Here is a 72,089-nt window from a genome sequence, read left to right as displayed (position 1 = left end):
AGGAAACACTGCATGAAGCCAGAAGTCAAAAAAGGAAGGCTACATATCCAACGCCTTAGGAGGAGGAGCTGGACCAAGAAATAAGGGACCTCGAAGCCATCCATCACCAGGTCCAGAGGAAGAAGGAGAAGATGCTTCGTCTCTCCAATTTACAGAAGATCGATGAAGCTGCTGAGGAAATGTGTCATCTCACTCAAGATGACCAAGACCGAAGACCTCAACGCAGAGAGCTTCGTTAGGACAATTCTTACGATGATGATGAATGGTATGATGATTTCCATCATGGAAATTTTTCTTTTGATGATGCTTCTCCTCTGTCAGCAGAAATGCAGGCTACCCCATGGCCGCCATCATACAAGACACCCCAGCTCCCCATGTATGATGGGCACTCAGATCCGAAACAGTTTCTGATGAGCTACGAAGCAACCATATCTTCATATGGGGGGCAATATTGCAGTCATGGCGAAGTCCTTCGTCATGGTAGTCAAGAATGTTGAACAAACCTAGTACTTCTCTCTTCGGCCAGGAACAATCACATCATGGCAGAAGCTGAAAGACATGCTGATCACCAGTTTCCAAGGGTTCCAGACGAAGCCAGTTACTGCTCAAGTGTTGTTCTAGAGCATGCAAGACCACGAGGAATACCTCTAGTCGTATGTTCGAAGGTTCTTGCGTCTGAGAGCACAAGCGCCCATGGTGCCCAATGAAATCTTCATTGTGGCCATGATCAAATGGCTTCGGTCAGGACCTACGGCTCAATACTTCACCAGGAAACCCCCTCAGACCCTGGAGAAGTTGCTTCAGAAGATGGATGAGTACATCCGGGCCGATAATGATTTCCGCCAGAGGAGGGAAGAAGCTTATAGGTTTTTTGAGATGACTAGGGGCTTCGGAGGAAGACTCCACCCTAGGCATGTCAGATCAATCCATAATTCCACTGAAAGTGATGACAGAGGAAGCCAGATTCAGAGGCCACAACATAGCTCACATTCTTTAGGGCAACAACAAAGCTCTTTGAGGCCACCATCTCCAAGGGGCAGAGGCAGCAGGGGCTTCAGAGAAAGATATGGGGATCAACCCAGAAAACTCTATTGCTTATTCTGTGGTGAAGACAAGGGCCACACTAGAAGAACATGCCAGGTCACCATTCAGAAGCAAAAAGAGATTGACGAAGCAGAAGCGCGGCAGAATCAGCCGAAGCAGGTTTTACATACTGCTTCGCGCTACTCTCCCTACATACCAGAATATGTGGGCAAACAACCTGCAGCTTTTGTTGCTTCGGAAAGTCATTCACAAGCTTCCTGGCCTCAACTCCCACTTTCACCACCATTGCCACCTACTCATACCCGAAGCCAACAGCCAGAAGGGCACCAGCACGCCCAACAGTCGCGCGACTTCAGGGAGGAGTCCAAAGCTCGTACAGTCAACAACACTGTACCAGAGTCGAAGCATATATACTGAGGAATATCTTACCTTTGATGTACTTTTATGTTTTATGCCATTTTATTTTCTGTGTGAGAAACAAGTAATGAAAATTTTAATTTCAATTTCTTGTAATAATTGTGCCTACACCAGAGTGAAATATATCTTCCTCATAGATTTACGAAGCTCGAAAAGACGTCTCTAAGGGAACGAAATAAATTTCGAAGCTCAAAAGTCGTTCCTAAGGGAATGCAGAGCCAAAATTTATGATCTGAAGCTTCAAAAGTCGTTCCTAAGAGAGCGCAGTGTAAGTTTTCTGCTCAAAAGTCGTTCCTAAGAGAATACAGAGCCAAAAATTACAATCTGAAGCTGCAAAAGTCGTTCCTAAGAGAGCGCAACGTAATTTTTCTGCTCAAAAGTCGTTCCTAAGGAGATGGAGAGCCAAATACTACCGAAATATAAGGTGAAGAAGCTCAAAAGACGTTCCTAAGGGGATGCAGAGCTTAAATGCCACCGAAATACAAGGTGAAGAAGCTCAAAAGTCGTTCCTAAGGGGATGCAGAGCTTAAAGACTCAAAAGACGTTCCTAAGGGGATGCAGAGTCTTGTGTATTCAAGTGTGGGCGCGTGGGTATGTGTCTTTGGCATCCTCATCATTTTGCATCATATCATCATATCATTTCGCATAACATTACATCATACATCATACATCATATTGCATTGATGGCACAAAAAATGAATGCGAAGCAAATCTTCGGCAAATGCTTCGTCAAAATGAAAATGTGCTGAGGCACGCAGTAAGCTTCGGGAAATATAGTTTTATCAGACTTGCTAATAGAATGGATTTCCTTCTTTACAAAGCATGAAAAGAAGGGAAGGTGTTTTTTGCCGAAGGCTCAAAAACGGTATGTGTGCAAATTTCACGCATCGTAAAGAAATATATTACAATAATTTACATGTCTCGTCAATTGTTCCATACACCAAATGTTACAAAGTATTTTTACAATAAAGTTACAAAGTATTATTACAACAAAGTCTATTCTTCTCTAAGGATCTTTTCTGTGGCTTCGTTTAATAATTTTCGACAACTTCGTCGATAATAGAATTTTCAAGGCTCATAACGTCCAGTGCTTCCTTCATCTCCGGATCGGCCAGGGGATTGTACGGCTCCGACAGTGGTAATAGCTCAACTGTAATAGATAAACTATTAGTTTGAAGCCATAAAGCAAGTACCAAAGTTAAAATTCAAAAAACAATACCTATGCGCCTTTCGCGCTCAGCAGCCTCTTTAGTTCGCCTAGCTTCTTCTCGGGCGTCGTGGGTGTCTTTTTCATTCTTTTTTATAATTTCATGGGACAATTCTCGGCCACCGTTCACCCAGACATCAGAATAAAATTTTCCGCCCATCAAAGTCACTTCGGCTGAAGGATCTTTTGTATCATCTATGGAGAAGACAGCTTCGGCATTGGCTGTAGTTTTGACGTGATCACATCTAGCCTTCTCCAAGATAGCCGCAATCCCCCAGGCGCCGGAGAAAGCACAGATATCTCCACGATCGTTCAGAATTTCCTCAAAAGCTTCGGCTTCCCTGCTTATCCACTCAATAACGCCCTCGAGGTCGCCTCGAATGAAGTTCTCCTCAGAGGAGTAGGCACCAACTTTTGCAAAGTTGTTCTTCAAATTTTTCACGCAGTCCAAGGATTTTTCAAAGTATCTTTCCTTGGATTCACGGAGCTCCTCAATATTTTTCTCCAGCCTGGCCTTCCACCATTCACTTATCTCTTGGTTGGCCTTCACGACTTCACAATTTTCTTTGGCTTCGGCTAGTTGTTTCCGAAGGTCTTCAACATCGGCTTTATGGGCTTCGGCCTGAGCATTGTACTTAGCTTCATCTTCTTTTATTGTATTCACCAATGAAATTAAAATCTTGTCTTTCTCCAAACCTTCATTTCTCATCTCAATTACCTCTGAGCGAAGGTTGATGAGAGCTATTGTGAAACCTTCGTCTTCGACACTCTTTTGTGCCCTCAAGGCATTGCTAAGAATTAAGCCCTGCAAGAAAAAGAAAGAATTAAGCATAACAATGAAATACTTCATTTCCAACTTTAAAGTTAACTTCTATACCTTTATACTGTTGTACACAAGGCTGTCAGCAAGATCATCCTTCGACATGGCCGAAAGGCCTTCCTCAAGCTTCGGAAATCCCATACTTTTAGCTATCTCCCGGCAAACGGATATTTCTTTGTTGTCCGGGAGACCGTACAGGAAATCATCTTCGTTAGTGCCATTGAACACTAAGGCCCCCTTCGGATATTTTAGTTTCTGGGCGTAGTGTCTGACTTCTAAGATTTTTTCGTTGGATAATTTTTTCCCCGAAGCATGTCAAATAATGTAATCAACATCTTCGCCCGGAGCTTCGGGGGCAGGAGATTTTGCTTTTTCCATCATATCTTGCTCCGCTGCCATGCCAGTATCTGAAGTTTGTTGCTCAGCTTTATCTTCAGGCACAGCAGCCTTTGTTTTAATGAGCATTGTAGGCCTAGCTTCGGCTTCGGCCTGGACCTTGGCAACTTCGGCAACTTTCTTAATATGAGCAGGGGTCAAGGCTTTTGTAGTCTCCATGACAGCATCTAGCATGCTGGTCATCCTCCTCCTCTTAGGAGTTGTGGCAGGAGCCTTTGTCATCTTCAGCAATTCTGCCTCTGTCGGTGGGCTCAAAACTTTTGGCATCATCATTGTTTTCTCCAATTCTGGCTCTCTGGCCGTATCATCCTTGGCTTCGGCTGGCCCGACTGTAGCCACCTTTGGCACTACAATCGATTCTTCAGCGCTCTGCATGACGGGAGCAGCTTGTTTTGCTTCGGCAGTTGAAGAAGTCCCTTCGCCAAATTTAGGCACTACGGCCGGTTCAATATATCGCGGCCGGTGGGCCAGAACCTTTATTTTCTTGCCCTTCGGCACATCAGTGGTGGCTGAAGCGGCAATTTTTCTCTTCTTTCCTTGCCTTCGAAGTGGGTAGTGATAATCAGGGTATACGAAGCCAATTGCATCAAATGCCCTATTCAATCTTTTCTTCCCCCGACCCCCGAAAGCTGCGGACAAGGCATCATCTTCAGCCTTGGAATATGTCCCAAGCAGCTCATCGCTGGTAGCTTCAATGCATTTCAACCAGTCATCATTTGGTTCGTCAAACTTCTCTCTAAATCTGAAGGTATATTTCAATCGAACTAGGCCACCTTCACTGGATTTGGCAGTAGTCTCCTTCGGCATATCCCAGCTCTCCATAAGTGGCCACACTTTGTACGCTATGTGCTCTTGAATTATATCTCTTGTGCCAATGAAGGCGCAAACATTGCTAAAGGCCTTCTGACATGCTTCGATGTCACTTTCAATAGCTACCTTCGGCCTTCGGAGGCCGAAGCAAGACCAGATGGGGCGCTGGATAATTTCCTTGATGTCTTCTCTTTTAATCAGATCATTTTTAACATAAAACCATTCCTCCATCTAGGCCCCGGGCCATCTTTTCTAGTATGTCGGCACCAGGTAGCTTGCATTGGGGCGAGCAATAAATCCATAACAACCAAAGTTGTTGTGGTACTGTTCTTTCCCAGTAGCCTTCGTCTCGTATAATAGCTTGTGCATATTGTAGAAGCACTTTGCACTCGGCTCCAGCCCCTGGCTTCTTACAGCCCAAACAAGCATCCCCATCCTAATTCTAGCTTCGGGGGTAATCTGATGAAGAAAGATCTGGAATATCTTTAACATTTCAACTACAAATCTGCTCAACAGGAACTGAAGGCCTGCCTTCAAGAAGCTTCAGTAGATAACAACTTCATTTTCCTCAAGAGCAGGAGCAGTTATGTCTCCTCCAACCCTAACAATAGACATGTCGCGAAAATATCTCCTTCTCGTGGTGTCAATATGACTTTGTTTGATGGTCGATTTTCCAAAGATGGTATGGCTTGGCCGCCAGGGCCGGTCCTCAGAATCTTTGTCTCCACTTTCCACATCATAACTATCACTGTCATCAGAATCTTCAGACAAACCCTCCATTATTGTAACACCCCAGGTGTTACCAATGCCCTACTTGTACCCCTGACTTGTTATCACATATGTTAAGTAGAGGAGAGGGAGCCCCAAAACCTTGGAAACCCTTGGATTAACTAAGAATGTTAATGACAAAGGCATTACCCAAGCATTATGCAATTACCACCTTGGGCAAGAGAAGATTAAACCCTAGACCCTTCTTGAGCCCTTAACTCCCCAAAACCCTGGTTTAAGGGAAATGTTAAGCAAATGTGCAAATCATAAGCTAACCCTTAACCAAAGTTTAAGTAACATTATAATCTACAAAATGCAGAGGAGAAACATTGCAAAAAGGCCCCTCAAAGACCCCAAATCCACCCCTTAAGTAGAGAGCACACTAGAGCTCTCTAATCTTTTCTAAGTCAAAATTTAACCCTAATCTAAAGATCAGACGTGTTCACTTAGTAAATGGCGCCAAAACCACTTGGTCTGAATACCAAAAAGGTGCCAAACTACCTAAGGAAACCACTGGAAAAATTTGAACCCGAGCCAAAACCATTTGACATGATTTGACATCCCTTTTGTCTCAGGGTGGTCAGTGAGACAACCCAGATTTGGCGTCCGCAAATCTTCTAACCTAGGGCTTATCTCCCCTTGGAACTCACATACAAGAGATAGCCATAGGTGCCAGAAAGAGGACTCCGCCAGATTTTTGCCAAGATTCACATGTTTGCGATCTCAGCAAGCTTTTGAACATGGGCAGAAGAACACCTCCACGTGTTTGACGCGCCCTGAACGCGCCAGAGCACGCCCAGCGCCCAAACCCGCGCGCCCCACGCCGCGCCAAGCCACGCTCGTATCCCCTGCCTGCGCCCGCGTCTATAAAGCCAGCCAAGGCTTCAGCCGTACGCCCCCGCGCGCTCTCGACCTCACCGGAGTACGAGATCGCCGGAGTTTGCCCTGCACACGGCGTGCCAGCGGCCGCCCGAGCACCTGCCACCGTAGACCGGCCAACCGAGCCATCCCCCTCCCTGTCCAACCCTCGAGAGAGACTCTAAGTGCCTCGGTGAAGCTCCCAGAGCGAGGAATCGAGCTCTGCCTCGCCGGAGACACCAGATCAAGGTCACCGGACTTGACTCGACGGCGAACGTAGACCGAGCTCCACGGTGAGTTATTCTTCGATTCATTGCACGGGTCGACTCATTATCACCCCGTGAAGCTCCACGTGCCCTTGGATTGACCTATATCGCTGTGGATAGGCCGGAGCACTCACCGCCGACGAGCTCGCCCGCTTGCGCACGTGGACCGGCCGATTTCGACCATCACCGACGTCGAGTCGTTCCTCGTCGTGACCGCAAGGACCTCCCGAAGCCAACCCCACCCTTCACCGGACCTCCCTCGCCGCCGGTAAGCCGCACCGCCCTATTTCCTTCCGCGGGTACTGTTCAAAAGGGGGGAGGGACCTCAGGGAAGAAGGAATAGAAGTCAGGGGTTTTTTTTTGAATTGTCAGTGACTCAGATGAATAGTTGCGCAGAGGTATAAGTTAAAGAACCAGTTTAGGAAAAGCCCAGGGTCCTCGGTGTAAACCAGTTTTTCCAGAAAACCTTTTAAACATTTCTAAATTTAATACAAACAGAGCTTGTAAAATTCATAACTTCAGTTTTATTCAACCAATTTGAGTCAAACCAACTTTGCTAGGTTCTGAATAATGTAAACTACTTAGGAAAAATACAAAACCCCCTAAGTATTGCAGAAGAATTTAAAGTTTGGAATTAAATAGTGTTCTGACCAAAAACTAAATAAAAGAAGGAAAGAAAATTACACTGTTAAACTGAGGTTAAGAAAAACCAGGGAAGTACTTAATCACTCCCTAATCTGTTTAAAAATAGTAAACCCCTCAGTACACCAAATTAAGGTAGGGTTTCCCATTTAAATCATTTTTAGCCTAAAGTTAAAGAAAAGAGAAAAGGGAGTTTAAAATAAGAACCAGGGAGCAACCACATTTTTGTTAGCTCACTCATTTAATATAGTTCACTGGAAAATTTTATTAAACCTTTGTTTAGTACAAAAGAAATGAGATACCTTTTACTTTATGCAAACAATGAAAACTTAGGAAAATCTTAAAAAAATAATCCTAAGAAGAAAACACCCCAAACCTTGGGGTAACTAATATTTTGTTATTATGAACATAGGAAAAATATGAGTTCTGTTGTTTGATATTTTTCAAATAATAAGTTAGTTATAAGTACCTTTTTGGCATTAAACTTTATAAAATCACAACTAAATATCTAGTAGGTCTTTTTTGTGATTTTTAACACAGAGGCCTAATATCACCTATGAATTTGGACAAAAATAAAAATTGATACAGAAACCTCACTTAAATCATAGCTATAGTGTAAAATGCCCTTTTACACTTGTTTTTGTTAATTTTGCACAAGTAGTATATGAATTAATCTCCACCTCAAATTTTTAGGAGAACCCACAAATGTCAATATTTACCCACTGTAATTTCTATAACTTTTTTGGAAAATGTTAACTAACCCTGATAGTTCAAAAATGCTTAATAAGAAGCAATAGAAAGAAAAAGGGAAACTTTGGGGAGAAATAGATAAAAATACAAAGCCCTTAAGTATATCCAAAAAGAAACCCTAGAGAAACACTAAACTTAATACTGTTTGACTATGCATAACCTTTACAAATGTTCATATCATTTTTATGCATATATCTTATACATTGCATTCGATAGACTGTAATCTCGCCGACGGGGAATACATCCTCATTCCGGAGCACAAAGCTGCTCAGGAGGTAGCCCAGGATCCAGCACCTGAGCCTGCCATCGAGGATCTGCCTGCCCCAGCTTTGGAAGGCAAGCCCCAGTTTTATGCATAACCGTTTATATATGCTATTTTACTGCACTTAATGGTTGTAGGTTTGTACTGTGCACTTAAGTGTAGGAGTTGACTGAAAACTTAGTTGCATGAACTTAGGAGTTCCTTTGTGATGGATACTAGTATTGTCGGGGACCATAATTAGGGGTACCCTCAAGACTCCTAATTCTCAGCTGGTAACCCCCATCAGCACAAAGTTGCAAAGGCCTGATGGGTGCGACTAAGTCAAGGATCGGTCCATTCGAGGGACTCGATCACGCCTCGCCCGAGCCCAGCCTCGGGCAAGAGCAGCCGACCCCGGAGGATCTACGTCTCGCCCGAGGCCCCCTCCAGCAACGGACATACTTTCGGCTCGCCCGAGGCCCAGCCTTCACCAAGAAGCAACCTTGGCCAAATCGCCACGCCAACCGACTAAATCGCAGGGGCATTTAATGCAAAGGTGGCCTGACACCTTTATTCTGACGCACGCCCTCCAGTTGGCAGAGCCGAAGTGACCGTAGTCACTTCGCCGCTCCACTGACCGGTCTGACAAGAGGACAGCGCCGCCTGCGCTGCTCCGACTGCTGTGCCACTCGACAGAGTGAGGCTGACAGCAGCCAGGTCCGGCCTCAGGCGCCATAGGAAACTCTGCTCCGCCCGACCCAAGGGCTCGGACTCGGGCTCAGCCCCGGAAGACGACGGACTCCGCTCCGCCCGACCCCAGGGCTCGGACTCGGGCTCAGCCCCGGAAGACGACGGACTCCGCTTCGCCCGACCCCAGGGCTCGGACTAGGGCTCAGCCCCGGAAGACGACGAACTCCGCTCCGCCCGACCCCAGGGCTCAGACTCGGGCTCAGCCCCAGAAGACGACGAACTCCGCTCTGCCCGAGCCCAGGGCTCGGACTCAGGCTCGGCCCCGGAAGACGACGAATTCCGCTTCACCCGACCCCAGGGCTCGGACTCGGGCTCAGCCCCGGAAGACGACGAACTCCGCCTCGCCCGACCCCAGGGCTCGGACTCAGCCCTGGCCTCAACCGACGGTCTCCGCCTCGCCCGACCCAGGGGCTCGGACTCGACCTCAGCCTCCACATCGCCCAACCCAGGGCACGGACCGACCACATCAACAGGAGGTGCCATCATTACCCTACCCCAAGCTGACTCAGGCTACGGGGAACAAGACCGGCATCCCATCTGGCTTGCTCCACCAGACAAGTAATGATGGTGCCCCGCACACTCTATGACGACGGCGGCTCTCAGCCCCCTTACGGAAGCAGGAGGACGTCAGCAAGGACTCGACAGCCCCGACAGCTGTCCTTCCGCCAGGCTCCAGCGCTCCTCCGACGGCCACGACACCACACGAACCGGGTGCCAAAACCTCTCTGGCTGCCACAATGGCATGTACTTAGGGCGCTAGCTCTCCTCCGCTAGACACGTTAGCACACTACTACACCCCCCATTGTACACCTGGATCCTCTCCTTGCGCCTATAAAAGGAAGGACCAGGGCCCTCTTACAGAGGGTGGGCCGCGCGGGGAAGGACAGGACGGCGCTCGCGTGAGGCCGCTCGCTCCCTCCCGCGTGGACGCTTGTAACCCCCTACTGCAAGCGCACCCGACCTGGGCGCGGGACAAACACGAAGGCCGAGAGATTCCACCTCTCACACCCGTCTCCCTCCGGCTGCCTCCCCCCTTCGCGCTCCGTCTCGCGCCGACCCATCTGGGCTGGGGCACGCGACGAAAATTTACTCGTCGGTCCAGGGACCCCCGGGTCTCAAAACGCCGACAGTTGGCGCGCCAGGTAGGGGCCTGCTGCGTGTTGACGAACAGCTTCCCGTCAAGCTCCAGATGGGCAGTCTCCAGCAACCTTTCCAGCCCGGGATGGTGCTCCGTTTCGGGAGTCTTGAGTTCATGTCCCTTGACGGCAGCTACGACATGATACTCCTTCCCCCGCTGTGCGACAGCGATAATGGCGGCCGACAGCCCGCCCGCCGACGGCGGAATCGACGATGTCTTCCCCGCGTGGTGGAAGAACAACATTCGAGCTCACCCCATCCCCTCCCCCGCCGACGGAGGAGGAGGCGGGGCAACCAAGGCCAAGCAGGAGGCGGCACCTCGTCGGCTGTCGAGCGAGTCGACGGCGCCGACGCCCCAACGGGGGGCACGTCGGGCATCGACCTCGCGTCTGAGACGAAGACGGGCGCCGTCTCCCCGCAACACGCCAACCCCAAGCAAACGGACGACGCCAGCACGCTCGCGAAGGACTTACTGGGCGTCACCCTCGTACCTGAGACGATGGTGCAGTCAGTCCCTGACGTGACTTCGTCACCGCCCGTCGACCAAGAGGTACCAACCGATTCCCATATCACGCCTTTTAGATTCAGCCTCGACCCGCCAAGCGGCTTCGCTTTGGCGGGCGCTCTCGTAGAGGCGAGTCCAAACCCTCTGGGGTATCGTATGCGGTCACCTTGGGACCGGCTGACGGACGTATCGACCTATGGGCCCTCGGGGTCCGAGGAAGATGACGCGCCCGACTTTTGTTGGGATTTCTCCGGACTTGGTAACCCCAGTGCCATGCAGGACTTCATGACCGCATGCGACTACTGCCTTTCCGACTGTTCCGACGGTAGCCGCAGCCTCGGCGACGAGGACTGCGGCCCAAGTCGTGAATGTTTCCACGTCGATCTAGGGGGTCCCTCTGAAGGCAACCATCTTGGTATGCTGGAGAACGGTGATCTCCCTAGGCCTGTGCCTCGCGTTGACATCCTACTTGAGCTAGCTGTGGTCCCCGTTCCGGCGGGGGGTCATGACCCACAGCTCGAGCAAATCCGCGGGGTGCAGGCCAGGCTCGACGAGGGAGCAGGAACACTTGAGCCGATCCGCCAGGACGTCGGGCAGGAATGGGCGGGCCAACCTCTGGCCGGATAAGTGCGTCATCTACCCCAGGGTATCCAGCACCGCATCACCGATGATGTCAGGGTAAGGCCGCCACCCACTTCCAGTGGAGTCGGCCAGAACCTGGCTGCAACGGCAATGCTTCTCCGCGCGATGCCGGAGCCATCAACCACCGAGGGGCGGCGAATTCAGGAAGAGCTCAAGAATCTCCTGGAGGACGCCGCGGTCCGACGGGCCGAAAGCTCCGCCTCTCGAAGGCAGGGGTACCCCTCAGAACATCGCGCCGCGACTTCCCGATTCATGCGGGAAGCCTCGGTCCACACCGGGCGCACGCGCAACACAGCGCCTGCGGCCCCGGGTCACCTCGGCAACGAGCACCATCACCGCAACCGTCGGGCCCACCTCGACGAGAGGGTGCGCCGAGGCTACCACCCCAGGCGTGGGGGACGCTACGACAGCGGGGAGGATCGGAGCCACTCGCCAGAACCACCCGGTCCGCAGGCTTTCAGCCGCGCCATACGACAGGCGCCGTTCCCGACCCGGTTCCGAACCCCGACTACTATCACAAAGTACTCGGGGGAGACGAGACCGGAACTGTGGCTCGCGGACTACCGGCTGGCCTGCCAACTGGGTGGAACGGACGATGACGACCTCATCATCCGCAACCTCCCCCTGTTCCTCTCCGACACCGCTCGCGCCTGGTTGGAGCACCTGCCTCCGGGGTAGATCTCCAACTGGGACGACCTGGTACAAGCCTTCGCCGACAATTTCCAGGGCACGTACGTGCGCCCTGGGAACTCCTGGGATCTCCGAAGCTGCCGACAGCAGCCAGGAGAGTATCTCTGGGACTACATCCAACGATTCTCGAAGCAGCGCACCGAGCTGCCCAACATCACCGATTCAGATGTCATCGGCGCGTTCCTCGCCGGCACCACCTGCCACGACCTGGTGAGCAAGCTGGGTCGAAAGACCCCCACCAGAGCGACCGAGCTGATGGACATCGCCACCAAGTTCGCCTCTGGCCAGGAGGCGGTTGAGGCCATCTTCTGGAAGGACAAGCAGCCCCAGGGCCGCCCACCGGAAGATGTCCCCGAGGCGTCAACTCAGCGCGGCGCCAAGAAGAAAGGCAAGAAGAAGTCGCAAGCGAAACGCGACGCCGCCGACGCGGACCTTGTCGCCGCCGCCGAGTACAAGAACCCTCGGAAACCTCCCGGAGGTGCCAACCTCTTCGACAAGATGCTCAAGGAGCCGTGCCCCTATCATCAGGGGCCCGTCAAGCACACCCTTGAGGAGTGCGCCATGCTTCGGCGCCACTTCCACAAGGCCGGGCCACCCGCGGAGGGTGGCAGGGCTCGCGACGACGATAAGAAGGAAGATCACCAGGCAGGAGAGTTCCCCGAGGTCCACGACTGCTTCATGATCTACGGTGGGCAAGCGGCGAACGCCTCGGCTCGGCACCGCAAGCAAGAGCGTCGAGAGGTCTGTTCGGTAAAGGTGGCGGCGTCAGTCTACCTAGACTGGTCCGACAAGCCCATCACCTTCGACCAAGCCGACCACCCCGACCGCGTGCCGAGCCCGGGTAAATACCCGCTCGTTGTCGACCCCGTCATCGGCGACGTCAGGCTCACCAAGGTCCTCATGGACGGAGGCAGCAGCCTCAACATCATCTACGCCGAGACCCTCGGGCTCCTGCGTGTTGATCTGTCCTCGGTCCAGGCAGGCGCTGCGCCTTTCCACGGGATCATTCCCGGGAAGCGCGTCCAGCCCCTCGGACAACTCGATCTTCCCGTCTGCTTTGGGACGCCCTCCATCTTCCGAAGAGAGACCCTCACGTTCGAGGTGATCGGGTTCCGAGGAACCTACCACGCAGTACTGGGGAGGCCATGCTACGCGAAGTTCATGGTCGTCCCCAACTACACCTACCTCAAGCTCAAGATATCGGGCCCCAACGGGGTCATCACCGTCGGCCCTACGTACCGACACGCGTTTGAATGCGACGTGGAGTGCATGGAGTACGCCGAGGCCCTCGCCGAATCCGAGGCCCTCATCGCCGACCTGGAGAGCCTCTCTAAGGAGGCACCAGACGTGAAGCGCCACGTCGGCAACTTCGAGCCAGCGGAGACGGTTAAGTCTGTCCCCCTCGACCCCAGCAGCGACGCCTCCAAGCAGATCCGGATCGGCTCCGAGCTCGATCCCAAATAGGAAGCAGTGCTCATTGACTTTCTCCGCGCGAAAGCCGACGTTTTCGCGTGGAGTCCCTCGGACATGCCCGGCATACCGAGGGATGTCGCCGAGCACTCGCTGGATATCCGAGCTGGAGCCCGACCCGTGAAGCAGCCTCTGCGCCGATTCGACGAAGAAAAGCGCAGAGTCATAGGCGAGGAGATCCACAAGCTAATGGCGGCAGGGTTCATCAAAGAGGTATTCCATCCCGAATGGCTTGCCAACCCTGTGCTTGTGAGAAAGAAAGGAGGGAAATGGCGGATGTGTGTAGACTACACTGGTCTAAACAAAGCATGTCCGAAGGTTCCCTACCCTCTACCTCGCATCGACCAAATTGTGGACTCCACTGCTGGGTGCGAAACCCTGTCTTTCCTCGATGCCTACTCAGGGTATCACCAAATCAGGATGAAAGAGTCCGACCAGCTCGCGACTTCTTTCATCACACCCTTCGGCATGTACTGCTATGTCACCATGCCGTTCGGCTTGAGGAATGCAGGTGCAACGTACCAACGGTGCATGAACCATGTGTTCAGCGAACACATTGCCCGAACGGTCGAGGCCTACGTCGATGACATCATAGTCAAGACGAGGAAAGCCTCCGACCTCCTTTCCGACCTTGAAGTGACATTCCGATGTCTCAAGGCGAAAGGTGTGAAGCTCAATCCCAAGAAGTGTGTCTTCGGGGTTCCCCGAGGCATGCTCTTGGGGTTCATCATCTCCGAGCGGGGCATCGAGGCCAACCCGGAGAAGATCGCGGCCATCACCAGCATGGGGTCCATCAAGGACTTGAAAGGCGTACAGAGAGTCACGGGATGCCTTGCGGCTCTGAGCCGCTTCATCTCGCGCCTCGGTGAAAGAGGCCTGCCTCTGTACCGCCTCTTAAGGAAGGCCGAATGCTTCACTTGGACCCCTGAGGCCGAGGAAGCCCTCGGGAACCTAAAGGCGCTCCTCACGAACGCGCCCATCTTGGTACCCTCGGCTCGGCCCAAGGCACCCTCGGCCCAACCCGAGGCACCCTCGGCTCAGCCCGAGGCACCCTCGGCCCAGCCCGAGGTACCCTCGGTTCGGCCCGAGGTACCCTCGGCCCCCGAGGGTGAGGCACTACGCATCGAGGAGGAGCGAATCGGGGTCACGCCTAATCGAAACTGGCAGACCCCGTACCTGCAATATCTCCACCGAGGAGAGCTACCCCTCGACCGAGCCGAAGCTCGGCGGTTGGTGCGGCGCGCCGAGTCGTTTGTCTTGATGGGGGACGAGAAGGAACTCTACCACCGTAGCCCCTCAGGTATCCTCCAGCGATGCATTTCCATCGCCGAAGGCCAGGAGCTCCTACAAGAGATACACTCGGGGGCTTGCGGCCATCACGCAGCACCTCGAGCCCTTGTTGGAAACGCCTTCCGACAAGGTTTCTACTGGCCGACGGCGGTGGCCGACGCCACTAGAACTGTCCGCACCTGCGAAGGGTGTCAGTTCTACGCAAGGCAGACCCACCTGCCCGCTCAGGCCCTGTAGACGATACCCATCACCTGGCCTTTTGCTGTGTGGGGTCTGGACCTCGTCGGCCCCTTGCAAAAGGCACCCGGGGGCTATACGCACCTGTTGGTCGCCATCGACAAATTCTCCAAGTGGATCGAGGTCCGACCCCTAAACAGCATCAGGTCCGAACAGGCGGTGGCGTTCTTCACCAACATCATCCATCGCTTTGGGGTCCCAAACTCCATCATCACCGACAATGGCACCCAGTTCACCGGCAGAAAGTTCCTGGACTTCTGCGAGGATCACCACATCCGGGTGGACTGGGCCGCCGTGGCTCACCCCATGACTAATGGGCAAGTAGAGCGTGCCAACGGCATGATTCTACAAGGACTCAAGCCTCGGATCTACAACGACCTCAACAAGTTCGGCAAGCGATGGATGAAGGAACTCCCCTCGGTGGTCTGGACTCTGAGGACAACGCCGAGCCGAGCCACGAGCTTCACGCCGTTCTTTCTAGTCTATGGGGCCGAGGCCATCTTGCCCACAGACTTAGAATTCGGTTCCCCGAGGACGAGGGCCTATGCCGACCAAAGCAACCAAGCTAATCGAGAAGACTCGCTGGACCAGCTGAAAGAGGCTCGGGACATGGCCTTACTACACTCGGCGCGGTACCAGCAGTCCCTGCGACGCTACCACACCCGAGGGGTTCGGTCCCGAGACCTCCAGGTGGGCGACCTGGTGCTTCAGCTGCGACAAGACGCCCGAGGGCAACACAAGCTCACACCTCCCTGGGAAGGGCCATTCGTCATCGCCAAAGTTCTGAAGCCCGGAACATACAAGCTGGCCAACAGTCAAGGCAAGGTCTATAGCAACGCTTGGAACATCCAACAGCTACGTCGCTTCTACCCTTAAGATGCTTTCAAGTTGTTCGTATGCCTCGTTCCCACGCAAAGTTTAGTCATCAAGGAAGGGTCAGCCTTGCCTCGGCAAAGCCCGACCCTCCCTCGGGGGCTAAAAGGGGGGAACCCCCTCTGCGTCGAAATTTTCCTCGAAAAAAGATCTTTTCTGCCAAAATGTCTTTCGTGCTTTTCGACTACTTTGAAAGTTGATCCTGAAAACGACGGAGTACACGTAAGCAGCCAACGCTGACCGAGCCTAGGGACTCCTACGCCTCCGGGATACGGATACCTCACTCATCACCTTCTGCGATAAGTAACTCGCGTTCGGATAGGTGATTCCGCAAACCGAGCAAGTCTTCACGCTCGAAAGCTCCTCTGCCGAAACAATTCTTCGGGCCTTCTCGACTGCGTCGGTGACAGAACCCTATGGACGGGTAAGAGTGCGCGTAAGCGGCAAGGCCGACCGAGCCAAGGGATTCCTACGCCTCCGGGATACGGATACCTCACTCATCGCCTTCCGTGAAAAGCAACTCTCGCTCGCACAAACAATTCTGTTACCGACAAACAAGTCCAGATACTCGAAACAAGAGGAAAAGAAACGCAGCTTTACAACACGACGATGGTGTGTTTGGGCCTCGGCGGCCACAGAAAACATACACACACTACAAGATAATCCGGTCCTGCAGGCTCGGATCTTGACAGTTGAAGGGAGCAGCAGCACCCTCGGCGTCAACTACACCTTCAGCAAGGTCCGACCTAGCCTCGGACGGCGAAGCAGTCGGAGAATCTCCACTCTGAAGGACGACATCATCACCACGCCCGGGCCATCGCCGCCAGGGTCTTCTCCAGGAATCCGGCTCGAGCAGACGGCTCGGCCGGTCACCCCGAGGCCTTGGCCAGCTGTCCCCCGATGACATCAGCCCGGCCCGAGGCCTCGTCAACTCAATTCCGGCGTCGGTCCCGCCAGTGGACGACCCGGCCAGGCTCTAGCCAACCAAGTCTTCTTTTCGAGCCAACTCTACCTCTGTTCGAGCTGACACCGCTACCCCTGGCTTCGGCTCACCGAAGATTGGCCGAGGGGTTCTTTTAACTAAGCAAGAGAAGCCTCAGACAGCAAGGCCGACCGAGCCGAGGGACTCCTACGCCTCCGGGATACGGATACCTCACTCGTCACCTTTGCACGGGGCGACTCACGCTTGGTGAAGCGGTTCTGTTAGCGGACAGACGAGTCTTAGTGCTCGAAATGAGGAAAAAATACGGCTCTGTGCCAAAAATACACACATGTTCAGGCCCCGACAGCCACAATGAACAAAAAGACCGGCATTCAAGGTGCCATTACAAACGGAACTCCGGTTCCGTCCCCGCGGGTATGAACAACCTCCACACCGGGGAGCCTGCGGAGCGACAAGTTCCAGGCGACTCGCCAGCGACCTCTACAGCAGCAGCTATGGTCCCAGGACGGACGCGGCCACCGGAAGGCTCTCGTTCGTGTCCCCGCTCAAGGGACGCGAACCAGACATCAAAGCCAAAGAGCCGGAGGCCGGCCCGTAGGCGGCACTGACGACCTCGACGGTGGGGAAGCTTCCCCTGGCTGCCACCACGTCAGCACCGACAACAGCGTCCGCCTCTCCACCAACGCCGCACTGGCGAACGCGGGCCGCTCCAAAGCGCACCGGCAGGTCCTCGCTCCCGTCCTCGCCACGAAAACGAGGAAGAGGGCGGAATGTTGCATCCTAGCTGGGCAGCAACAGTTCGCCTTCCCCGGCATGGCTGGAGGACGCCTCCTCCGCAGAGCTGGGGGATGGTTTCCACCACCAAAAGCTGGAAGAGGAGGTGGCCAGCCGACCCGTGCGGGAGGTAGAGCTCCGGCTCGCCTCGCTCTCCGCCCCAGCAAGGATGGTAAGCATCCTTGAAGCTGAGGGAGGGGCGGGGGCCGCAGCCCGGCTTGCTTCTCCCCATCCAGGGGCTGGTGGTCACCGTCTTAGGTGACCACCGGCGAGGGGGTGCAGCCGGGCCGCGTGATGAAAATCCTTGAAGCCGAACGATGGCTGAAAGGTACCAACTTCCACGAAGTTGTGTTCCTCCAACGACAAGGCGAAAGGATTGCGGGTGTCCCCCATCTGGGGGCTCGGAAGGTGGAAAGACACGGTGCATAAGGGAGCGCGAAGACATGGTCGCCTTTCAAGGGGGTCACCCTCCTTTTAAAGGCGACTCTCCCTACTTGCGTCCCCAGCCGTCGTGGGCTGAGTCTTCTCCAACACGCTCCAAGTTCCTCCCCCTATGGCGTGGGGGCTGGGTCCCACGCGTCATGCAAGCTGGCCCAGGGCAGAAGAAGCCAAACCGACGCGCGCGGTGCATGCAACCGCCCAGCGGTTACAAGCATTCCTCCACTTTCGCCCAGACCAGTGGGTGAAAGGGCGGACAGCCATGCAGGCGGCATGCAACCGCGCCAAGTGGGCGCGCCCCTCCGACTTCCAACGCACCCAGCATGGAGGCCCAGGCCCACGCGTCATGCAACCGGCGCGGCGGTTGCTACGTGCGAGCAACTGCACCGCCACCCGCACCACTACCACGCCTCCTCGACTGCGGAACCAGTACCGTGACTCGAGGCAACCCTGCGTACGACCCAGCAGTGCCAGCCAGGCGCGACGGTCAATACGGCCAAAAATGGGCCGGCAGTCATGGCGGTGGCAGGCGGGCAGGAGCAGCGGTCACGTCGTCAGCCAAGCTCACGTCACCTCATGGGACAGCGAGAGAACCCTCTCTCACAGCGTGAAGACGGCGCGCCCGTGTTCCGTTCCTCGAACGGCTCGCGCACGCGCAACGGCCGCCTCGCGAACCACTCGCCCTGTCGCATTAACTCTGCGGCAGGACAGGCGGCGCCTCAGGCAGGCGAAGCGAGCGACGCTTCGCCTTCGCCATAATGACTGCGTCAAAAAAGGTACGCCACGTCATTCGATTTCGTATCCTTTTCCTTTTCCTCTTTCTCTCTCTTACAACAGGGATTGGAAAAGGGGGATACCCCGAAAAGGATCCTTCTCCGTGAAGGAAACAGGCCCCGAGCCTCACTACTGATCAGAGGTTCGAAGGCTGGCCCCTCGAAGGGGTTCAACAGCCGCCTCAGAGCGCTTGGGTTCTGCGCCCACTACTGGTCAGAGGTTCGAAGGCCGGCCCCTCGGAAGGGTTCAACGGCCGCCTCAGGCCACTCGGGCTCCGCGCCCACTACTGATCAGGGGTTCGTAGGCTGGCCCTCGAAGGGTTCATAGCCGCCTCAGACACAGAGCGAGGGATGACCCTGGGTACGTTCGATACATAACCAAGGCTCGGGCTACGCTCCCGAGGTACCCTAGGACATTTCCGAGACCAGTGGGAACAATCTTGTAACGAAATCCCATCAGAGGGAGGCATCGAGCCCTCGGACCCCGTCGAAAGGGGACCGGGTCCGGCAGATCACCCGCAGGTACTTTTGGGCGCGCCTCCGGGCCTCTAGCCGACCCCTAACAAATGGGGCACGGGCGTCCACTCGGATTACCCGCCAGCAGCTCACCGGAGACACCATGTTCCACGCCCTCCGAGGGCAACATGGCGCTTCCCCCCCTCCTCCTTGCGGAAAGGCGACGCAGTGGCGTATGTAAAAAAGTCGAGTCTGTCCTTGACCGTCCTCTTGCCCTGTGCAGAGGCTCGAGGGCTGCTCTCGCAAACCCGGCTCCGGCCAGACCGTTGACAGCGTCAACATACCAGCCCGAGAACATGGGACCCGACCGTGCACCCGAGCTACGGCCAGCTCGCATGAGGGAACGACCAGACCAGCCGAAGCATTGCGCGAGGCATTAAGACCTCAGAGGAGTCAAACCACTCCTCCGAGGCCTCGGGGGCTACACCCACTAGAAAAAAACGCAACCGAGAAAGGCTAGTCCCCTTGCAAAAAAGTGCGACAAAAGCCTCCAAGCGAGTATTAACACTCCCTTCGAGGCTCGGGGGCTACTGTCGGGGACCATAATGAGGGGTACCCTCAAGACTCCTAATTCTCAGCTGGTAACCCCCATCAGCACAAAGCTGCAAAGGCCTGATGGGTGCGACTAAGTCAAGGATCGGTCCATTCGAGGGACTCGATCACGCCTCGCCCGAGCCCAGCCTCGGGCAAGGGCAGCCGACCCCGGAGGATCTACGTCTCGCCCGAGGCCCCCTCCAGCAACGGACATACTTTCGGCTCGCCCGAGGCCCAGCCTTCACCAAGAAGCAACCTTGGCCAAATCGCCACGCCAACCGACCAAATCGCAGGGGCATTTAATGCAAAGGTGGCCTGACACCTTTATCCAGACGCACGCCCTCCAGTTGGCAGAGCCGAAGTGACCGTAGTCACTTCGCCGCTCCACTGACCGGTCTGACAAGAGGACAGCGCCGCGTGCGCCACTCCGACTGTTGTGCCACTCGACAGAGTGAGGCTGACAGCAGCCAGGTCCGACCTCAGGCGCCATAGGAAACTCCGCTCCGCCCGACCCCAGGGCTCGGACTCGGGCTCAGCCCCGGAAGACGACGGACTCCGCTCCGCCCGACCCCAGGGCTCGGACTCGGGCTCAACCCCGGAAGACGACGGACTCCGCTTCGCCCGAACCCAGGGCTCGGACTCGGGCTCGGCCCCGGAAGACGACGAACTCCGCTCTGCCCGACCCCAGGGCTCGGACTCGGGCTCAGCCCCGGAAGACGACGAACTCCGCTCCGCCCGACCCCAGGGCTCGGACTCGGGCTCGGCCCCGGAAGACAACGAACTCCGCTTCGCCCGACCCCAGGGCTCGGACTCGGGCTCAGCCCCGGAAGACGACGAACTCCGCCTCGCCCAACCCCAGGGCTTGGACTCAGCCCTGGCCTCAGCCGACGGTCTCCGCCTCGGCCGACCCAGGGGCTCAGACTAAACCTCGGCCTCGGAAGACAGACTCGACCTCGACCTCGGAGGAGCCTCCACATCGCCCAACCCAGGGCACGGACCGACCACGTCAACAGGAGGCGCCATCATTACCCTACCCCAAGCTGACTCAGGCTACGGGGAACAAGACCGGCGTCCCATCTGGCTCGCTCCGCCAGACAAGTAATGATGGCGCCCTGCACGCTCTATGACGACGGCGGCTCTCAGCCCCCTTACGGAAGCAGGAGGACGTCAGCAAGGACTCGACAGCCCCGACAGCTGTCCTTCCGCCAGGCTCCAGCGCTCCTCCGACGGCCACGACACCACACGAACCGGGTGCCAAAACCTCTCCGGCTGCCACAATGGCATGTACTTAGGGCGCTAGCTCTCCTTCGCTAGACACGTTAGCACACTGCTACACCCCCCATTGTACACCTGGATCCTCTCCTTGCGCCTATAAAAGGAAGGACCAGGGCCCTCTTACAGAGGGTGGGCCGCGCGGGGAAGGACGGGACGGCGCTCGCGTGAGGCCGCTCGCTCCCTCCCGCGTGGACGCTTGTAACCCCCTACTGCAAGCGCACCCGACCTGGGCGCGGGACAAACACGAAGGCCGCGGGATTCCACCTCTCACGCCCATCTCCCTCCGGCAGCCTCCCCCCTTCGCGCTCCGTCTCGCGCCGACCCATCTGGGCTGGGGCACGCGGCGACAATTTACTCGTCGGTCCAGGGACCCTCGGGTCTCGAAACGCCGACAAGTATGCTAGGTCGAGTAGCTGCTTTACTAATTAGGGATCTCGGTAGAAGTCGAGTGATTTTTCTAGCACTCGCGCGAGGTCAAGAATTGGTAGTACCCACTTTCATATCATAATGATGTTGGTCTTTGGGCAACAATCCATGGGGATTGGTTGTCTACGAGATGGAAATTGGAATAAGGATTAAGGTGTGGTACCGTGTGTCAATCGTTTGAACGTACTAAACATATGCCGAGAAATATGGTAAATCGGTAAGCCTAGTACCTGAGTGAACCTGCCTGCAGACTTTACCCCTCACGCAACCTGAGACGTGGTCTCCTATTCCGGTTATGGTGGGTACAAGTGCGGTCACTGCACGACGGCAGTCGGGGTCAGTGAGGCATTGTACGCCAAGGCGGTGAGCCCTGATCTGTTGCCAGGGAATCGATGGGGACAGTTGATGTGTGGGGGGACGGTTGATGTGTTTAGGTTTACCTTGCAAGGTTTAAAAACTCGATTCGAATCGTCTGCTTCTTGCAGCTAATGAGACTGCTTGATCCATGCTGCTACATTGAGTAACAAGTGGAAATGTGATGAATTGGCAAAAGTTGTTGATTGCTAAAAATGTTTGCTACCATGTATGATTAGAGAGGTGCACATTTAGTCTTAAGAGAGTCACACTAAAACTTGAAAAAGCTAAAACTTGATTTTAGACTCAGCTACTGCTTTTGGCAAAGCAAACCCCTCAGCCAAACAGCTGCATGTCTAGAGGTAGAGGAGTATACTCCTCACACCGGGTAAGTCTAGCTGAGTATTAGTATACTCAGCCTTGCTTGTGGCATAATTTTACAGGTTCTCTGGAGGACATGGTTGCTGGAGTGACTTGGTCGTCCATCTTGCCACCGGGTTGGACAGTCGAGTGGGACCCTACCTCGGCTGAGGAGGAGCATGAGGAGTGATGGGATAGGCTTCCCCATCCCCCCGTTTAATTATCGTCAGTTTTATTCCGCTGCAATCTGAACAATGAGCACTACTTTTATTAAACCCCAATGATGATGTAATAACTTAATTACTCCTTAATGTTTGGTTTTATGCTTTATTGTATTTGCTTCGTGCCTCACCATCGAGTGAGTACGTGGTACTTGATCCTGTTAGTGGCCTCGTCGGACTGGATCCGAGGGACTGACGTTTTATTCCTATTTAAGTGTGGTCTAGCCTTTAAGGTGGGGCTTAGACACTTAAGTTGGAATAATTCGGGCGGTTCCGCCACAGCTGGTATCGGAGCTTGTACCACCACAGAGGAATCAATAAACTATAAATACCATCCTTTTTCAAAAAGTAAAACTTGTTAGAAACAAATGTTGGATAGGTCGTCAGGACGATAAGGATAGACCTAGGACGTGAAGCCTTAGGATAACAGAGGAGTAGCTAGGTGGCTAATTGAGTAAGCCCTATAGGCTACTATAAGGAATGGGAATTTTTTCCCTATTCCCTATAAGTTGATGTGAGGTCGTTTAGGACGAGCATGCATGCATCATTTAATCAAACTACTTGGTAATTAGTCAAGAGCTTTAAAATGCTATGAGACATGACAACAAAAGATTAAGTACACTCCAGGACCTCAACACAACCTTAGAAAAGCCAGGCACTGATTCCTTTTTATATTTATAATTCTTTTTCTTTTTCGCTTACGCTTACCCTTACACAGATGACCTCTCACGGTTCCTCGGAAGGAGGGAACACACATTCCCACACGGACGGACTTGCACGAGAGGGTTTTCCCCGTATCTTGTGGGAGGTACTTCAGGGAGCAGGTTACACGACGCCTCCCCAGTACACGGTGCAGCTGTTCGAGAAGCACCGGGTGCCCCGCTGTAGGGTGAGGATGACCCTGGAGCCTCATCCCCTACAGTCGGGCTGGCGTTTGTTGGACTCTGAGTCTTTTGGATACCGAGCTGAGGACACTATCGAGGCCATTGCTCTCCACGGGCTAACCACCTTCTGTGGTTTTCACCCCTTAGAGTTGTCCACTCACCCCGTTGGTTTGTTCCCCGCGGAGAAGGAGGACGACCCAATGTGGAAGGACCGAGTGGAACATGCCAAGGATGTGTGGGCTCTATACCTAGGGCAGACTGCTCACCTCACAGTGCGATGCATGAATGCCCTGTATCGTCTGCAAGTGATGCGAGGAGAGGCAATGTCTCAGCTAATGGCATTGTTGGAGGCTACCAAGATCACCCTAGACAACAGAGAGGAACTGGTGGTAGACCTATCCACTGAGATGGTGGAAAAGGACCTGCAGGTGGAACAGATGGCCAATCAGATCCAGGAGCTTGAGGAGCTAGTGGGAGCCAGGGAGAACACCATTGAGGTTCTCGAGGATCAGCTAATCAACACTAAGCAGCAACTTGAGGAAGCTAACCAACATTTAGATATGCACCACAAGGAGATCCAGGACATGGAGGCCAACGAGGATGTCGACATTGAGGGAGGAGAGGAGCCGGAGCCTGCATCCAGCTTGGACACTGCTGGCTCAAGGAGACCACCTTCCCCCGACTCGAGCGTTGCCTCGTTCGCTCATTAGGCTGCAGGGATAGGGTTAGAAGTGTGTGGCGGTGGAACTCCTCGAAGCTAGCTTAGCTTTTGCACCCTTGGGGTACTAGGCTAGGCAGAGTTGAGTCTTTTGGGTCACTGATTTAATCATAACAAACTATTTTGGAAGTATGGATGATGAGTGATGTCAGCTTTAAATTATGAAGAAAAGTTTTATGCCACATAGTATCTTTTATGAATTATGCAAGAAAATATTGGTTTTACCCTTTCAAATCTTTCACCACGTATGAACCCTGACATCAGAAGTATGATATTGAGAGCATCCTTAATTTTTTAGATGGCAGGAAGAGCGTGTCGTGGACAGAATGAACGCATTCCTCCACCACCGCCACCGCCTCCTACCATGCAAGAGTTGATGGCTCAGCAGAATGAGATTCTGCGATAGTTGGCTCAGCGTCAGCCGCCACCTTAGCACTATGGTGGTGGTGACCACCATCAGTGTCCCCCAGGAGCAGCCACTTATCAGGAGTTCCTCAGCATGCAGCCGCCATTGTTCACTCGGGCAGAGGATTCGCTTGATGCTGATGTATGGCTCAGGGTAGTGGAATCCAAATTCCCACTACTCAATGGTGTTTGTTCAGATGTGGCTAAGGTCAGGTTCGCCACCCAGCAGCTTCGCGGACCCATGCGGACATGGTGGGATCATTTCCTCGCTATGCAGCCCGTTGACCACATGGTGGAATGGAGAGAGTTCAAGGCAGCTTTCAGAGGGCATCATATACCAGCAGGCATCATGGATCAAAAGCTTAATGAGTTTCTAGCACTTACTCAGGGGAATCGGATAGTGTTGCAGTATGCTCAGGCCTTCAATGACCTGTGTCAGTATGCAGGCTATCATGCAGACACTGATGAGAAGAAGAGGGACAGGTTCAGGAGGGGCCTCAGTTCTAAGCTCCGCGACCGTCTCAACACAGTCAGGGCAAACAACTACAATGAGTTAGTCAACATGGCCATTTCTCAGGAGGACTGCATCACAGCCCGTCAGGTAGAAAAGAAGAGGAAGATCCTTGTGGCAGGATCATAAGCTCAGCCTTAGCGCTTCAGAATTGTATCTGACACTCAGAACAGGGGACCTCAGCAGAAGCAAGGACGTTGTGTGATCCGACCGCAGCAGCAGCAGACACCCAACCGCTCTCAGCTCCCAGTTCAGAGGAACAACAATCAGCCGCAGCAGCAGTACCGTCAGGCCAATGACAACAGGTGTTTCACTTGTGACAGCACTGGACACTACGTCAAGAATTGCCCCAAGAACCAGCAGAGGCAGGGACAGAATTCCAACCAGAACCAAGGCAAGAGGCAGAAGGTGCAAGTGAGGCAAGGCAGGCTGAACTTCACCACCATGGCTGACATTCCAGAGGGAGCACCCGTCATGACTGGTATCTTTTTCGTTTTGAATTATCCTACCATCATTCTTTTTGATTCTGGTGCATCACACAGTTTTATCAGTGCAAAATTTAGTGCCAAATGTCGGTTACATTTCCATCACACCAATGGGGGTATTACAATTTCCACACCAGGAGGCAGGGTTGCCACCTATCAAATCAACAGGCATGTGCCTATAAAGTTTGGTAGTCTGATAATTAAAACCACCCTCCTCATTTTGGGACTAGATAGTGTGGATATCATTTTAGGAACTGACTGGTTAACAAGACATCAGGCAGTAATTGATATTGCAGCAAGGGCCATTGAGATACATTCACCTATTTGTGGCGAGACTACATTATATTTGCCTAATCAGGGTTGTACCCGTTCCTGTGCCTTCACTATGATAGAGTCACCTGTTGAGAGAATCCCAGTGGTCTATGACTACCCATATGTTTTTCCGAATGAATTACTAGGGATGCCGCCCGACAGGAACATAGAGTTCGCGATTGAGTTGCAACCCGGAACTGCTCCTATATCCAAGAGACCCTATAGGATGCCCCCAGCAGAGTTGGCGGAATTGAAAAAGCAGTTACAAGAGTTGTTGGACAAGGGATTTATTCGCCCAAGTACTTCACCATGGGGATGTCCCGCCTTATTTGTGAAGAAGAAAGACGAGAGTCTGAGATTGTGTGTGGACTACCGCCCTCTCAATGCGGTAACAATCAAGAATAAGTATCCATTGCCCCGCATTGATGTATTGTTTGATCAGTTGGTGGGAGCCCAGGTATTTTCAAAGATAGACCTTCGTTCCGGCTACCATCAGATCAAGATCAGGGCCAGTGATATTCCCAAGACGGCCTTCTCTACCAGATATGGGCTTTATGAATACCTGGTGATGTCTTTCGGACTGACCAATGCACCGGCTTATTTCATGTATTTGATGAACTCAGTATTTATGCCAGAGCTAGACAAGTTTGTGGTGGTCTTCATCGATGATATCTTGGTTTATTACAAGAATGAAGCCGAGCACACTAAGCATTTGCATACCGTACTTCAGAGACTGTGCGACCATCAGATGTATGCTAAATTGTCCAAATGTGAATTCTGGCTGAGGGAAATCAAGTTCTTGGGCCACACCATTTCTCAGAATGGGGTATCTGTTGATCCTAAGAAAGTACAAGAAGTGATGAATTGGAAACCTCCTACCACTGTACGGCAGATTCGAAGTTTTCTGGGATTGGCAGGGTATTATTGGCGATTTATTCCGGATTTCTCCAGGATTGCCAAGCCAATGACTGAATTGTTGAAGAAAGGAGTCAAGTATGAGTGGAGCCAGAAATGTGAGGATGCCTTTCATATGCTAAGGCAACATTTGACAACAGCATCCGTGCTAGCTCAGCCTGACAACACCAAACCCTTTGAGGTTTATTGCGATGCTTCTGGTACTAGATTGGGATGTGTCTTGATGCAAGACAACAGAGTCATTGCTTATGCCTCCCAAGCACTCAGACCCCATGAGCAAAACTACCCCACACATGATCTGGAGTTAGCAGTCATAGTTCATGCTCTCAAGATTTGGAGACATTACTTGATGGGAGCGCATTGTAATATCTACACTGATCATAAGAGTCTCAAATATATCTTCACTCAGGTTGATCTTAATATGAGGCAGAGAAGATGGTTGGAACTCATCAAGGACTATGATTTGGAAGTACATTACCATCCTGGCAAAGCCAATGTTGTGGCAGATGCCTTAAGTCGGAAGGCCTAGTGCAACTGCGTGAGTATGGATGCAAAGATCGCCACTCTGTGTGACAAGTTATGCAAATTGAACCTAGAAGTCATTCCCTCAGGTACCTTGAGTTATATCTCAGTGGAGCCCACCCTACATGAGCAAATAGTCATGGCACAGATTGGTGACAAGGGTGTTCAAGTCATTAAGGAAATGATCAAACAAAAGGTGGACAAATACAAATGCTTCCGTCGGGACAGCAAAGGAATTCTATGGTTTGGAGACCGGTTGGTTGTTCCTAAGAACCCTGAGCTCAGAAAGAAAATATTGGATGAAGCTCACCTTTCCAAATTCTCCATGCACCCCGGCAGTAACAAGATGTATCATGATCTCATATCCTTGTACTGGTGGACCAGGATGAAGAGGGAAATTGCTAAGTATATATCTGAATGCGACACTTGCCAAAGAGTCAAGGCCAGTCATTTGAAGGTGGCAGGCACCTTACAGCCCCTTCCCATACCCTCTTGGAAATGGGAAGAGATTTGCATGGATTTTATTGTGGGATTGCCCAGCACTTCCCGGCGCCACGATTCTATTTGGGTCATTGTGGATATGTTGACCAAGACAGCTCATTTCTTGCTAGTACATACCGCCCACATGGCAGAGAAGTATGCATAAATTTATATTGACCAGATAGTTCGTTTGCATGGAATACCAAGGACTATTGTGTCTGACAGAGGAGCACCATTTGTAGCACGTTTCTGGGAGCAATTGCAAGAATCACTTGGGACCCATGTAATAAGAAGCTCAGCATACCACCCTCAAACAGATGGTCAGACAGAAAGGGTGAATCAGATTTTGGAAGACATGTTGAGGGCATGTGTGCTACACTATGGTAAGGATTGGGACAAGTGTCTTTCGTTGGCAGAGTTCTCTTATAATAACAGCTACCAGTCCAGCCTAAAGATGGCACCTTTTGAGGCCTTGTATGGGAGAAGGTGTAGGACACCGCTAAATTGGTCACAAGCTGGAGAGAGGGAAATATTTGGACCTGACTTGGTACTAGAAGCAGAGGAGAAAGTCAGAGTCATTAAGAGGAATTTAGAGGCTGCTCAGGCCAGGCAAAAGAGCTATCATGACAAGAGGAGGAAGCCTCTATAGTTTGAAGTGGGAGATCATGTTTATCTTAAGGTGTCACCCACCAAAGGTGTTCAGAGATTTGGAATCAAGAGCAAGTTAACTCCTCGCTACATTGGGCCCTATGAGATCATAGAAACTTGTGGGCCTGTGGCATATCAATTGAAGTTGCCACCCCATATGTCAACAGTTCATGATGTGTTCCATGTATCTCAGCTACGAAAGTGTGTCCGCTTACCCACGGAAGTGCTACCGGAACCAGAAATTGAGATAGAACTAGACTTGTCCTATCAAGAGCACCCCGTCAAGGTGTTGGACCAAAAGGAGAGATTAACTCGGGCAAGGTCGATTAGGATGTATAAGATTCAGTGGAGCCACCATTCAGTAGAAGAGGCTACATGGGAGACTGAGGATTTTCTACGTTCTCGCTTCCCCGACTTTCTACCCAAAGGAGTCGGTACGTAATCCAAAACCCCACCCCCACCTGCCCCTTGAATCTAAATATTAGAAAAACCTAGATGTTAAGAGTAGAGTAAGTTGTGGAAAGAAATCAAAAAGGGCTTCCTTCTGAAGTTGCAAAGAGAATGACATTCGAAGAGCAGTTAACTAAAACAACTTGGACAAAAGGATCTACAACACCCAAGCACACCTTCTTGGTACCCCACAGAAGGATCCCCACCCAAAATCTCGGGACGAGATTCCTTTAAGGGGGGAGGGCTATAACACCCCAGGTGTTACCAATGCCCTACTTGTACCCCTCACTTGTTATCACATATGTTAAGTAGAGGAGAGGGAGCCCCAAAACCTTGGAAACCCTTGGATTAACTAAGAATGTTAATGACAAAGGCATTACCCAAGCATTATGCAATTACCACCTTGGGCAAGAGAAGATTAAACCCTAGACCCTTCTTGAGCCCTTAACTCCCAAAAACCCTGGTTTAAGGGAAAGGTTAAGCAAATGTGCAAATCATAAGCTAACCCTAACCAAAGTTTAAGTAACATTATAATCTACAAAATGCAGAGGGGAAACATTGCAAAAAGGCCCCTCAAAGACCCCAAATCCACCCCTTAAGTAGAGAGCACACTAGAGCTCTCTAATCTTTTCTAAGTCAAAATTTAACCCTAATCTAAAGATCAGACGTGTTCACTTAGTAAATGGCGCCAAAACCACTTGGTCTGAATACCAAAAAGGTGCCAAACTACCTAAGGAAACCACAGGAAAAATTTGAACCTGAGCCAAAACCATTTGACATGATTTGACATCACTTTTGTCTCCGGGTGGTCAGTGAGACAACCCAGATTTTGCGTCCGCAAATCTTCTGACCTAGGGCTTATCTCCCCTTGGAACTCAAATACAAGAGATAGCCATAGGTGCCAGGAAGAGGTCTGCGTCGGATTTTTGCCAAGATTCGCACGTTTGCGATCTCAGCAAGCTTTTGAACATGGGCAGAAGAACACCTCCACGTGTTCGACGCGCCCTGAACGCGCTAGAGCACGCCCAGCGCCCGAACCCGCGCGCCCCGCGCCACGCCAAGCCACGCCCGTGTCCCCTGCCTGCGCCCGTGCCTATAAAGCCAGCCAAGGCTTCAGCTATATGCCCCCGCGCGCTCTCGACCTCACCGGAGTATGAGATCGCCGGAGTTTGCCCTGCACACGGTGTGCCAGCGGCCGCCCGAGCACCCGCCACCGTAGACCGGCCAACCGAGCCATCCCCTGCCCCGTACAACCCTCGAGAGAGACTCTAAGTGCCTCGGTGAAGCTCCCAGAGCGAGGAATCGAGCTCTGCCTCACCGGAGACGCCAGATCAAGGTCACCGGACTTCACCCGACCGCCAGCGAACGTAGACCGACCTCCACGGTGAGTTATTCTTCGATTCCTTGCATGGGTCGACTCGTTAGCACCCCGTGAAGCTCCCCGTGCCCTTGGATTGACCTATATCGCCGTGGATAGGCTGGAGCACTCGCTGCCGACGAGCTCGCCCGCCTGTGCACGTGGACCGGCCGATTCCGGCCATCACCGTTGTCGAGCCGTACCTTGTCGTGACCGCAAGGACCTCCCGAAGCCAACCCCACCCTTCACCGGACCTCCCTCGCCGCCGGTAAGCCGCACCGCCCTATTTCCTTCCGCGGGTACTGTTCAAAAGGGGGGAGGGACCTCGGGGAAGAAGGAATAGAAGTCAGGGGGGTTTTGAATTGTCAGCGACTCAGATGAATAGTTGCGCAGGGGTATAAGTTAAAGAACTAGTTTAGGAAAAGCCCAGGGTCCTCGGTGTAAACCGGTTTTTCCAGAAAACCTTTTAAACATTTCTAAATTTAATACAAACAGAGCTTGTAAAATTCATAACTTCAGTTTTATTCAACCAATTTGAGTCAAACCAATTTTTCTAGGTTCTGAATAATGTAAACTACTTAGGAAAAATACAAAACCCCCTAAGTATTGCAGAAGAATTTAAAGTTTGGAATTAAATAGTGTTCTAGCCAAAAACTAAATAAAAGAAGGAAAAAAATTACACTGTTAGACTGAGGTTAAGAAAAATCACAGAAGTACTTAATCACTCCCTAATCTGTTTAAAAATAGTAACCCCCTCAGTACACCAAATTAAGGTAGAGTTTGCCATTTAAATCATTTTTAGCCTAAAGTTAAAGAAAAGAGAAAAGGGAGTTTAAAATAAGAACCAGGGAACAACCACATTTTTGTTAGCTCACTCATTTAATATAGTTCACTGGAAAATTTTATTAAACCTTTGTTTAGTACAAAAGAAATGAGATACCTTTTATTTTATGCAAACAATGAAAACTTAGGAAAATCTTAGAAAAATAATCCTGAGGAGAAAACACCCCAAACCTTGGGGTAACTAATATTTTGTTATTATGAACATAGGAAAAATATGAGTTTTGTTGTTTGATATTTTTCAAATAACAAGTTAGTTATAAGTACCTTTTTGGCATTAAACTTTAGAAAATCACAACTAAATATCCAGTAGGTCTTTTTCTGTGATTTTTAACACAGAGGCCTAATATCACCTATGAATCTGGACAAAAGTAAAAATTGGTACAGAAACCTCACTTGTTTTTGTTAATTTTGCACAAGTAGTATATGAATTAATCTCCACCTCAAATTTTTAGGAGAACCCACAAATATCAATATTTACCCACTGTAATTTCTATAACATTTTTGGAAAAATGTTAACTAACCCTGATAGTTCAAAAATGCTTAATAAGAAGCAATAGAAAGAAAAATGGAAACTTTGGGGAGAAATAGATGAAAATACAAAGCCCTTAAGTATATCCAAAAAGAAACCCTAGAGAAACACTAAACTTAATATTGTTTTACTATGCATAACCTTTACAAATGTTCATATCATTTTTATGCATATATCTTATACATTGCATTCGATAGACTGTAATCTTGCCGACGGGGAATACATCCTCATTCCAGAGCACGGAGATGCTCAGGAGGTAGCCTAGGATCCAGCACCTGAGCCTGCCATCGAGGATCTGCCTGCCCCAGCTTTGGAAGGCAAGCCCCGGTTTTATGCATAACCGTTTATATATGCTATTTTACTGCACTTAATGGTTGTAGGTTTGTACTGTGCACTTAAGTGTAGGAGTTGACTGAAAACTTAGTTGCATGAACTCAGGAGTTCCTTTGTGATGGATACTAGTATGCTAGGTCGAGTAGCTGCTTTACTAATTAGAGATCTCGGTAGAAGTCGAGTGATTTTCCTAGCACTCGCGCGAGGTCAGGAATTGGTTGTACCCACTTTCATATCATAATGATGTTGGTCTGTGGGTAACAATCCATGGGGATTGGTTGTCTACAAGATGGAAATTAGAATAAGGATTAAGGTGTGGTAGCGTGTGTCAAGCGTTTGAACGTACTAAACATATGCCGAGAAATATGGTAAATCGGTAAGCCTAGTACCTGAGTGAACCTGCCCGCAGACTTTACCCCTCACGCGACCTGAGACGTGGTCTCCCATTCCGGTTATGGTGGTTACAAGTGCGGTCACTACACGACGGCAGTCGGGGTCAGTGAGGCATTGTACGCCAAGGCGGTGAGCCCTGATCTGTTGCTAGGGAATCGATGGGGACGGTTGATGTGTGTGGGGACGGAGTGCCTCGCCACACCGTGTGTTTAGGTTTACCTTGCAAGGTTTAAAAACTCGGTTCAAATCGTCTGCTTCTCGCAGCTAATGAGACTGCTTGATCCATGCTGCTACATTGAGTAACAAGTGGAAATGTGATGAATTGGCAAAAGTTGTTGATTGCTAAAAATGTTTGCTACCATGTATGATTAGAGAGGTGCACATTTAGTCTTAAGAGAGTCACACTAAAACTTGAAAAAGCTAAAACTTGATTTTAGACTCAGCTAGTGCTTTTGGCAAAGCAAACCCCTCAGCCAAATAGCTGCATGCCTAGAGGTAGAGGAGTAGACTCCTCACACCGGGTAAGTCTAACTGAGTATTAGTATACTCAGCCTTGCTTGTGGCATAATTTTACAGGTTCTCTGGAGGACATGGTTGCTGGAGTGACTTGGCCGTGCATCTTGCCACCGGGTTGGACAATCGAGTGGGACCCTACCTCGGCTGAGGAGGAGCATGAGGAGTGATGGGATAGGCTTCCCCATCCCCCCGTTTAATTATCGTCAGTTTTATTCCGCTGCAATCCGAACAATGAGCACTACTTTTTTTAAACCCCAATGATGATGTAATAACTTAATTACTCCTTAATGTTTGGTTTTATGCTTTATTGTATTTGCTTTGTGCCTCACCATCGAGTGAGTACATGGTACTTGATCCTGTTAGTGGCCTCGTCGGACTGGATCCGAGGGACTGACGTTTTATTCCTATTTAAGTGTGGTCTAGCCTTTAAGGTGGGGCTTAGACACTTAAGTTGGAATAATTCGGGCGGTTCCGCCACAATTATCTCCTTAGTAATTTTCTCTGTGTTTGTTTTTGCCATAGACTCATAAAACCCAGCAATAAAAGGATCTGCAACTTTCTTCTCTTCATACAACGTCTTCTCCTCAGTTATCTTCTTCTCCTCAGTCATCTTCTTCTACTCAGATTTGGAGCAAATGTCTTTAAACCGAAGCTCAAAAATCAAGCAAGAGCTGGTAAGCAAGAAGTTAAAAATTTGAGAAAATAACGCAAACAGCAGAAATGGCGTATCAAATGCTGCCGATGTGGGTTCCTATTTATATGCCTAGCGCTTTGCAACTTGGTGGGCCCCGGCTGTCATTGACTTTCGCTATTCTAGCGAAGGGAAGGTGTTTTTTTGGACCTTCGGCTTAAGGCCTTCGTTCACGTTGCAGTCTTAATTCATTGTTATAACAAATTAATACTGCGAGGGGCTACTGTTGGGGGCCTTCATCTTCCGAATGTCCTCAAAAACACAACTAACATGTTTTCCAAGTATAGTACATCCATAGGGACCTTCAGCCCCAGAATGAAGTTGTACACGATATGAAAAGCATGGAGAAGACTAACCAGTTCCAAAGCTACGTGTGGAGAAGCTTCGGCTTAGCGGTGGAAAATGAAACTGACTTAAAGAGGAAAAGGCTATCTAGTCCTCGATAGATTGACCTTAAGTCAATAGTAAATATCAAGGGCATGGATGTAATTTTACACAGGATGTGTCCTATGCCTATAAATAGATGAACAGTAACATCGTACTGTTCACGCTGACTTGTATTCACTCGCACGTCACACCTGGATTTTCACCTTCTGTCAAGCCGAAGGTATAAATGTAATTCGATGTTGTTTGTGTTTATTCACGATGATATTATAAAAATATCCTAATGATGTCATATGATTATTCATGCTATTTTCCATGTTTCATATGCTTCTACTTTCATTATTATATACTGAGATGATGAAGGTATGTCCTTCATAACCTTCGTCTGAAGATCATTATATCCTAAGGGAGATAATGCCTCGAAGGACGAACGTCTTTAACCATTAACATTTTGTGTTGCCTTGTTCTTAACTCATAGCATTTAAGAACAAGTCCCCAACAATGTCCAATCTCATATGGAGGTAGCCACACAATGACCCATCCACCTTTAGCATCCACAATCCTTGGAACTATTATTTTCGTATGATGAGTCCACCTAGTCAGTGCCCTCAAACCTCATTTGGTCATGGTCAAATGCAACCACCAAGTGCTTTTCCCTAAGTTCGTAGCAATGCTACTAATCCATCAGACCCTTTTTATGTGGAATCAGAGGCAGGACATAGTGTTCAAGAGGTAAACAACCCTACAAAACCTTCAACCACACCTAATATAGGGAGAAGGGGAAAGGAGCAAAAATTCAAGCCTGATGAGGACTTGTTGCTGCGCAAAAGGTGGTTACAAATAAGTTGGGACCCTGCTATTAGCACAAGTCTAGGGAAGGAGGGCTTATGGGCAAGAATTGAGAAACGATACAGTGAAGTTAGAGGAGAGTTTCATATGAGAGTTAATAGGGCATTAAGAAATAGATGAGACAAAATAAGGGAAGAAACTAGGAAATATGTGGGGTTCTATGCTCGAGTACTTAGTGAAAACCAAAGTGGCCTCACTAATGATGACAAGGTAACAAAAAAGTCATATATATCTATAACTAAAATTGTATTTCCATATTTCCTTTATTTTCATTTGTTCAAGACCTAGAATTGTCCTTTTGTTTTGTAGACAACAAAAGTTGCAACCCTCTATGCAACCATACACAAAAAGACCTTTGAGTTTATGCATTGCTGGAATGCTCTATAGACATAACCCAAGTGGCAAGCCATTGTGCAAGGTTCAAACTAGAGAGGAAGAAGGGCACTAGGCAGAGAACCCCTTCAGATAATGTCAATGATGTTCAAAGTGATTCTGTAGGTTTAACAGGCAAAAGGGCACTAGGCAGAGACTCTACAAAGGCTACAAGCAAGAAGGCCATGTCTTATTCCTCTCAGTCAACTAGCTACCTTTCTAGAAGTCATGACATACAGATGGCACGTTTGAAGAAAAGTGGAGACAAATCATAAAACAAGAAAACATAGAGTTTTTGAAGGATGTGGAACTCAAGAACCTAGAGGCCAGGAACATGGAGATAGTGAGAGCACCTAGAGGGGGTGAATAGGTGATCCTATAAAAATCTACACTAAACAACACAAACTTGGTTTATTAAATGTTAGTGAAATCAAAACCAAGGTGCTATGTCTAGAGAGAGAGATGACTTCTTCACTTAATTGCTCGTCACAAGATGAGTATTAAACTTAGAGCAATTATCAAGTGAGTAGAAGTAGAGAGAATCACACAAGAATAACACCAGGTGACACAGCTGTTTTTATCCTGTGGTTCGGCCAAGTAGAACACTTGCCTACTTCCACGTTGTGGCGTCCTAATGGACGAGGGTTGCACTCAACCCCTTTCAAGTGATCCAATGATCCACTTGAATACCATGGTTTTCTTCCTTATAGCAGATGTTTCCCTTTGTGAGGAATCTCCATAAGTTGGAGCCTGTCACCCTTACAACATTGATCACAATGAAAACCACAAGAGTAAGGGAGGGAATAGAAACACACGCAAGAGCTAGAGTCGCAGCAGCGACACGCAAATAGGTCAAGAAACGAGCACACAAACACAGCGCAGTGAGTTCACTGCTCAACAAGTGCTCAAATTTCAAACACAATGATCCGGATGCGTGCTTGTGGAGTCTAGGCGTCTTAAGATGTTCAATGGAGGCTTAGTGTGCTGTTACATGTGCCTAGAGGTCCCTTTTATAGCCCTAAGGTAGCAAGGAGCCATTGGAGCTCTATTTGGTAGGCAATTCTTGCCTTCTGTCCGTTGGCGCACCGGATAGTCTGGTGTACCACCGGACATGAACAGTGCACGCTTTCTTTCCTTGTTTGGCGAAGCCGACCGTTGCACCTATGGTCCCCTTGGCACACCGGACACTGTCTGGTGCACACCGGACAGTCCTGTGCGGTCTTGTGACCGTTGGCTCTGGCCACGCGTTGCCCGTTGATTGCGCGCTGATCGCGCTGCCGACTGTTGGCGTGGACGTTGTTGGCTCACCGAACAGTCCGGTGAATTTTAGCCACATCATTCTTGACAATTCTCGAGAGCAGTGAGTTTGTTGCTGAGCCAGCCTAAGCAACGAAAAGTGTCCGGTGCACCCGCAGCTGGTGCAATACTGGTAGTTTCAGCTGAACTCCTTTTGCTCCTTTTGGACTTGACTTAATTGAGTTCCTGACACTTAGACAAGCATGTTTAGCACATAAAAGAATTGACTAAGTGTCTAGAACTTACCTTCATACTTCATCCATCTAGGTATATCTTCATATACCTTTGATCAACGTTATGTTATGTCACCACCCGGGCTTTAAGGAACAAAGCCGGGTGCATCTCATACATGCGCCAAGAAGACAACATATATAATAACAGAGTGTATAGAGATAAATGTCACAACAACAACAGAGTATTTATTACATAGCGGAAGTCTTATTACAAAATAAAAGATAAATATAAAATAAACTAAGGATCATCCTTGGCGCAAGAGTCAACTGGGGAAACGCCACCTAGATCAAATCAAACTCCTCGCTTTGTGGCTCCTCCTGAACCACATGTTCTTCTCCTGTGGGGGCGTGTGAGACAGCAAGGGTGAGCTCACACATGATCATAGCTCAACAAGTTGTGGGGAACCAGTGGCATGAACTCACCAAAGGTGTGAGTTCATGTGATGTGTAAGGCTATTCAAAAACAGGGGTTTAAAGCTGAGCATTGCTTTTAATTAGTTGGTCAAAGTTTTATTAGCAGTTACTAAATGTAAGTAAATACCAAACCTTAATAAAAATGATAGAACAAAATTAATAAATAATCCCATACAATGCAAATGACAAATTGAATTTAAGTTCCATAAATTAATCATCAGAGAGTCCTGAGCTGCTCATGACCGCGAGCACGGCTAGTATACTAGTTTAACACTCTGCAGAGGTTGTACCCTTTACCCACAAGTCGTGTATCCCATATCGCCAGGGTTAGCTAGACCCTTAGACACTACCGAGGTGAATGGCTAGGGATCCACTACGAGGCCTTTACAAAGTTCCACTAACTTCCGAAAACCCGCTACAGTTTATGGGAAGAGCACTGGCAAGAATCCCCCATCTGACCGCCATCGCAGCAAAATCAACTTGAGAACCTCCTTGCATGCAATCCCTACTGCACTTTCCCTTTCGGGTAAGGTAGTCTTCCACTAGCTTTCCTAGTTAGTTGGCCAAGGGCGTCCCATTAAACCCTTGTGGTGGCACGTGTTTCTCAAGTTAAGCTCCATGTTCCAATTAACATTAATGATCTTGACATGAACATAAATAGAATAACAAAATAACTGGAACATGGATATAATAAAATATTATCCCAAAACCATGTAAAGCAATAGCAAAACTACCCAAGTGATTCAGGGATAACAAGGTAATCAGGATAAACAGACTAGGGTGACCTATTGGGTCCCATCAAAATTAAACCTATGCATTGGATAGTGATAATAAAGAATATTATTGGGTAAACAAAAGTAATCAAGGACACAACTTGTCTTCAATGAGCTCCTCCTCAGCTACTTCTATCTGCTAGTCACCAGGATCCTCAGTCACAGGCTCTTCTACTCGCCACAATACAAACAAACACAGTGTATGAAAAAAATTAACATCACAACAAGCATATAAACAAAATACACAGTAATAATCTACAAATTAAAATAAAATCCTAGGAACAGGAATCACAAATTTTAGAGTTATAGATTTTAAGTTATGAATTTTCAAAGGTTTTATATGCTTGGAATAGGATTAAATGAGAATTAAATTTTCTTACTGTTTTCATGACAAAACAGAGACTCTAAGTGATAGAGAATAATATTACAAAATTTTAGAAACTGGAATGGGTAAATTTGGACTTCATATGAATTTTCTATGAAATTTTATAAGTTCTAGTAATTATTTTCATATTAAAAACCTATTTACAATTCATTTAATCAATTTAAATCAGTACTGGACTGGGCCTTCATTACCAGGAAAGACAGGGGGCTCAGATTAAAGGTTCTAGAGACATAGAGCACTGCTAGTTGGACGGCGGGTTGATTCTATAGAAATAGAGGGGCCTATGTGCAAATCTGCGCCACGAAGGGGTACAAGAGCATCCCAGCCGCACGATCCAATATCAGGGGCTGAGATTAGATCCAAACCAGCCAACCCACCTGAGCCACCGATCCTGAGATCAACGCCACATATTCAACCAGCGAAGAGGTACGCGTCCAATCTAATCGCATCCGTCACCGGCCAGATCAACGGCAGATAACTCCCCACACCCGGCTCTAATCATAACCGTTGGCGTCAACATCAGCGGCCAGGGACCTACTTCAACCCACGGCCACCAATCCTGGTGGCGCCAATCTGCCCGCGTTGGCGGAGTTCACCGTCGACCCGCTAATCCGGCGAGTCGCAACGCCATTATACTCTACGAAGTCTAATTCGTGATGTGTAGAACCGGGCGGATCAGATGATAGGACACTTACTCGGGTTTCGTGCACGCAGCGGTACGGTCCACGGCGCAGGGAGGTCGCCGCGGCGCCCGCAAACTCCGGTGAGCGATTAGTTCGTCTCCGGCCGCTGAGCTGGCCTGGAGACAGCGCGGACACCCTCGGTGTGTCCTAGGGAACACCCTAGGATGGTTGCTGATGCCCTATTGCCGGCAACCGAGCAGGCCCACGACGGTGGTTTATCTATCCGCGGCAATGGTGGTAGTGGGCACAGGTCGGTCAGGCGATGGGAGCGAAATGGCGGCTAGGGTTAGAAGCTTCGGGCCCCTCCTCTCCCTTCTAGCAGCGCGACCATTTATACGTGGAACGAGCCACCAGTCAACACGAATCTCACGGCTTCTGTTGAGCTCACCCGTGAAACGCGCGGAGACGACGGTCCTGACGTCCCGGCCCCACGCGAAAGTGGCGGAGAGGGAACGCGCAGCGTGCGATGCGAGGGACTGGCTGCCCGGTCCCACACGTCGGCACCACGATCTCATCCAACAGCGAGTGGAGAAGCTAACCAGTGGGTGCGCGCCCGAGGAGTCTGGTTGGGCCGAGCGCGAGACAAGAGCGAGGTGGGCCGCCTGCTGAGGAGAAATTGGCCGCTTGGGTTGATCTCGGCCCACCGTAGGTTTTCTCTCTTCTTTCTTTTTATTTTCTATTTTCCTTTCTTGTTTTCTTTTATTCTTAACTATTTTGAATTTAATTTTGTATTTTGAATACTAATTTCACCATTGAGTCAAGTATACAAATCCAAGATTCTAGTGGAGGAATAATATATTTTTATTTACTTATTTTTATCCACAAAATTCTTATTTTCTTCTCTTTTCTAGATTCAAGAATTTCTTTTAGATTCTAAATTCCCTTTTTGGACTTTAATATTTTTCTTGTCACATAATTTTTATATTGTCACAAAATGCTCACAAAAATAAAAACCTAGCATGATGCATAATTTAGTGGCGTATATTTTATTAATTATTTGTTTTTAAGTATGATGTTCACATGTGATGGTGCATAAAGGTCACACTCACATATAAATAAAGAGAAATTGTTTCTCCATTTATATTTTCTATTACAAATTATAAATTGGGTATTACAAATCCTACCCCCCTTAAAAAATCTCATCCTCGAGATTTAAGATGGACTAGAGAAAAGATTGGGAAAATCTATGCGAAGCTCTTCTTCTCTCTCCCAAGTTCCTTCATCTTCTTCATGGTGACTCCATTGTACTTTGCACATCTTTATCACCTTATTTCTTGTAACTCGAGTCAATGTATCCAAAATCTTGATCGGATACTCCGTGTAAGTCAATTCTCCCTGACCACTGAGCTCTTCCATTGGTAACTGTTCCACAGGGGCACGGAGACACTTCTTAAGTTGAGACACATGGAATACATTATGTACATCAGATAGATTATCAGGTAGCTTGAGTTAATAGGTCATATCTCCAACTTGCAAAAAAACTCCGAATGGTCCAATAAAGCGAGGGGACAATATGCCCTTAACTTTAACTCTCCTCAATCCACGTAGTGGTGACACCTTGAGGTACACATGATCTCCTTCCTCAAATTCCAGCGGTCTTCTTCTATTATCAGCAAGCTCTTTTACCTAGTCCGAGCTACCATTAGGTTCTCCCTGATTTTATGGACTTGTTCTTCTACCTCTTGAACAAGTTCAGGTCCAAAGAACTGTCTTCCTCTAGTCTGGTCCAAAATATAGAGGAGTCCTGCACTTCCTGCCATATAGAGCCTCGAACGGTAACATCTTCATATTGGCCTGGTAACTATTATTATTATATGAGAACTCAGCATAAGGTAGACTCTTGTCCAACTACTATCATGCTGAAGGGCACAAGCTCTCAACATGTCCTCCAATACTTGATTAGTCCTTTCAGTCTGTCCATCAGTCTAAGGATGGTAAGTCGAACTAGAATTCAACTTCGTATCCACATTCTCAAGAAAACTTTTCCAAAATCTGGAGGTAAACTGTGATCCTCTATCCAAAACGATCTTCTTTGGTACTCCATGTAAACACATAATCCGAGTCATATATAACTCTACCTATTGAGATCCCTTATAAGTAGTCTTGACCGGAATGAAGTGAGCCACTTTGTTCAGTCTTTCCACAATCACCCATATCGAATCATATCCTTTCGGGGTGCGAGGCAATCCAGTAATAAAATTCATACCAAACTCTTCCCACTTCCACTCAGGTATCTTTAGTGGGTGCAGTAGTCCAGCTGGCCTCTGGTGTTTAGCCTTAACTCTTTGACATACATCGCACATAGCCACATGTGTAGCCACATCTCTCCTCAGTTCATACCACCAGCACTTCTGCTTCAAATCCTGATACATCTTGGTACTCCTAGGATGAATAGAATAATTCAAGTCATGGGCTTCCTTCAGTATAGTATCACGAAGGCTTTGAATCTCAAGAACACATATCCGATCCTTGAACCATACCGTGCCTTGCTCATCTTCCATGAATTCCGGACCTCTACCTTCAGTAATCAGATCCTTAATCTCTTGTATTTTAGCCTCACCAATCTGCCCTTCTGCGGATTTCTTGCTCCAAGGTAGGTTCCACATCAACAATAACTCCTTTAGTGTGAGCAACTATCCCCAGGTTAAGTCTCCTAAAATCCTCAACAATCTCATCGGGTAGCTGGGCAACAACAGGAGAATGAACATGCTCCTTTCGACTCAAGGCATCTACAACCAAATTTGCCTTGCTTGGGTGATAGTGAATCTCCAAAGCATAATCCTTAATAAGCTCCAACCAACGGCGTTGCCTAAGGTTGAGATCCTTCTGAGTGAATATGTACTTCAAACTCTTATGATCCATATACACTTGACACTTAGTTCCCATGATATAATGTCTCCAAATCTTAAGCGCATGCACAACGGCTGCCAGTTCTAAGTCATGAGTGGGGTAGTTCAACTCATGTTTCCACAACTAACGAGACGCGTAGGCAATCACATGTCCTTCTTGCATGAGCACACATCCCAATCCTTGGCCACATGCATCACAATAAATGTCAAATCCCTTCAATAGATCTGGCATAACCAACACTGGGGTGACATCGATCTCAACTTCAGTTGGTTAAAACAATCTTGGTACTTATCGTCCCACTTAAATTATCTTCCCTTATCCATAAGTGAGGTCATGGGCTTAGCAATCTTAGAAAATCCTTCAATAAATCTTCGATAATATCCTGCAAGTCCCAAGAAACTCTGAATCTCCGTAACTGTAGTGGGTACGCTCCACGCCATAATCTGCTTGACTTTAGCAGGATCCACTGATATTCCTCCATTAGAAATGATATGTCCAAGGAATGGCACCTTGTCAATCCAGAACTCGCATTTGCTAAACTTGGCATAGAGTTGATTATCTCGTAGCTTCTGTAGCACCAATCTCAGGTGTTCCTCATGATCACTTTCACTCTTGGAATAAATAAAAATATCGTCGATGAAAACCACAACGAATCTGTCCAGATCATGAACATCGTATTCTTCAGATCCATAAAATAGGCTGGTGCATTAGTTAGTCCAAGTGACATAACAGTGAACTCATATAAACCATACCGGGTAGAGAAATCTGTCTTGGGAATATCCGATGGCCTAATCTTCATTTGATGGTAACCCGATTGGAGATCAATCTTCAAGAATACCCTTGCACCTCTCATCTGATTAAATAAATCTTCAATGCGGGGTAATGGATACTTGTTCTTCATAGTGACACCATTAAGGGACCTTTAATCCACACACATCCCTTGCAATCCATCTTTCTTCTATACAAACAAAACTGGTGCTCTCCAAGGTGAAGACTCGGACGAATGTACCTAGCCCCTTGCAACTCCGTTAAGTGCTTCTTGAGTTCTTTTAACTCTTGTACAGACATCCTATATGTCCATGTAGAAATAGGAGTAGTTCCAAGTAAGATATCTATGACAAACTCAACTTCCGTATCTGGTGGCATCCCTGGTAACTCCTCTGGAAAGACATCCAGAAAATCCTTAACCACATGGATGTTGTCACCAACAAACTTCCCATCGACTAAGAATGCCGCTAGTTTGGTGGCGGTAGTTACTGCAATTCCAACTTCAAATCTTTCTCCTTTGGAACTGGTGAGTTCTATGGTTTCTTTAGCACAGTGTATAAACTGCCTTTACCTTTCTTAACCACGACATACCAAGGATCACATCTATAGTGTTCTCTTCTAACACTATAGGGGTAGCTCATCTGGGTTAGGAACACAGGATAAGAAAGGAAGAATTGTAGACAAGGCGAGTAATTACGAGAAATGCTATTGTGGGGGATTTATTAGCTAAGTAGATTAGTGTGTTACCTACTAAAGCTAATTCATTACCTTATGGTGGTACATGCCAAGATGCCCGTCTATACTATTTCAATCAATCAAAAAGCAAATCAGACATTTATCATCAGGACAATCAACCAATATTTTAGAATAAAGAAAATAGTTTTAATTTTGTCTTAGGTTTCCTATCTTTTTAAAGATCATAAGTGTAGGATTCCAAGGTGTGAAATACATCTTGTCTTAGAGTAGAAAAGATAAGAATGATCAGAGTAGAACAGTAGAAGGTGAGACAGGATCAAGTTAAGAATAGAGAGAATCAGAGTAAGGTAAGTATAGAATGAATCAGAATAAGGTAAGTAGGTAAGGGTTTTGTCCATTTCTATCTAGGTTTCGTCCTACAGTCAACATTGCTCTTATACCACTTCTGTCACACCCGAGCTTTAAGGAACAAAGCCGGGTGCATCTCATACATGCGCCAAGAATACAACATATATAATAACAGAGTGTATACAGATAAATGTCACAACAACATCAGAGTATTTATTACATAGCGGAAGTCTTATTACAAAATAAAAGATAAATATAAAACGAACTAAGGATCATCCTTGGTGCAAGAGTCAACTGGGGAAACACCACCTAGATCAAATCAAACTCGTCGCTTTGTGGCTCCTCCTGAACCACATGTTCTTCTCCTGTGGGGGGTGTGAGACAGCAAGGGTGAGCTCACACATGATCATAGCTCAACAAGTTGTGGGGAACCAGTGGCATGAACTCACCAAAGGTGTGAGTTCATGTGATGTGTAAGGCTATTCAACAACAGGGTTTAAAGCTGAGCATTGTTTTTAATTAGTTGGTCAAAGTTTTATTAGCAGTTACTAAATGTAAGTAAATACCAAACCTTAATAAAAATGATAGAACAAAATTAATAAATAATCTCATGCAATGCAAATGACAAATTGAATTTAAGTTCCATAAATTAATCATCAGAGAGTCCTGAGCTGCTCATGACCGCGAGCACAGCTAGTATACCAGTTTTACACTCTGCAGAGGTTGTACTCGTTACCCACAAGTCGTGTATCCCATGTCGCCAGGGTTAGCTAGACCCTTAGACACTACCGAGGTGAATGGCTAGGGATCCACTACGAGGCCTTTACAAAGTTCCACTAGCTTCCGAAAACCCGCTACAGTTTATGGGAAGAGCACTTGCAAGAATCCCCCGTCTGACCTCCATCGCAGCAAAATCAACACGAGAACCTCCTTGCATGCAATCCCCTACTGCCCTTGCCCCTTTCGGGTAAGGTAGTCTTCCACTAGCTTTCCTAGTTAGTTGGCCAAGGGCGTCCCATTAAACCCTTGTGGTGGCACGTGTTTCTCAAGTTAAGCTCTATGTTCCAATTAACATTAATGATCTTGACATGAACATAAATAGAATAACAAAATAACTGGAACATGGATATAATAAAATATTATCCCAAAACCATGTAAAGCAATAGCAAAACTACCCAAGTGATTCAGGGATAACAAGGTAATCAGGATAAACAAACTAAGGTGACCTATTGGGTCCCATCAAAATTAACCTATGCATTGGATAGTGATAATAAAGAATATTATTGGGTAAACAAAAGTGATCAAGGGCACAACTTGCCTTCAATAAGCTCCTGCTCAGCTACTTCTATCTGCTAGTCACCAGGATCCTCAGTCACAGGCTCTTCTACTCGCCACAATACAAACAAACACAGTGTATGGAGAAAATTAACATCACAACAAGCATATAAACAAAATACACAGTAATAATCTACACATTAAAATAAAATTCTAGGAACAGTAATAACAAATTTTAGAGTAATAGATTTTAAGTTATGAATTTTCAAAGGTTTTATATGCTTGGAATAGAATTAAATGAGAATTAATATTTCTTACTATTTTCATGACAAAACAGAGACTCTAAGTGATAGAGAATAATATTACAAAATTTTAGAAACTGGAATGGGTAAATTTGGACTTCATATGAATTTTCTATGAAATTTTATAAGTTCTAGTAATTATTTTCATATTAAAAATCTATTTACAATTCATTTAATCAATTTAAATCAGTACTGGACTGGGCCTTCATTACCAGGAAAGACGGGGGGCTCAGGGTAAAGGTTCTTGAGACACAGAGCACTGCTAGTTGGACTGCGGGTTGATTCTATAGAAATAGAGGGGCCTATGTGCAAATCAGCGCCACGAAGGGGTACAGGAGCATCCCAGTCGCACGATCCAATATCAGGGGCTGAGATTAGATCCAAACCAGCCAACCCACCTGAGCCACCAATCCTGAGATCAACGCCACATATTCAACCAGTGAAGAGGTACGCGTCCAATCTAATCGCATCCGTCACTGGCCAGATCAACGGCAGATAACTCCCCACGCCCGGCTCTAATCATAACCGTTGGCGTCAACATCAGCGGCCAGGGACCTACTTCAACCCACGGCCACCAATCCTGGTGGCGCCAATCTGCCCGTGACGGCGGAGTTCGCCGTCGACCCGCTAATCCGGCGAGTCACCACGCCATTATACGCTACGAAGTCTAATTCGCGATGTGTAGAACCGGGCGGATCAGAGGATAGGACACTTACTCGGGTTTCGTGCACGCAGCGGTACGGTCCACGGTGCAGGGAGGTCGCCGCGGCGCCCGCAAACTCCGGTGAGCGATTAGTTCGTCTCCGGCCGCTGAGCTGGCCTGGAGACAGCGCGGACACCCTCGGTGTGTCCTAGGGAACACCCCAGGATGGTTGCTGATGCCCTATTGCCAGCAACCGAGCAGGCCCACGACGGTGGTTTATCTATATGCGGCAATGGTGGTATTGGGCACGGGTCGGTCAGGCAATGGGAGCGAAATGGCGGCTAGGGTTAGAAACTTCGGGCCCCTCCTCTCCCTTCCGGCAGCGTGACCATTTATACGTGGAACGAGCCACCAGTCAACGCAAATCTCATGGCTTCTGTTGAGCTCACCCGTGAAACGCGCGGAGACGACGGTCCTGACGTCCCGGCCCCACGCGAAAGTGGCGGAGAGGGAATGCGCAGCGTGCGATGTGAGGGGCTGGCTACCCGGTCCCACACGTCGGCACCACGATCTCATCCAACAGTGAGTGGAGAAGCTGGCCAGTGGGTGCGCGCCCGAGGAGTCTGGTTGGGCCGAGCGTGAGACAAGAGCGAGGTGGACCGCCTGCTGAGGAGAAGTTGGTCGCTTGGGTTGATCTCGGCCCACCGTAGGTTTTCTCTCTTCTTTCTTTTTATTTTCTATTTTCCTTTCTTGTTTTCTTTTATTCTTAACTATTTTGAATTTAAATTTGAATTTTGAATATGAATTTCACCATTGAGTCAAGTATACAAATCCAAGCTTCTAGTGGAGGAATAATATATTTTTATTTACTTATTTTTATCCACAAAATTCTTATTTTATTCTCTTTTCTAAATTCAAGAATTTCTTTTAGATTCTAAATTCCCTTTTTGGACTTTGATATTTTTCTTGTCACATAATTTTTATATTGTCACAAAATGCTCACAAAAATAAAAACCCAGCATGATGCATAACTTAGTGGCGTATATTTTATTAATTATTTGTTTTTAAGTATGATGTTCACATGTGATGGTGCATAAAGGTCACACTCACATATAAATAAAGAGAAATTGTTTCTCCATTCATATTTTCTATTACAAATTATAAATTGGGTATTACATGTTAGTTCACACATAGTGTGTTGTGCATTTAATCACGAAAACAATATAGAAATGGCCCAAGGGCACATTTCCCTTTTAGATGGAAATGCAACAAGCTAAATTCAATTTTGAAGACAGAATCCAGAACAACACAGAGCTCAAGGAACTACTTACAATGGACACAGATCAACTACCAGAGGATGCTACCTGCCTACCTCGCAAAGAGAAAGGGACATATGGAGTACTTCATCAACAATCCTGTCACACCCGGTTTTGGAAGGCAAACCGAATGCGAACCATGTACGTGTCAGGATCAGAAACTCACGTACACAAGGATCACATAATTGGACATCATCACACATTGCTCAAAGTAAATAACGGAAATGTACTTTTATTACAATAAGATGTCTAAGACATCCATAGATTCTAATCCATAGCATAGTCATTTATATCATCAAAGTGCGGAAATACGAAATGTAGTAGATAAGACCTACATAGGCAGCTGACTGGGGGTTTGCCACTAAGAAAAACTAGAACTCGTCGTAGTCCTAAAACTCCTCAAAGTCCTCCATGTTGCCAGCATCTCCTCCTGAGCACTGAGTACAGTGGGGACAACCTGGGGTGGGGTGGTTTGTAAAGCAAGGGTGAGTACACATCAACGTACTCAGCAAATGTCCTGTTTGGCTAAAGTGGACTAGCTGTATGTGGGGTTAAGGTTAAGCAGTTGCTTTTAGTTGGTCAAGTATTTATTACTATAAGTAGAGACAAGTTTTAGTAGTAAACCAATTATTACCCAAATGTACCTCCTCCAAAAGTAAATACTAGAGATCAAAATTATAACCATCATTATTAATCATCATCATAAAAGTAACCAAAGTTCTTATAATCAAAGAGGATCCCAAGGCTGCTCTTAACAGTGAGCTCGGTTGATATACCAGTTTCTAACATTCTACAGAGGTTGCACACTTTACCCACGAGTCAGGATCCCTTCCCAGCCTGGGTTGTACAGCCCCGATCTTCACTACCGAGGTGAATGGCCAGGGATACACTACGTAGCCTTTACAAAGACTCCCCTAGTGCATAGCTACTCGTTAGGTTTCACCAGTCGTACAAACACAGTACACCTCCCCAAGGTAGGTGACTAACAAAACCAAATCGAATGAACCTCTGCACCCCCCCCCGGACAGAGCGAGCACTACGCCCCGCCCCCCATTGACGGCCCTCAAGCAAAGCCAACTACACCCCTAGGTTTATCTAATTAATCAGCTAAGGGCATCCCATTCCACCCTCATGGTTGCACTGTTATCCCGGGTGGTCAATCCATGAACAGGTCCTTACGGAGAGGTACTCAGGAAAATGGCCTGAGTCCCCTAAAGTATAACAATATCAGCATCGAGATAACATCATCGTATCATAAATGTTCACATCATGTTCATTGATTAAGTAGAAGCAATAGCATAAGATAACCATGATAACCCAAAAGGTAAACAAGGATAAGGTAAATACATACTAGTCAATCCTTAGGTTTCAATAATGTAATGCAGGACAGTGAATTATAGAGTAAGTAGGACATAATAGGTCAGAGGACACTTGCCTTCACCAGGTTGTTGCTCTGGAAGATCTTCGGCGACACACTCAGGAACCACGGGCTGCTCATTGTCTAAATAAAGCGATCATACATTCAATACATTTGGTAAAAGACAAATGAACAGCACATCAATCATGTACAAACAATGGAACACATCCCAGGAGAAAAGGTATAAATTCAAAAGGAAGTTTAAATTATAGGGTGAACTAATCTCATTTTGTAGTTGATTATTCTCTAAGTGTTGTCCATGATTACATAATCTGATTCTATTCATTTTAATGTGACATAAAAGTTAAACTAGAGATAAATTCATACATCACATATTATTATCTTCACAATATTAAACATCTACTTACCACTATGGTTTCCTTTTTATTTATTTTATTAAGTGAATAAATCAACACATACACTAACCTATAGTTTAGACACAAAATTAGAGTGCACAGACTATGAATGAACATAATTTGTTTGAACAGAGAATATTCCTATGAACATTTTGCAATTTGAATCACTAAATTTGGAGTTCATATGAAAAAGATATGAAATAAACAAGTTTTGAAGTTTGAAATATAAAAATAGGTCCAATTCTGTGATTATTTAAAAGTGCAGGGGTCTGTTTATAAGAGTTGAGGGGCATGCATGTAAAGTCTAATGACGGCGGGTTCTATTACCCGAGAACTCAGGGTCTCTTTAGCAAAAATCACACGGGAAGGGGTACGGTGTATTCTCGGCCATCAGATCTGCGAGCAACGGCCACGATTAGATCTGGACGAGCAGACGCGCGCGCGAACGCGAGCATGGGCTGACCAGCGGGACAGGGTTGTCAGCGGCCTGGGGCGAGACGGCCTGACCGGTCGGCCCTAGCTGCAGGGCGCGCGTGAGAGAGCGAGAGGAGAGCGATCAGATCTAGATCTAGCAGTTGGGATTAGGTCTGGCTTAATTGAAATCGGGTCGTCCGATTAGAGTTGGGCGAACAGATGCGCGCCAGGGGACTTCAACTTCGCAGGGTAGCCAGGGGCGGCGCTCCCCGCGGACACGGCGGCGCCGTCGCCGAAGGCAAGGCAGACCGGGGCTCCTAGGGCGCGAGAGGTCGGTCTGGATAGCTGGAGAGCTTGGGGAGGACCCGGCGAGCACTATGGCTGGGTTGGATTTGTGTGAATGGGACTGAGGCGACCGGACGACGGAGGGGAGTCCTCGGTGGACCGGGGAACACTCCGGTGAGCAATCGCGAGCGAGTAAATGCGAGACAAGGGAAAATAAGGGCAGGGCTAGGACGGTTACCTTGAGGGTGGTCGGGGCATGGTGAGGACACGGGTCGACGGCGGTGGAGCTGCGACAGTGAACCGGTGAGCGTGGACCAAGCGAACCAGAGGGGACGAGGGTGAACCAAAGGGCGTCCCGGGCTGTGGGTGACATGGCGGAGCTTACCGAGGCAACAGACGCGGCGAGCTCCCAACGGTGGCGGTGGAACGAGCGCGCGGTCACAACGAACGGCGACGGAACTCCCCGCGGCGTGCGCACGGTGTGAGTGCGCAAATGAGGGAAGATGAGCGGGTGCTAGGCAACTAGAAAAGGCCATGGGTGGGGATGGGTGTGGCCTCGGCGTGCGTCGTGGGCGCGGAGTCCACGGCGATGCGTAGGTCGTGCATGAGCGGTTCGGAGGGTAAGGGTCCGACAGATGGGACCCACCGGTCACCGAGGGCGAACGAGAGAACGGGCGGCCAGGCTGGCAAGCAGGACCCACGGGACAACAAGAGAAGTTGCACGAGCGCGGGTGAGGTCGGCACCGACAAGTCGGTCCCACTGGGCAGCGGGCGAGAGAGAGGAGAGCGTGCGGGCAGGCTGGCACTGACAGGCGTGGTCCGCCTGTCAAGGGCGGCAAGCGCGGGGGGCTAGGACTGATGGGGCTGGCTTGGGCCGAAATGGCTTTTCCTTTTTCCAGGGATTTTCCAATTGCTTTTCTATTTTATTTTCTCTAGGGTTTTCAATCCAAATTCAAACCAAGTTTTAAATTCAAACTAATTCAAACATGTGCAACAATTCAAAGAATATTTGAGGTCAGCATGATGCAACATTTCATGACTCATATTGTTTTGACAAAAATAACTAATAAATCCCTCACTAATTAAGCTAAATCTACTTAAAAGAAAAAAAGAGAGAGGAACTAGAGAGAGATACAAGAGTAACACCTGAATTTGGTAGATATTTAGAAAGAATTTTTATACCCCCAAATTCAGGGTGTTACAGACCTATCCCCCTTAAAAAAGAATCTCGCCCTCGATATTATAGGTTGGCTAGCAAAGAGTTCGGTGTATTTGGCTTTCAAATCATCTTCTCTTTCCCAGGTTGCTTCTTCTAAGTGATGGCCCCTCATGAATTCTGCCTGCTTGTCTTTGGACACCTGTGGCATCTGGACTTGCACCTGAGGTTGAGGTGGGGGTGGTTGCTGCTGCACCTGCTGTATTGCTGCTAAGGTCTGACCAATTGCTTGGACTGCTTGGGTCTGCATCAAGAACATCTGCTCAATGGTCATCGGGGGTGGCGGTGGCAACTGCTGCTGAGCTGCATCTTCCTAGGGTGCCTGCTACTCCTGTTGAGCACGCCTTGCACCTTGGCGCCTGTTCTCAAACATCTGTAGAAAGCACACACAAATGAGCTCCAACTCTGCAGTCTTTTAGCATAAGAAAAGATATGGAAATCTTCATAGCACTGAACAATTGATCATCTTCACTGACAGCTTCTTAGATAAAGAGGAAAGTGGAAATAAATAGGTTGCCCAACAAAATAACTGACTTTATTAATAACTACACCAAGTTGCAGGGGATGCCCACACCTTGATGACAATCATTACAAAGATTCAACTTCATTACAAGTTCATCACGACAAGCATCAAGACATATTACAAACAAACTAACTCTAACTAAGACTAACTGAGACTAAGGCACTGACTTAAGCATTATTACAGACTCTGACTCTATCGATCTATGGATCCAAATCTATTTGGGTCATGCAGTCAGGGGTACCGTAATTGAAGCGACCACGGGGAGGCTAACGGTAAGGGTGCTGAATCTCGACAGGGGCGAGAGAACCACCATCCAGATAGTGGCGCGCTGCGCACTCAGCACGCAATTTTGCAACCTCCGCCCGAACCTTGCCCAACTCGTCAAGGGCGTGGTCTAGCTCGGTGTTGAGCACGGCGACCAGGTTGACCATGTTGTTCAGCCTGGGATTGCCCTCACCAACGGGTGAGACAGTCACACCTCCAGCACTGCCGGTCGAACGGCAAGGGTAGTACTATAGGTCGAGGTCGTCAGCTACCCCGCTGAACAACGAGCAATACTGAGAAAGTGCATGTCATGTAGCATCTTGCATGGCTGCCTCGGCAGTATCCATCTCAGTGATAGAATAGTGCTCTGAGAAGGCCTCTGCACCCCGAAGATCATTGTCCAGACAGCGCACCAAATAAGTAGCCTCCCAGTGATCCAGATATAACCCGCGAAGATGATGGGAGACTACACAACGGTACTCGATAGACCAAGTGTGTCGGTCAAATGCCCGACGCAGCAAGGTGTCGAGAGCGTCGTGGAAGTGACACCCGTGAGTGGCATCGCGAGTGATGGGTCTAGCGATCCATCCCTCAGGCTCCTGCTCCTCCGAGAGCTCCGTATTGTGGCTCAAACTGCCACTGGCGTCGTCGTTGTCTCAGTCAAGGTCTCCTCCAGCAGCTGGGATGCCCTATGGTGGTGCAGGGGGGCATCTCTAGCTGAGGTGCAGGGGAAGGCTGCCTCCTAGACTCCACCTCCTGTTGAGGCGAGGGGGAAGAGTCCTGTTGCTCCTGCTCCTCGTGCAAGCAACGATACAGTCTCTCCAGGTGGCTAGACTGACCTGTCATCGTGCGGCGCAGAGGGCGCTCCTCCAGGCGAGAAGGCAAAAGGGGATCACTGACTTACGTGTAGTGCATCTAATATGAGCCATCTACAAAAGATATCGTAAGAACAAGAGTGAGAGTAGAACTATATGACTAGCAAGTGAACAAGAAGGAAAATAAGACAAAAACAATTTTTGTAAGATGAGTAATAACATAGAATTGGTCAAGATGACCAACTTTTGAAATGACACTAAAGATCAAGGTAAGAGTAGGGGTCTATAGTCCTTAGGGCGACCATTCTAGTCTAGTTAGCGGTCCTACAGTCAGCAAGGCTTTGATGCCACTTATGTCACACCCGGTTTTGGAAGGCAAACCGAAAGCGAACCATGTACGTGCCAGGATAAAAAACTCACGTACATAGCGATTACATAATTGGACATCATCACACATTGCTCAAAGTAAATAGCGGAAATGTACTTTTATTACAATAAGATGTCTAAGGCATCCACAGAGTCTAATACATAGCATAGTCATTTATATCATCAAAGTGTGGAAATACGAAATGTAGTAGATAAGGCCTACACAGGTAGCTCACTAGGGGTTTGCCACTAAGAAAAACTAGAACGCGTCGTAGTCCTGAAACTCCTCAAAGTCCTCCATGTTGGCAGCATCTCCTCCTGAGCACTGAGTACAATGGGGACAACCTAGGGTGGGGGTGGTTTGTAAAGCAAGGGTGAGTGCACATCAACGTACTCAGCAAATGTCCCGTTTGGCTAAAGTGGACTAGTTGTATGTGGGGTTAAGGTTAAGCAATTGCTTTTAGTTGGTCAAGTATTTATTACTATTAGGAGAGCCAATTTTTACTAGTAAACCAGTTATTACCCAAATGTACCTCCTCCAAAAGGAAATACCAGAGATCAAAATTATAACCATCATTATTAACCATCATCATAAAAGTAACCAAAGTTCTTCTAATCAGAGAGGATCCCAAGGCCGCTCTTAACCGTGAGCTCAGATGATATACCAGTTTCTAACACTCTGCAGAGGTTGCACACTTTACCCACGAGTCGTGATCCCTTCCCAGCCTGGGTTGTACAGACTCGATCTTCACTACCGAGGTGAATGGCCAGGGATACACTATGTAGCCTTTACGAAGACTCCCCTGGTGCATAGCTGCTCGTTAGGTTTCGCCAGTCATACAAATGCAGTACACCTCCCCAAGGTGGGTGACTAACAAAACCAAATCGAATGAACCTCTGCACCCCCCTTGGCAGAGCGAGCCCTACGCCCCGACCCCCATTGACGGCCCTCAGGCAAAGCCAACTACACCCCTAGGTTTATCTAATTAATCAACTAAGGGTGTCCCATTCCACCCTCATGGTTGCACTGTTATCCCGGGTGGTCACTCCACGAACAGGTCCTTACGGAGAGGTACTCAGAAAAATGGCCTGAGTCCCCTAAAGTATCACAATATCATCATCGGGATAACATCATCGTATCATAAATGTTCACATCATGTTCATTAAGTTGAAGCAATAGCATAAGCTAACCATGATAACCCAAAAGGTAAACAAGGATAAGGTAAATACAGACTAGTCAATCCTTAGGTTGAGTGCTTCTTCTTAATCTCGAGGGTCACATAGACCCTGCAAGGATCATCACACAATTAGGTGTCTCTTGCTAGTTTTACAAGTCACCTGAGAGTTTAGAAGGAGATTAAGAAAGCATGATTAAGAAAGCCAAGCAACAAGAGCAACAAGAAAATCACAAGATCACACTCTTTGTAGGCTTTCTATGAAACAAATCACTAATGAGAACTAGTCACAATTATAGCACTTGGAGGAGTTTGGAAGCTTTGAATGTGTCTTGGAATGAAGTGCTTGCTCTTGTATTGAATGAGAATGAATGGGATGTTTGTATGAAATGAATGGAGGTGGTTGGAGTTGTATTTATAGCCACCAACCACTTCTTGGCCGTTGCCAACATTCTGCCACACGCGGACAGTCCGCGTCCTTCCTTCGGACGGTCTGCCCCTGTACATCAACGACTATATTTTCAATGGTCAGTAGTAATGGCTATATCAACATTTATAAGTGCATTAAATGTGTCGTCAGATGTCAGATAAAGAAGTCGCGGACGGTTCGGCCGGGCACTGATAGTCGCCTAGAGGGGGGTGAATAGGGCGAAACTGAAATTTACAAATATAAACACAACTACAAGCCGGGTTAGCGTTAGAAATAAGAAACAAGTCCGCGAGAGAGAGGGTGCAAAACAAATCGCAAGCAAATGAAGAGTGTGACACGCGGATTTGTTTTACCGAGGTTCGGTTCTCGCAAACCTACTCCTCGTTGAGGAGGCCACAAAGGCCGGGTCTCTTTCAACCCTTCCCTCTCTCACGCGGTCCCTCGGACCGAGTGAGCTTTCTCTTCTTAATCACTTGGAACACACAGTTCCTACAAGGATCACCACAAGATTGGTGTCTCTTGCCTCAATTACAAGTGAGTTTGATCGCAATGAAAGAATCAAGAAAGCACGATTAAAAAGACCAAGCGACAAGAGCGACAAATAACACACGGATCACTTTCTCTCTCAAGTCACTAATCACTAATGATCTCTTTTCTCAATTGTGAAACTTGGAGAGATGGAGGCTTTGAATGTGTCTTGGAATGGATTGCTAGCTCTTGTATTGAATGTTGAAGGTTGGAATGCTTGGTTGAAGTGAATGGAGGTGGTTGGGGTTGTATTTATAGCCACCAACCACTTCCTAGCCGTTGCTCCATTCTGCCGACCGCGGACGGTCCGCGCCTGTAGATCAACGGCTGAAAACGCAACGGTCAGCAGTAACGGCTATATCAACGGCTATATCGCATTTAATGCGACGTCAGATGTCAGATAAAGCCAGTCGCGGACGGTCCGCCCGCCTGGCCCGGACGGTCCGCGAGGCCGCTATAATTCATTTCTCCGAACCCGTTACCTTCGGGTTTTTCGGTTTCTCACCTACCGGACGGTCCGCGCCTGAGGCCGGACGGTCCGTGCGAGGGCTCGGACGGTCCTTGCTTTTCCTCCGGACGATCCGTTGTGGACACTTGTATTTTTGCATTGGTTCTGTCCGAGGGTCATCCTTGTGTCGCGGACGGTCCGCCGCAAGGGCCCGGACGGTCCGCGCTTGGCCTGTTTTTCCAAAAAGCTTCTCCTGTCCGGAATAATCTACGGTATTTCGGACAGTCGATTTAGTATAGTTGCAGATGAACCTTTGGCACCTGTAGAACATATAATCTAGAGCAAACTAGTTAGTCCAATTATTTGTGTTGTGCAATTCAACCACCAAAAACAATTAGGAAATAGGTGTAAGCCTAATTCCCTTTCAATCTCCCCCTTTTTGGTGATTGATGCCAACACAACCAAAGCAAACATAAAAGTGCATATTTGAACTAGTTTGCATGAAGTAAGTGCAAAGGTTACTTGGAATTGAGCCAATATAAATACTTATAAGATATTCACGGATTGTTTCTTTCATTCTTAATATTTTGGACCATGCTTGCACCATATGTTTTGATTTTGCAAACTATTTTGTAAATTCTTTTCAAAGTTCTTTTGCAAATAGTCAAAGGTAAATGAGTAATAATTTGTAAAGCATTTTCAAGATTTGAAATTTTCTCCCCCTGTTTCAAATTCTTTTCTTTTGACTTAAATAAAACTCCCCCTAAATGAGATCCTCCTCTTAGTGTTCAAGAGGGTTTTGATATATCATTTTTGAAATACTACTTACTCCCTCTTTTGAACACAATAAGGTACCAATTTGAAATTTACCAATTTGAAAATCTCCAATTTTAAAATTAGTGGTGGTGCGGTCCTTTTGCTTTGGGCTCATACTCTCTCCCCCTTTGGCATGAATCGCCAAAAACGGAATCATTAGAGCCCTTGAGTTACATTCTCCCTCTTTGGTCAAAACAAATGAGTGAAGATTATACCAAAGATGGAGTCCTTTTGCTTGGTGCTCATGCTTTCTCCCCAAGAATGGAGGGTTGCTTGGAGTGACGGCGAAGGATGAGTTACGTAGTGGAAGCCTTTGTCTTCGCTGAAGACTCCAATTCCCTTTCAATACACCTATGACTTGATTTGAAATAGACTTGAAAACATATTAGTCATAGCATATGAAAGAGACATGATCAAAGGTATATAAATGAGCGATGTGTGCAAATTAGCAAAAGAAATTGCGCGAATCAAGAATATTGAGCTCATGCCTAAGTTTGTTAAAAGTTTGTTCATCAAGAGGCTTGGTAAAGATATCGGCTAATTGATCTTTAGTGTTAATGTAAGAGATCTCGATATCTCCCTTTTGTTGGTGATCCCTAAGAAAATGATACCGAATGGCTATGTGTTTAGTGCGGCTATGCTCGACGGGATTATCCGCCATCTTGATTGCACTCTCATTATCACATAGCAAAGGGACTTTGGTTAATTTGTAACCGTAGTCCCGTAGGGTTTGCCTCATCCAAAGCAATTGCGCGCAACAATGACCTGCGGCAATGTACTCGGCTTCGACGGTGGAAAGAGCGACCGAATTTTGCTTCTTTGAAGCCCAAGACACCAAGGATCTTCCCAAGAACTGGCAAGTCCCCGATGTGCTCTTCCTATTGATTTTGCACCCCGCCCAATCGGCATCCGAATAACCAATCAAATCAAATGTGGATCCCCTAGGATACCAAAGCCCAAACTTAGGAGTATAAGCCAAATATCTCAAGATTCGTTTTACGGCCGTAAGGTGAGCTTCCTTAGGGTCGGCTTGGAATCTTGCACACATGCATACGGAAAGCATAATATCCGGTCGAGATGCACATAAATAGAGTAAGGAACCTATCATCGACCGGTATAACTTTTGATCCACGGACTTACCTCCCGTGTCGAGGTCGAGATGCCCATTAGTTCCCATGGGTGTCTTGATGGGCTTGGCATCCTTCATCCCAAACTTGTTTAGAATGTCTTGAGTATACTTTGTTTGGCTAATGAAGGTGCCCTCTTGGAGTTGCTTCACTTGAAATCCCAAGAAGTACTTCAACTCCCCCATCATAGACATCTCGAACTTCTGTGTCATGATCTTACTAAACTCTTCACATGTAGATTCGTTAGTAGACCCAAATATAATATCATCAACATAGATTTGGCATACAAACAAATCATTTTCAAGTGTTTTAGTAAAGAGTGTAGGATCGGCCTTTCCGACTTTGAAGCCATTAGCAATAAGGAAATCTCTAAGGCATTCATACCATGCTCTTGGGGCTTGCTTGAGCCCATAAAGCGCCTTAGAGAGCTTATAGACATGGTTAGGGTACTCACTGTCTTCAAAGCCGGGAGGTTGCTCAACATAGACCTCTTCCTTGATTGGTCCATTGAGGAAGGCACTTTTCACGTCCATTTGATAAAACTTAAAGCCATGGTAAGTAGCATAGGCCAATAATATACGAATTGACTCAAGCCTAGCTACGGGTGCATAGGTTTCACCGAAATCCAAACCTTCGACTTGAGAGTATCCTTTGGCCACAAGTCGAGCTTTGTTCCTTGTCACCACACCATGCTCATCTTGCTTGTTGCGGAAGACCCATTTGGTTCCTACAACATTTTGATTAGGACATGGAACTAAATGCCATACCTCATTCCTAGTGAAGTTGTTGAGCTCCTCTTGCATCGCCACCACCCAATCTGAATCTTGTAGTGCTTCCTCTACCCTGTGTGGTTCAATAGAGGAAACAAACGAGTAATGTTCACAAAAATGTGCAACACGAGATCTAGTGGTTACCCCCTTATGAATGTCGCCGAGGATGGTGTCGACGGGGTGATCTCGTTGAATTGCTTGGTGGACTCTTGGGTGTGGCGGCCTTTGTTCTTCATCCTCCTTGTCTTGATCATTTGCATCTCCCCCTTGATCTATGCCGTCATCTTGAGGTGGCTCATTCGCTTGATCTTCTACTTCATCAACTTGAGCTTCATCCTCATTTTGAGTTGGTGGAGATGCTTGCGTGGAGGAGGACGGTTGATCTTGTGCATTTGGAGGCTTTTCGGATTCCTTAGGACACACATCCCCAATGGACATGTTCCTTAGCGCGATGCATGGAGCCTCTTCAATACCTATCTCATCAAGATCAACTTGCTCTACTTGAGAGCCGTTAGTTTCATCAAACACAACGTCACATGAGACTTCAACTAGTCCAGTGGACTTGTTAAAGACCCTATATGCCCTTGTGTTTGAGTCATAACCAAGTAAAAAGCCTTCTACAGTCTTAGGAGCAAATTTAGATTTTCTACCTCTTTTAACAAGAATAAAGCATTTGCTACCAAAGACTCTAAAATATGAAATGTTGGGCTTTTTACCAGTTAGGAGTTCATAGGATGTCTTCTTGAGGATTCGGTGTAGATATAACCTGTTGATGGCGTAGCAGGCGGTGTTGACGGCCTCGGCCCAAAACCGATCAGAAGTCTTGTACTCATCAAGCATGGTCCTTGCCATGTCCAATAGAGTTCGATTCTTCCTCTCCACTACACCATTTTGTTGAGGTGTGTAGGGAGAAGAGAACTCATGCTTGATGCCCTCCTCCTCAAGGAAACCTTCGATTTGAGAGTTCTTGAACTCCGTTCCGTTGTCGCTTCTAATTTTCTTGATCCTTAAGCCGAACTCATTTTGAGCCCGTCTCAAGAATCCTTTTAAGGTCTCTTGGGTTTGAGATTTTTCCTGTAAAAAGAATACCCAAGTGAAGCGAGAATAATCATCCACTATTACAAGACAATACTTACTCCCGCCGATACTTATGTAAGCAATCGGGCCGAAAAGATCCATGTGGAGTAGCTCAAGCGGCCTGTCGGTCGTCATAATGTTCTTGTGTGGATGATGGGCTCCAACTTGCTTTCCTGCCTGGCATGCGCTACAAATCCTGTCTTTCTCAAAATGAACATTTGTTAATCCTAAAATGTGTTCTCCCTTTAGAAGCTTGTGAAGATTCTTCATCCCAACATGGGCTAGTCGGCGGTGCCAGAGCCAACCCATGTTAGTCTTAGCAATTAAGCATGTGTCGAGTTCAGCTCTTTCAAAATCTACTAAGTATAGCTGACCCTCTAACACACCCTTAAATGCTATTGAATCATCACTTCTTCTAAAGACAGTGACACCTACATCAGTGAAAAGACAGTTGTAGCCCATTTTGCATAATTGAGATACAGAAAGCAAATTGTAATCTAAAGAGTCTACAAGAAAAACATTGGAAATAGAATGGTCAGGTGATATAGCAATTTTACCCAATCCTTTGACCAAACCTTGATTTCCATCCCCGAATGTGATTGCTCGTTGGGGATCTTGGTTTTTCTCATAGGAGGAGAACATTTTCTTCTCCCCAGTCATGTGGTTTGTGCATCCGCTGTCGAGTATCCAACTTGAGCCCCCGGATGCATAAACCTTCAAAACAAGTTTAGTTCTTGACTTTAGGTACCCAAATGGTTTTGGGTCCTTTGGCATTAGACACAAGAACATTGGGTACCCAAACACAAGTCTTTGACCCCTTGTGCTTGCCCCCAACATATTTGGCAACTACCTTGCCGGATTTGTTAGTTAAAACATAAGATGCATCAAAAGTTTTAAATGAAAGACTATGTTCATTTGATGCACTAGGAGTTCTTCTCTTAGGCAACTTAGCACGGGTTGGTTGCCTAGAGCTAGATGTCTCACCCTTATACATAAAAGCATGGTTAGGGCCAGAGTGAGACTTCCTAGAATGAATTCTCCTAATTTTGTCCTCGGGAAAACCGGCAGGGTACAAAATGTAACCCTCGTTATCCTGAGGCATGGGAGCCTTGCCCTTTACAAAATTAGACAATCTTTTAGGAGGGGCACTAAGTTTGACATTGTCTCCCCTTTGGAAGCCAATGTCGTCCTTGATGCCAGGGCGTCTCCCATTATAGAGCATACTACGAGCAAATTTAAATTTTTCATTCTCTAAGTTATGATCGGCAATTTTAGCATCTAATTTTGCTATATGATCATTTTGTTGTTTAATTAAAGCCATGTGATCATGAATAGCATCAATGTTAACATCTCTACATCTAGTACAAATAGAAACATGCTCAACATTAGATGTAGAGGATTTGCATGAATTAAGTTCAACGATCTTAGCACGCAATATATCATTATTATCTCTAAGATCGGAAATTGTAACATTGCAAACATCTAGTTCTTTAGCCTTAGCAATTAAATTTTCATTTTCTACTCTAAGGCTAGCGAGAGAAATGTTTAATTCTTCAATCCTAGCAAGCAAATCATCATTATTATCTCTAGGATTAGAAATCGAAACATTACAAACATGTGAATCAACCTTAGCATTTAAACTAGCATTTTCATGTCTAAGGTTGTCAATCATCTCATGGCAAGTGCTTAGCTCACTAGATAGTTTTTGACATTTTTCTACTTCTAGAGCGTAAGCATTTTTAACCTTAACATGCTTTTTGTTTTCCTTGATTAGGAAGTCCTCTTGGGAGTCCAAGAGGTCATCCTTTTCATGGATGGCACTAATTAGCTCATTTAGTTTTTCCTTTTGTTCCATGTTAAGGTTGGCAAAAAGAACGCGCAAGTTATCCTCCTCATTGCTAGCATCATCCTCATCACTAGAGGTTTCATATTTAGTAGAGGGTCTTGATTTTACCTTCTTCCTCTTGCCGTCCTTTGCCATGAGGCACTTGTGGCCGATGTTGGGGAAGAGGAGTCCTTTGGTGACGGCGATGTTGGCGGCGTCCTCGTTGGAGGAGGAGTCGGTGGAGCTCTCGTCGGAGTCCCACTCGCGGCATACGTGGGCATCGCCGCCCCTTCTTTTGTGGTACCTCTTCTTTTCTTTCCTCTTTCCCTTGTCGTTATCCCTGTCACTTTCACTTGATAATGGACATTTAGCGATAAAGTGACCGGGCTTACCACACTTGTAGCAAACCTTCTTGGAACGGGATTTGTAACCCTTCCCCTTCCGTTGCTTGAGGATTTGGCGAAAGCTTTTGATGATTAAAGCCATCTCCTCATTGTCGAGCTTGGAGGCGTCAATTGGTTGTCTACTTGGTGTAGACTCCTCCTTCTTCTCCTCCGTCGCCTTGAATGCCACCGGTTGTGCTTCGGACGTGGAGGGTTCATCAAGCTCGTTGATCTTCTTGGAGCCTTTGATCATGCATTCAAAGCTCACAAAATTCCCGATAACTTCCTCGGGGGTCATTCGAGTATATCTAGGATTACCACGAATTAATTGGACTTGAGTAGGGTTAAGAAAAATGAGTGATCTAAGAATAACCTTAACCACCTCGTGGTCATCCCACTTCTTGCTCCCGAGGTTGCGCACTTGGTTCACCAAAGTCTTGAGCCGGTTGTACATGTCTTGTGGCTCCTCTCCTTGGCGAAGACGGAAGCGACCGAGCTCCCCCTCGATCGTTTCTCGCTTGGTAATCTTGGTGAGTTCATCACCTTCGTGCGCGGTCTTGAGTAGGTCCCAAATTTCCTTTGCATTCTTCAACCCTTGCACCTTGTTGTATTCCTCCTTGCTTAGAGAGGCGAGGAGTATGGTTGTAGCTTGAGAGTTGAAGTGCTCGATTTGGGCCACTTTGTCCGTATCGTAGTCTTCATCCCCTACGGATGGTACCTGTGCTCCAAACTCAACAACATTCCATATACTTTTGTGGAGTGAGGTTAGATGAAATTTCATTAAATCACTCCACCTAGCACAATCTTCACCGTCAAAGGTTGGCGGTTTGCCTAATGGAACAGAAAGTAATGGAGTATGTCTAGATGTACGAGGATAGTGTAAGGGGATCTTACTAAACTTCTTGCGCTCTTGGCGCTTAGAAGTTACGGACGGCACATCGGAGGTCGATGTTGATGAAGTGTCGGTCTCGTAGTAGACCACCTTCCTCATCCTTTTGTGCTTGTCGCCTTTCCGATGCGACTTGTGGGAAGAAGATTTTTCCTTCTTCTCTTTGTGGTGTGAGGAGGAAGATCTTTTCTCCTTCCGTTTGGAGGAGTCCTTCTTCTTCTCCTTCCTCTTGGTGCGGGACTCTTCCGATGAAGTGCTCCCTTGGCTTGTAGTGGGCTTGTCGCCGGTCTCCATCTCCCTCTTGGCGTGATCTCCCGACATCACTTCGAGCGGTTAGGCTCTAATGAAGCACCGGGCTCTGATACCAATTGATAGTCGCCTAGAGGGGGGGTGAATAGGGCGAAACTGAAATTTACAAATATAAACACAACTACAAGCCGGGTTAGCGTTAGAAATAAGAAACAAGTCCGCGAGAGAGAGGGTGCAAAACAAATCGCAAGCAAATGAAGAGTGTGACACGCGGATTTGTTTTACCGAGGTTCGGTTCTCGCAAACCTACTCCCCGTTGAGGAGGCCACAAAGGCCGGGTCTCTTTCAACCCTTCCCTCTCTCACGCGGTCCCTCGGACCGAGTGAGCTTTCTCTTCTTAATCACTTGGAACACACAGTTCCTACAAGGATCACCACAAGATTGGTGTCTCTTGCCTCAATTACAAGTGAGTTTGATCGCAATGAAAGAATCAAGAAAGCACGATTAAAAAGACCAAGCGACAAGAGCGACAAATAACACACGGATCACTTTCTCTCTCAAGTCACTAATCACTAATGATCTCTTTTCTCAATTGTGAAACTTGGAGAGATGGAGGCTTTGAATGTGTCTTGGAATGGATTGCTAGCTCTTGTATTGAATGTTGAAGGTTGGAATGCTTGGTTGAAGTGAATGGAGGTGGTTGGGGTTGTATTTATAGCCACCAACCACTTCCTAGCCGTTGCTCCATTCTGCCAACCGCGGACGGTCCACCCGCCTAGCCCGGACGGTCCGCGCCTGTAGATCAACGGCTGAAAACGCAATGGTCAGCAGTAACGGCTATATCAACGGCTATATCGCATTTAATGCGACGTCAGATGTCAGATAAAGCCAGTCGCGGACGGTCCGCCCGCCTGGCCCGGACAGTCCGCGAGGCCGCTATAATTCATTTCTCCGAACCCGTTACCTTCGGGTTTTTCAGTTTCTCACCTACCGGACGGTCCGCGCCTGAGGCCGGACGGTCCGTGCGAGGGCTCGGACGGTCCTTGCTTTTCTTCCGGACGGTCCGTAGTGGACAGTTGTATTTTTGCATTGGTTCTGTCCGAGGGTCATCCTTGTGTCGCGGACGGTCCGCCGCAAGGGCCCGGACGGTCCGCGCTTGGCCTGTTTTTCCAAAAAGCTTCTCCTGTCCGGAATAATCTACGGTATTCCGGACAGTCGATTTAGTATAGTTGCAGATGAACCTTTGGCACCTGTAGAACATATAATCTAGAGCAAACTAGTTAGTCCAATTATTTGTGTTGTGCAATTCAACCACCAAAAACAATTAGGAAATAGGTGTAAGCCTAATTCCCTTTCAGGCACCCCCGACGGTCCGCGAAGGCGCTAAAAATGAATTTTACCGAACCCGTCTGTTGGGGGCCTTCGTCCTCCGAAGGTCCTCAAAAACATGATTTAACAATGTTTCTGGAGTGTAATACATGAACAGGTACCTTCGGACTCGGATTAGAACCACAGTGTAAAAAACACAAAGAATACGAAGGTTGACGCAGAGCCGAAGCTATGCGCGAGGGAGCTTCAGCATGATAGCAGAAAAGGGAACCGACTTAAAAGGGAAAAGGCTATTTAGACCTCGATGGATCACTATAGAGTCATTAGCAAATGTAAAGGACATGGGTGTAATTTTACATGGGCTGCGTCCCGTGCCTATAAATAGATGAACAGTGCTCCGGTACTGTTCACGCTGGCTTGGCATTTGCTTTTGCGTCACGCTCATACCTATACCTTCTTTCAAGTCGAAGGTACATTTGTAATTTGATATCATTTCTATTTTTCCATAATAATAAAATAGAAATGAGCTGATAATGCTACATAATTGTTCATGTTATCTCGTACATTCCATATGATTCTCCTTTTATTATCGTATGCTGCAATGATGAAGGTATGTCCTTCATGACCTTCGCCTGAAGATCATTATACCCTAAGGGAAATAATGTCTCGAAGGATGAAGGGCATTAACATATAAACATTTTTTGTGTTGCCTTGTTCTTAACTCATAGCATTTGAGAACAAGTCCCCAACATTGGCGCCCACCTCCGGTGAATCCTTTTTGACCACCTTCGGAAAGCACTAACCTTCGTCATGCCACCGAAGAAAGCTTCAGCGACAGGGGTTGCCGCTCTGCAGCCACTGGACCCAAACCAGGAGACCCTTTCTCTTCGAGAGGCCCGAAGCCAGAAGAGGAAGGCCACTAGTCCAACACCCCAGGAGGACGAGTTGGACCAAGAAATCAGAAACATGGAGATGCTTCATCAACAAGTACAAAGGAAGAAGGAGAAGATGGCTCGACTAGCCGATCTTCAAAGGCAGATTGACGAAGCCACTGAAGAAGTACGCCATCTTGCTCAAGATGAACAAGAACGAAGGCCCCAACACAGGGAGCTTCATCAAGAAGGCTTGTTCGACGATGATGGATGGTACGATGATTTTAATCATGGTACCTTTACTTTTGATGATGCTTCTCCCTTGGCAGCAGAACTGCAGGCTATCCCATGGCCCCCATCATATAAGCCACCTCAGCTTCCAATGTATGATGGGCATTCAGACCCGAAGCAGTTTTTGATGAGTTATGAAGCAACCATATCTTCATATGGAGGCAACACAGTTGTCATGGCCAAGTCCTTCGTCATGGCAGTTAAGAATGTGGCCCAACATGGTATTCTTCTCTTCGGCCAGGAACTATTACTTCATGGCAGAAGCTCAAGGATATGCTGGTGACAAGTTTCCAGGGCTTTTAGACGAAGCCAGTCACAGCTCAGGCTCTCTTTCAATGCACGCAAGATCATGAGGAGTATCTCCAAGCATACGTCCGAAGGTTCTTGCGCCTGAGAACACAAGCGCCTACAGTGCCCAATGAAATTGTCATTGAGGCCATGATTAAGGGGCTTCGTCTAGGACCTACTGCCCAGTATTTTGCTAGAAAGCCTCCACAGACTTTGGAGAAGTTGCTTCAAAAGATGGATGAATACATCCGGGCTGACAATGACTTTTGCCAAAGAAGGGAGGAAGACTACAGGTTCTCTGAGATGACCAGGGGCTTCGGAGGAAGAATCCACCCAAGGCATGTCAGGTCAATCCATTCCACTCAGAGTGACGATAGAGGAAGTCAACAACAGAGGCCACAATATTCCTCGCAAGCTTCGGGGCAGCAACAAAGCTCTTTCCGGTCGCTAGCTCCAAGAGGCAGAGGCGCCAGGGGCTTCGGAGGAAAGTTTGGGGATCAGCCTAGAAAAATTTATTGCCTATTCTGTGGTGAGGACAAGGGCCATACTACAAGGATATGCCATGTCACCATTCAGAAACAGAAGGAAATAGCAGAAGCCGCAGCTCAACAGAACCAGCCGAAGCAGGTCATGCACACTGCTTCGTATCACTCACCCTACATACCAGAGTATGTGGGTAACCATCCTACAGCTTCTGTTGCTTCGGCTAGCCAGCCACAGGCATCTTGGCAACAGCCTCCACCTCCGCCACCACTACAACCTGTATATTCACGAAGCCAGCAGTCAGAAGGGAGCCAACAGACCCATCAGCAGCGAGACTTCAGGGAGGAGTCCGAAGCTCGTACAGTCAATAGTACTGTGCCAGAATCGAAGCATATCTATTGAGAGATATCCTACCCCTGAAACAGTTTTTACATTCATTGCCATTTTCTTTTTTAATAAGGAACAATTATTGAAAACCTAGTTCTCTTGTCATTTTCCATTTCTTATAATAGCTTCATTCTTGCCATAGTGAAATATATCTTCTCCACAGACTCACGAAGTTCAAGAAGTCGCCAAAGCTACAAAAAGTCGTTTTAAGGAACGCAGTGTAAGTTTGCCGAAACTACAAAAAGTCGTTCCTAAGGGAGCGCGGTGTAAGTTTTCTGCTCAAAAGTCGTTCCAAAGGGAATGCAGAGCCAAATACCGCCGAAATATAAGGCGAAGCGCGAAAAGTCAACGCGAATACCGCCGAAATAGAAGGCGAAGAAGTTCAAAAGGCGTTCCTAAGGGAATGCAGAACTTATAGTGAAAAGTCAGCGCTGATACACCGAAAAATAAGCTGTGAAGCCGAAAAATAAGCGGCAAAGAGATTGTGTATTCCACTATGGGGTGTGTGGGTGTGTATCTTCGGCATAAACATCATTTTGCATAACATAACATCATCACATCATTTCGCATAACATAACATCATATTGCATCAATGGCACAAGAAAGGGATACAATGTTGACCTTCGAAGAATGCTTCGAAAAAGCGAAATTGTGCTAAGGCACAAAATAAGTTTTGAAGAAATACAACTTCATTAGCTCTGATGCGGAGGAAAAAATCTATTGTTGACGAAGCATTAATGTTTTTGCGATGCTTGGAGGATTTTTTACGAAGCATGAAAAGAAGGGAAGGTGTTTTTTCACCGAAGGCTCAAAAACGGTAAGTACATAAAAGTTTCATGCATCACAAAGAAATGAATTACAAAGCCATTCATATATTACATTCAAAACCCATAAGAACCAAATATTACAAGCATAGTCCAGCAAATGTTAAATTAATAATCTAGCAATGTTTTTACAATAGCTATTCTTCTTCTTTCAAAACTTTATCTGCAGCTTCGGTCAGCAGTTGGGTAACGACTTCGTCTATAATAGTTTCGGCCATGTTAATAATTTCTATTGATTCCTTTGCCTCTGGGTCGGCCAGTGACTCGAAGGGCTCTGGGGGAGGAGATAGTTCGGCTGCGGTAGAAAACGTAAATCAGTTCGAAGTCATAAAAATAAACAACAAAGTTAAAAGCCATTAAGTAATACCTATCCGCCTTTCGAGTTCCGCACCCTTTTCAGCTGCTTTCGTTGCTTCTCTAGTGTCATGAGTATCTTTTTCGCTTTTCTTTATTATTTCATGGGCCATTCCGCGGCCGCCATTTTCCCATATGTCAGTGAAAAATTTTCCACCTATTAAGCTTGCTTCGGTCGAGGGGTCCTTCGTATCATCAATGCAGAGGGTAGCTTCGGCCTGGGCCAAGGTTTTAACATGTTCACAGCCTGACTTTTCCAAAATAGCCACAACTCCCCTCACACCAGAGAACACGCATACATCCCCGCGGTCACTTAGAATTTCTTCAAAGGCTTCGGCCTCCCCACTTAACCATTCAATAACGCCTTCGGGGTCGCCTCGTATGAAGTTTTCTTCGGAAGAATAGGCGCCCACATTGGCAAAACTGGTTTTTATTTTCTTCACACAGTCCATAGATCTTTCAAAGCATCTTTCTTTAGATGTGCGAAGTTCTTCAACGTTTTTCTCTAAATGATTTGTCCAGCGTTCGCTAATTTCTCGTTTAGCTTCTGCGACTGCGCATTTCTCTTTAGCTTCGGCTAGTTGCTTCTGAAGGTCTTCAATCTCAATTTTTTGGTCTTAAGATTGGGTTTTGAAGTTAGATTCATCTTCTTTTACTTCATCCACCAATGTAAGTAGAATTTTGTCTTTTTCCAAAGCTTCGTTCCTCAGCTTGATAACCTCTGTTCGAAGGTTGTTGAGAGCAATAGTGCAACTCTCGTCTTCGGCATTCTTTTGCGCCCTTAAGGCGTTGCTAAGTATTAAGCCCTACACGAAAGAATGAATGGATCAATATAAGAACAAAAGACTAATTCAAAATTCATAAATTTCCAAATTCACAATTTTTGTACCTTTAGACTGTTGTATGCAAGGCTATCCGCGAGATCGTCCTTCGTCATGGCACAAAGGCCAACTTCGAGCTTCGGAAACCCCATACTTCTGGCCATCTCCCGACAGACAGATAATTCTTTGTTGTCTAGGAGGAAATATAAGAAGTCATATTCGTCTGTGCCATTAAACACTAAGGCCCCTTTCGGGTATTTCAGTTCTCGGGCATAGTGTTTAGCTTCAAAATTTTCTTCTTCAGATAGTATTTTTCCTGAAGCGTGTCGAATAATATAATAAAGGACTTCGGAAGACGCTTCGGGAGCAGGAGCGGCAGCTTTTTCAGGCAAAATCTGTTCTATACCTTCTTCTTCCGCTGCCTTTTCTCCAGTTTCCAAGGATTTCTCCTTGGCGGGCACTGAAGGCCCAGCTTCAGCGTCAGCGTGGCTCAGAATAGCTTCGGCTTCGGTCAGCTTTGTCTCGGTTTCAATGTGTGTTTTCGAAGCCTTGGCAATTTTTCCTGGAGTAGAGCTTGAAGTTTTTATCGTCTCCAGTACACCTAATACACTAGCCAGCCTTTTTCTCTTGGGGTTGCTGCTAGACCTTTTTGTGTCTTCGGCACCTCCACTCCTGTCGAAGGGCTTAGAACTTCTGATGTTTTCATCCCTTCGGTTCTCGGTTCTTCAATTTTGTCAATCTTCGGCATTGCAGTCGGCTCTTCAATCCTCTGCGTAAGGGCAGGTCCTTTGGCTTCAATAGCTGAAGAAGTTTCACCGCTAAACTTAGGCACTGTGGCCGGTTCAATATAGCGGGGTCGGTGGGTAAGGACCTTCAGTTTTTTCCTCTTCGGCGCAGGCTCGCTTGGAACAGCTGAAGCAGCGACTTTTCCAGAAGTGGTACCCTTTCTTTTCTGCCCCCGTGGCGGGTAGCGATAGTCAGGGTACACAAATCCAATAGCATCAAAAACCTTGTTTAGTCTTTTCTTTTTCGGCTCCCGAAGGCCACAGATAGTGCATTATCTTCAGACTTGGAATATGCTCCAAGTAGTTCATCACTAGTATTTTCAACACACTTCAACCAGTCATCGTCTGGTTCGATAAACTGGTCCCCAAACCTGAAGGTATATTTCAATCGAACTAAACCACCTTCGCTAGGGTTAGTGATGCTCTTTGTTGGCATTTCTCAGCTGTCTATCAATGGCCATATCCTGTAGGATACATGTTCTTAAACTAAATCCCTTGTGCCGATAAAAGCGCAAACTGTGCTGAAGGCCCTTTGGCATGGTTCGGCTGCCTCATCAATCTCTACCTTCGGTTTGCGGAGGCCAAAGCGGGACCAGATGGGGCGCATGATGATATCTTTAATATCTTCTCTCGCCTTCAAATCATTTTTTACATAAAACCACTCTTCCATCTAGGCCCCGGGCCACCTCTTCCAAAAAGTTGGCACTGGGCAGCTTGAGCCAGAACGAGCAACGAAGCCATAGCAACCAAAATTGTTATGATACTGTTCTTTACCCTAGGGCTTCGTCTCATACGAAAGTTCGTGCATGCTGCAAAAACATTTCGCACTTGGCTCCAGACCTTGACTTCTCATAGCCCAGACGAAGATCCCCATTCTAATAATTGCTTCAGGAGTGATCTGGTGGAGAAAAACTGATATGTCTTCAAAACTTCAACAACAAATCTGCTCAACGGGAACCGAAGCCCAGCTTTGAAGAAGCTTCGGTAGATCACGACTTCGTTTTCTTCGGGAGCAGGAACGGCTCTGTCTGCGTCAGCCCTCACAATAGACAAATCTCAAAAATACCTTCCTCTCATATTATCAAGATGACTCTGTTTGATAGTCGATCTCCCGAAGACTGCATGACTTGGTCGCCAGGGTCGATCTTCAGTCTTCGCCTCCACTTTCCGCATCGTAACTGTCGCTGTCATCAGTATCTTCAGATAAGCCTTCTAGAATTTCCTTAGTAATCTTTTCTGTATTTGTCTTTGCTATTGATTCAATAAATCCAGCAGTCTTCTCCTCAAGGAGCTTCCCCTCTTCGCTCAGCTTTGTCTCAGCAACAGCTTTTTTGTCTTGAGACATCTTCTCTTCGGAAATGGTGAAAATGTGTCCTTAAAGCCGAAGCTTAGAAAGTCTAAAAAACCAAGCAAGCGTTGGTAGACAAGAGCTAAAAAATTGAGCAAGCAAAGCAGGCGGCAGATAGCGTACCAAATGTACTCGGGGTGAGTTCCTATTTATACGCCCAGTACGTTCCAAATTGGAGGGGCCCGTCTGTCATCGACTGTTGCTATTCTAGCAAAGGGAAGGTGTTTTTTCGGACCTTCGGCTTAAGGCCTTCGTCCATATCGCAATTTGAATTCGTTATTCTAACAAATTAATATTGCGAGGGGCTACTATTGGGGGCCTTCGTCCTCCGAAGGTCCTCAAAAACATGATTTAACAATGTTTCTAGAGTGTAATACATGAACAGGTACCTTCGGACTCGGATCAGAACCACAGTGTGAAAAAACACAAAAAATACGAAGCTATGCACAAGGTTGACTCGGATCAGGACTTGGCATTTGCTTTTGCGTCACGCTCATACCTATACCTTCTTTCAAGTCAAAGGTACATTTGTAATTTGATATCATTTCTATTTTTCCATAATAATAAAATAAAAATGAGCTGATAATGCTACATAATTGTTCATGTTATCTCTTACATTCCATATGATTCTCCTTTTATTATCGTATGCTGCAATGATGAAGGTATGTCCTTCATGACCTTCGTCTGAAGATCATTATACCCTAAGGGAAATAATGTCTCGAAGGACGAAGGGTATTAACATTTAAACATTTTTTGTGTTGCCTTGTTCTTAACTCATAGCATTTGAGAACAAGTCCCCAACACCGTCACCTTCGGGTCTCTCTGGTTTTCGATGGGCGGACGGTCCGCACCTGAGGCCGAACGGTCCGTGCTTGGTCTCGGACGGTGCTCTTCTCTCCTATGGAAAATCTGTAGTAGAGTGTGGTTTTCAACATAGTTCCTGTCCAAGGTGCTTTAAGGCATCGCGAACAGTTTGCTGGAAGGTACCGAACGGTCCGTGGCATAGTAAAAACCTTAAAAAGTTTTCCTATAAAGAATGGATGAACTCAAGCACCTGTGAATCAATCAACTAGACAAACTAGTTAGTCTATAAGATTTGTGATGGTCGTCAACCACCAAATTCAATTAAAGAAAATGATTAAGACCATTTCCCTTTTGCTTAACCAGTTCTCGACAAAGTAACAATTCTACCATGACCATTACATAACTAGTAAACGCAAACACACATAACTCGTACTTGATAATTGTGGGCCTTAAAAACTTAACATCGACAAAGTCCTTCAGCCCATGGACCCTCGACATGCCTACAAGTGTCCCACAAGGTTGTGCTACAAAGACAAGTAGGTTGCCTGACAAGTGATGTCCTGCTCGGGATCATTCGACAATTTAGAGCGGATATGATTGTTAAGCCACTTGTTCCGGACCTTAGGAATAGTATTACAAACTTCAGGGGGACCAGTAGGGCCAATGAAATCCACATTACCTGCACCATCTCCTTCGTCCACGACAATCATGTTGTGCATAATAATGCAAGCAGTCATCATATCTGCAGGGTGATTGCGATCCCAACCATAAGCTGGGCCACGAAGAATTGCCCACCGCGCTTGCAAAACTCCAAATGCTCGCTCAATATCCTTTTGACGGCTCTCTTGCATGGTTGTGAAGTGCACCTTTTCTTCCTCATATGCGTGATGAATCGATTTAACAAAGGTGGGCCAATTTGGATATATGTCATCGGCTAAGTAGTATCCAAAATTGAATGTGGTGCCATTAATGGTGAAGTGCACAGGTGGCATTGCACCATTGCGTAACGGATCAAAAACAGGTGACCGATGCAACACGTTCAGACCATTGTTAGTACTAGTCATTCCAAAGAAGGCATGCCAAATTCAGAGGTCATACCCAGCAATTGTCTCTAGTATCATTGT

Source organism: Zea mays, chromosome 1 (assembly GCF_902167145.1).
Source record: "Zea mays cultivar B73 chromosome 1, Zm-B73-REFERENCE-NAM-5.0, whole genome shotgun sequence".
Lineage (NCBI taxonomy): Eukaryota > Viridiplantae > Streptophyta > Magnoliopsida > Poales > Poaceae > Zea > Zea mays.
The sequence above is the reverse complement of the archived record's forward strand: the minus strand, read 5'-3'. Positions refer to the sequence as shown.